General features: G+C 45.8%; 4 protein-coding genes across 6 annotated transcripts; 3 read left to right on the plus strand and 1 right to left on the minus strand.

The window, feature by feature from the left end:
* The first annotated feature begins 27,648 nt into the window (after positions 1 to 27,648).
* On the plus strand, positions 27,649 to 31,688 carry LOC127327203 (cleavage stimulating factor 64). Of its 2 annotated transcripts, none has more exons than XM_051353973.2 (7): positions 27,649 to 27,841; positions 27,934 to 28,011; positions 28,688 to 28,726; positions 28,831 to 29,340; positions 29,430 to 29,528; positions 30,844 to 31,038; positions 31,142 to 31,688. In XM_051353973.2, the coding sequence occupies exons 1-7, from the start codon at positions 27,749 to 27,751 to the stop codon at positions 31,265 to 31,267; spliced, it is 1,140 nt and encodes a 379-aa protein (XP_051209933.1). In that variant the 5' UTR covers positions 27,649 to 27,748; the 3' UTR covers positions 31,268 to 31,688. The 2 variants fall into 2 exon arrangements, with proteins under 2 accessions (XP_051209933.1, XP_051209934.1); XM_051353974.2 differs by having other exon boundaries at positions 30,847 to 31,038.
* Positions 31,689 to 33,519: 1,831 nt separating this feature from the next.
* Positions 33,520 to 36,843, plus strand: LOC127327201 (probable magnesium transporter NIPA6). Its single transcript, XM_051353972.2, has 9 exons — positions 33,520 to 33,865; positions 33,992 to 34,048; positions 34,168 to 34,258; positions 34,359 to 34,519; positions 34,620 to 34,747; positions 34,852 to 34,989; positions 35,782 to 35,874; positions 36,234 to 36,354; positions 36,443 to 36,843. The coding sequence occupies exons 1-9, from the start codon at positions 33,715 to 33,717 to the stop codon at positions 36,571 to 36,573; spliced, it is 1,071 nt and encodes a 356-aa protein (XP_051209932.1). The 5' UTR covers positions 33,520 to 33,714; the 3' UTR covers positions 36,574 to 36,843.
* Positions 36,844 to 37,886: 1,043 nt separating this feature from the next.
* On the plus strand, positions 37,887 to 39,764 carry LOC127327199 (uncharacterized). 2 transcript variants are annotated; one of them, XM_051353969.2, is made up of 2 exons: positions 37,887 to 38,030; positions 39,319 to 39,764. In XM_051353969.2, the coding sequence occupies exon 2, from the start codon at positions 39,349 to 39,351 to the stop codon at positions 39,520 to 39,522; it is 174 nt and encodes a 57-aa protein (XP_051209929.1). In that variant the 5' UTR covers positions 37,887 to 38,030; positions 39,319 to 39,348; the 3' UTR covers positions 39,523 to 39,764. The 2 variants fall into 2 exon arrangements, with proteins under 2 accessions (XP_051209929.1, XP_051209930.1); XM_051353970.2 differs by having other exon boundaries at positions 37,938 to 38,043.
* Positions 39,765 to 40,085: 321 nt separating this feature from the next.
* LOC127327200 (beta-arabinofuranosyltransferase RAY1) lies at positions 40,086 to 42,110 on the minus strand. Its single transcript, XM_051353971.2, has 4 exons — positions 41,932 to 42,110; positions 41,076 to 41,866; positions 40,722 to 40,968; positions 40,086 to 40,637 (listed from the first exon to the last, which is right to left on the minus strand). Exons 1-4 carry the CDS (start codon positions 42,080 to 42,082, stop codon positions 40,198 to 40,200), a joined length of 1,629 nt encoding a protein of 542 aa, XP_051209931.1. The 5' UTR covers positions 42,083 to 42,110; the 3' UTR covers positions 40,086 to 40,197.
* Between the last annotated feature and the right edge of the window lie 29,174 nt (positions 42,111 to 71,284).

The following is a 71,284-nucleotide window of genomic DNA, read 5'->3' on the forward strand; positions in this document are numbered from 1 at the left end:
AGCCTAAATTATCCTCTCCATACGTTTTGCTTGTGTTCAACATCGACCTAGCTAGCAGGCGACGGAAAGCTAGGGTATGGGTTTACATCGGCTGATGAGCTAGAAGAGATTGACATTGGTCCTGGGGATAAGCCACGACCAACTTTTATCAGCAAAAAGTTAGATCCGCATCTGAGGGGCCTGATGATAGCTCTGTTGAAAGAATACCCAGATTGCTTTGCATGGGATTACACAGAGATGCCTGGTTTAGACAGGAGCATCATTGAGCACCGGCTCCCTCTCAAGAAAGGATTTCGGCCGTTCCAGCAACGAGCACGACAGATGAAGGCCGAAATTTTAGAAGAAGTCAAGAAAGAGATCGAGAAAATGTTGAGCGCCGGGTTCATCAGGCCATGCAGGTATGCTGAGTGGATTTCTAGTATCGTACCTGTACAAAAAAAGGACGGCCAATGGCGCGTTGCCATAGATTTTCGGGACCTCAATAGAGCCACTCCAAAGGATGAATATCCCATGCCAGTAGCAGAGACATTGATCAATGCGGCTGCTGGTCATAAGGTTTTAAGTTTCATGGATGGCAATGCCGGCTACAACCAAATTTTTATGGCTCCAGAAGATATACACAAGACTGCATTCAGAGTACCAGGTTCGGTGGGCTTGTTTGAATATGTAGTCATGACATTTGGACTGAAAAATGCCGGCGCAACATACCAAAGAGCCATGAATTACATCTTTCATGATCTGATCCGCAAATTGGTGGAGATATACATCGATGACGTGGTAGTCAAGTCTGTATCACTAGAAGGACACTTGGAGGACTTGCGACGCATCCTGGACCGAACTAGAAAGTTCGGACTAAGAGTGAATCCAAAGAAGTGTGCTTTTGGTGTAACAGCCGGTCAATTCCTGGGTTTCTTGGTTCACGAACGCGGAATCGAGATCGGCTTGAAAAGTCAGGAGGCAGTGCGAACAATGCAGCCACCTACCACGAAGAAGGAACTCCAGTCTCTCATCGGCAAAATCAACTTCGTCAGAAGATTCATCTCCAATCTGTCAGGACGAATCGAGCCGTTCATGGGACTGGTAAAGATTAAATCTGATGACGAGTTTCGCTGGGGGGCAGAGCAACAGCGAGCGTTTGACGAGATTAAAGAATATCTGACGAAGCCACCTGTGTTGGTTCCGCCCCAGCAAGACAGGCCATTTTATATTTACTTATCAGTAGCTGACACTTCCATCGCCTCAGTAGTGGTGCAAATTTATGATGGTCTGGAGAGAGTTGTTTTCTACCTCAGCAGAAGGATGTTGGATGCAGAAACTCGGTACCCTGAGATCGAGAAGTTGTGCCTCTGCCTGTTCTTTACCTGCACCAAGCTTCGTCACGTCTCGCTGTCAGCAGAAATTGTCATCATATGCAAGTCAGACGTCGTCAAACATATGTTGTCGGCTCCTGTGCTGAAAGGCCGACTCGGTAAGTGAATGTTTGCATTATCGGAATTTGACCTCCGGTATCAGCCTGCGAAAGCAGTCAAGGGACAAGCGTTGGCCGATCTTATTGCTTAACGAATTAACACTGATATAGCAGCACTGTCTGTACGTGCATGGGCCATGTTTTTCGATGGATCGGCTTGTGACGATGGTTGCGGCATCGGCATTCTACTCGTGTCGCCCCGAGGGGCAACATATTCCTTCTCCATCAGGCTACCTACCCCTTGCACCAACAATGTCGCTGAGTATGAAGCAATACGCAAGGGAATGGAGTTGCTGTTGGAAGCCGGGGCAGAAGCAGTGGAACTTTTTGGAGACTCAAAATTGGTGATTTCCCAACTCACGGAAGAATACAAGTGTGAGAGCGAGTCGCTCTTCCCATTATGGATGCAATGCCGTGAGTTGATGGCACAATTTAGGTACATAAACTTCAATTGGATCCCGAGGTCGCAAAATACCGAGGCCAACGATCTCGCACAGATGGCGTCAGGCTACAAAGACGTAGCAGATGGAGCCGATGTTCAGGTACAGTTCCTGGAACCGGATGACTGGAGAGCTGATATCTTCAATTACTTGAAAGATTCGGCTCGGGGGGCACCTAAACGGATAAGGTACAAGGCCATGAAATATGTCCTTATAGGAGATGACATGTTCTACAGGACTTTGGAAGGGTTACTCCTCAAATGCCTGGGACCAGCCGAGTCGAATCGGCTCTTACACGAGGTACACGAAGGCGCCTGTGGAACTCACCAATCGGCTCATAAGATGAAATGGCTGATCAGGCGATCGGGGTTTTATTGGCCTACCATGCTTGAGGATTGTTTTAAGTACTATAAAGGGTGTCAAGTGATACGTCTCCGACGTATCGATAATTTCTTGTGTTCCATGCCACATTATTGATGATATCTACATGTTTTATGCACACTTTATGTCATATTCATGCATTTTTTGGAACTAACCTATTAACAAGATGCCGAAGTGCCAGTTGTTGTTTTCTGCTGTTTTTGGTTTCAGAAATCCTAGTAACGAAATATTCTCGGAATTGGACGAAATCAACGCCCAGGGTCCTATTTTGCCACGAAGCTTCCAGAAGACCGAAGAGGAGACGAAGTGGGGCCACGAGGCGGCCAAACCCTAGGGCGGCGCGGCCCCTGCCCTGGCCGCGCGGCCCTATGGTGTGGGCCCCTCGTGTGGCCCCCTGACCTGCCCTTCCGCCTACTTAAAGCCTCCGTCGCGAAATCCCCAGTACCGAGAGCCACGATACGGAAAACCTTCCAGAGACGCCGCCGCCGCCAATCCCATCTTGGGGGATTCAGGAGATCGCCTCCGGCACCCTGCCGGAGAGGGGATTCATCTCCCGGAGGACTCTGCACCGCCATGGTCGCCTCCGGAGTGATGAGTGAGTAGTCTACCCCTGGACTATGGGTCCATAGCAGTAGCTAGATGGTTGTCTTCTCCCCATTGTGCTTAATTGTCGGGTCTTGTGAGCTGCCTAACATGATCAAGATCATCTATCTGTAATTCTATATGTTGCGTTTGTTGGGATCCGATGAATAGAGAATACTTGTTATGTTGATTATCAAAGTTATGTCTATGTGTTGTTTATGATCTTGCATGCTCTCCGTTACTTGTAGATGCTCTGGCCAAGTAGATGCTTGTAACTCCAAGAGGGAGTATTTATGCTCGATAGTGGGTTCATGTCTCCGTGAATCTGGGGAAGTGACAGAAATCTCTAAGATTATGGATGTGCTGTTGCCACTAGGGATAAAACATTGGTGCTATGTTCAAGGATGTAGTTACTGATTACATTACGCGCAATACTTAATGCAATTGTCTGTTGTTAGCAACTTAATACTGGAGGGTTCGGATGATAACTTTGAAGGTGGACTTTTTAGGCATAGATGCATGCTGGATAGCGGTCTATGTACTTTGTCGTAATGCCCAATTAAATCTCACTATACTCATCATAATATGTATGTGCATGGTCATGCCCTCTTTATTTGTCAATTGCCCAACTGTAATTTGTTCACCCAACATGCTGTTTATCTTATGGGAGAGATACCTCTAGTGAACTGTGGACCCCGGTCCAATTCTCTATACTGAAATACAATCTACTGCAATATTGTTCTACTGTTTTCTGCAAACAATCATCATCCACACTATACATCTAATCCTTTGTTACAGCAAGCCGGTGAGATTGACAACCTCACTGTTTCGTTGGGGCAAAGTACTTTGGTTGTGTTGTGCAGGTTCCACGTTGGCGCCGGAATCTCTGGTGTTGCGCCGCACTACATCCCGCCGCCATCAACCTTCAACGTGCTTCTTGACTCCCACTGGTTCGATTAAACCTTGGTTTCTTGCGAGGAAACTTGCCGCTTGTGCGCATCACACCTTCCTCTTGGGGTTCCCAACGGACGTGTCAACCACACGCATCAAGCAAATTTCTGGCGCCGTTGCCGGGGAGATCAAGACACGCTGCAAGGGGAGTCTCCACTTCCCAATCTCTTTACTTTGTTTTTGTCTTGCTTTATTTTATTTACTACTTTGTTTGCTACACTAAATCAAAATACAAAAAAATTAGTTGCTAGTTTTACTTTATTTGCTATCTTGTTTGCTATATCAAAAACACAAAAAAATTAGTTACTTGCATTTACTTTATCTAGTTTGCTTTATTTACTACTGCTAAAATGGCCACCCCTGAAAATACTAAGTTGTGTGATTTCACAACCACAAATAATAATGATTTCTTATGCACACCTATTGCTCCACCTGCTACTACAGCAGAATTCTTTGAAATTAAACCTCGCTTTCTTGAATCTTGTTATGCGAGAGCAATTTTCTGGTGTTAGTTCTGATGATGTTGCTGCCCATCTTAATAATTTTGTTGAACTATGTGAAATGCAAAAATATAAAGATGTAGATGGTGACATTATAAAATTAAAATTGTTCCCTTTCTCATTAAGAGGAAGAGCTAAAGATTGGTTGCTATCTCTGCCTAAGAATAGTATTGATTCATGGACTAAATGCAAGGATGCTTTTATTGGTAGATATTATCCCCCTGCTAAAATTATATCTTTGAGGAGTAGCATAATGAATTTTAAACAATTAGATACTGAACATGTTGCACAAGCATGGGAAAGAATGAAATCTTTGGTTAAAAATTGCCCAACCCATGGACTGACTACTTGGATGATCATCCAAACCTTCTATGCAGGACTAAATTTTTCTTCGCGGAATTTATTGGATTCAGCTGCTGGAGGTACCTTTATGTCCATCACTCTTGGTGAAGCAACAAAGCTTCTTGATAATATGATGATCAATTACTCTGAATGGCACACGGAAAGAGCTCCACAAGGTAAGAAGGTAAATTCTGTCGAAGAAACCTCTTCCTTGAGTGATAAGATTGATGCTATTATGTCTATGCTTGTGAATGATAGGACGAATGTTGATCCTAATAATGTTCCGTTAGCTTTATTGGTTGCCCAAGAAGAACATGTTGATGTAAACTTCATTAAAAATAATAATTTCAACAACAATGCTTACCGGAACAATTCTAGTAATAACTATAGGCCATATCCTTATAATAATGGTAACGGTTATGCTAATTCTTATGGGAATTCTTACAATAATAATAGGAACACACCCCCTGGACTTGAAGCCATGCTTAAAGAATTTATTAGTACACAAACTGCTTTTAACAAATCTGTTGAAGAAAAGCTTGGGAAAATAGATATACTTGCTTCTAAAGTCGATAGTCTTGCCTCTGATGTTGATCTTTTGAAATCGAAAGTTATGCCTAGTAGGGATATTGAAAATAAAATTGTTACTACAGCAAATGCCATCCAAGTTAGAATTAATGAGAATATAAGATTGATGGCTGAATTGCGTGCTAGGTGGGATAGAGAAGAAAATGAAAAACTAGCTAAAGAGAAAAATGTAGCTAAAGTTTGGACTATTACCACCACAAGTAATGTTGATTCTTCACATGTTGCTGCACCTCCTACTATTAATGGTAAAATAATTGGTGTTGGCAATGTTTCTACTCCTAGTGCAAAGCGTACAAAACTGCCCGAAACTGCTAAAACTCTTTGAAATCGTCCGTGATAAAACTGCTGAAATTTTTTCCAACATTGGGGATGATGATCCCATTGATTTAGATTATAATGGTTTGAATTTTGATGATTGCCACATCTCTGAAGTTATAAAGTTCTTGCAAAAACTTGCTAAAAGTCCTAATGCTAGTGCTATAAATTTGGCTTTCACGCAACATATTACAAATGCTCTCATAAAAGCTAGAGAAGAGAAACTAGAGCGCGAAGCCTCTATTCCTAGAAAGCTAGAAGATGGTTGGGAGCCCATCATTAAGATGAAGGTTAAAGATTTTGATTGTAATGCTTTATGTGATCTTGGTGCAAGTATTTCCGTTATGCCTAAGAAAATTTATAATATGCTTGACTTGCCACCATTTGAAAAATTGTTATTTGGATGTTAATCTTGCTGATCATTCTACAAAGAAACCTTTGGGGAAAGTTGATAATGTTCGCATTAACGTTAACAATAACCTTGTCCCCGTTGATTTTGTTGTCTTGGATATTGAATGCAATGCATCTTGTCCCATTATATTGGGAAGACCTTTTCTTCGAACCGTTGGTGCTATCATTGATATGAAGGAAGGTAATATAAAATATCAATTTCCTCTCAAGAAAGGTATGGAACACTTCCCTAGAAAGAGAATGAAGTTACCTTTTGATTCTATTATTAGAACAAATTATGATGTTGACACTTCGTCTCTTCATAATACTTGATACACACTTTCTGCGCCTAGCTGAAAGGCGTTAAAGAAAAGCGCTTATGGGAGACAACCCATGGTTTTTACTACAGTACTTTGTTTTTATTTTGTGTCTTGGAAGTTGTTTACTACTGTAGCAACCTCTCCTTATCTTAGTTTAGTGTTTTGTTGTGCCAAGTAAAGTCGTTGATAGTAAAGTTCATACTAGATTTGGATTACTGCGCAGAAACAGATTTCTTTGCTGTCACGAATCTGGGCTGTTTTCTCTGTAGGTAACTCAGAAAATTATGCCAATTTACGTGAGTGATCCTCAGATATGTATGCAACTTTCATTCAATTTGAGCATTTTCATTTGAGCAAGTCTGGTGCCTCGATAAAATTCGTCAATACGAACTGTTCTGTTTTGACAGATTCTGCCTTTTATTTCGCATTGCCTCTTTTGCTATGTTGGATGAATTTCTTTGATCCATTAATGTCCAGTAGCTTTGTGCAATGTCCAGAAGTGTTAAGAATGATTATGTCACCTCTGAACATGTTAATTTTTATTGTCCACTAACCCTCTAATGAGTTGTTCTAAGTTTGGTGTGGAGGAAGTTTTCAAGGATCAAGAGAGGAGTATGATGCAACATGATCAAGGAGAGTGAAAGCTCTAAGCTTGGGGATGCCCCGGTGGTTCACCCCTGCATATTCTAAGAAGACTCAAGCGTCTAAGCTTGGGGATGCCCAAGGCATCCCCTTCTTCATCGACAACATTATCAGGTTCCTCCCCTGAAACTATATTTTTATTCCATCACATCTTATGTGCTTTTCTTGGAGCGTCGGTTTGTTTTTGTTTTTGTTTTGTTTGAATAAAATGGATCCTGGCATTCACTTTATGGGAGAGAGACACGCTCCGCTGTAGCATATGGACAAGTATGTCCTTAGGCTTTACTCATAGTATTCATGGCGAAGTTTCTTCTTCGTTAAATTGTTATATGGTTGGAATTGGAAAATGATACATGTAGTAAATTGCTAAAATGTCTTGGATAATGTGATACTTGGCAATTGTTGTGCTCATGTTTAAGCTCTTGCATCATATACTTTGCACCCATTAATGAAGAAATACATAGAGCATGCTAAAATTTGGTTTGCATATTTGGTCTCTCTAAGGTCTAGATAATTTGTAGTATTGAGTTTGAACAACAAGGAAGACGGTGTAGAGTCTTTTAATGTTTACAATATGTCTTTTATGTGAGTTTTGCTGCACCGGTTCATCCTTGTGTTTGTTTCAAATAACCTTGCTAGCCTAAACCTTGTATCGAGAGGGATTACTTCTCATGCATCCAAAATCCTTGAGCCAACCACTATGCCATTTGTGTCCACCATATCTACCTACTACATGGTATTTCTCCGCCATTCCAAAGTAAATTGCTTGAGTGCTACCTTTAAAATTCCATCATTCACCTTTGCAATATATAGCTCATGGGACAAATAGCTTAAAAACTATTGTGGTATTGAATATGTACTTATGCACTTTATCTCTTATTAAGTTGCTTGTTGTGCGATAACCATGTTCACTGGGGACGCCATCAACTACTCTTTGTTGAATTTCATGTGAGTTGCTATGCATGTTCGTCTTGTCTGAAGTAAGAGCGATCTACCACCTTATGGTTAAGCATGCATATTGTTAGAGAAGAACATTGGGCCGCTAACTAAAGCCATGATCCATGGTGGAAGTTTCAGTTTTGGACAATATCCTCAATCTCAAATGAGAAAATTAATTGTTGTCACATGCTTATGCATAAAAGAGGAGTCCATTATCTGTTGTCTATGTTGTCCCGGTATGGATGTCTAAGTTGAGAATAATCAATAGCGAGAAATCCGATGCGAGCTTTCTCCTTAGACCTTTGTACAGGCGGCATGGAGGTACCCCATTGTGACACTTGGTTAAAACATGTGTATTGCGATGATCCGGTAGTCCAAGCTAATTAGGACAAGGTGCGGGCACTATTAGTATACTATGCATGAGGCTTGCAACTTGTAAGATATAATTTACATGATACATATGCTTTATTACTACCGTTGACAAAATTGTTTCATGTTTTCAAAATCAAAGCTCTAGCACAAATATAGCAATCGATGCTTTTCCTCTATGGAGGACCATTCTTTTTACTTTTATGTTGAGTCAGTTCACCTATTTCTCTCCACCTCAAGAAGCAAACACTTGTGTGAACTGTGCATTGATTCCTACATACTTGCATATTGCACTTATTATATTACTCTATGTTGACAATATCCATGAGATATACATGTTACAAGTTGAAAGCAACCGCTGAAACTTAATCTTCCTTTGTGTTGCTTCAATGCTTTTACTATGAATTATTGCTTTATGAGTTAACTCTTATGCAAGACTTATTGATGCTTGTCTTGAAGTACTATTCATGAAAAGTCTTTGCTATATGATTCACTTGTTTACTCATGTCATATACATTGTTTTGATCGCTGCATTCACTACATATGCTTTACAAATAGTATGATCAAGGTTATGATGGCATGTCACTCCAGAAATTATCTTTGTTATCGTTTTACCTGCTCGGGACGAGCAGAACTAAGCTTGGGGATGCTGATACGTCTCCGACGTATCGATAATTTCTTGTGTTCCATGCCACATTATTGATGATATCTACATGTTTTATGCACACTTTATGTCATATTCGTGCATTTTCTGGAACTAACCTATTAACAAGATGCCGAAGTGCCGCTGTCATTTCATTGTTTTTGGTTTCAGAAATCCTAGTAACGAAATATTCTCGGAATTGGACGAAATCAACGCCCGGGGTCCTATTTTGCCACGAAGCTTCCGAAGACCGAAGAGGAGACGAAGTGGGGCCACGAGGCGGCCAAACCCTAGGGCGGCGCGGCCTCGCCCCGGCCGCGCGGCCCTATGGTGTGGGCCCCTCGTGTGGCCCCCGACCTGCCCTTCCGCCTACTTAAAGCCTCCGTCGCGAAATCCCCAGTACCGAGAGCCACGATACGGAAAACCTTCCAGAGACGCCGCCGCCGCCAATCCCATCTCGGGGGATTCAGGAGATCGCCTCCGGCACCCTGCCGGAGAGGGGATTCATCTCCCGGAGGATTCTACACCGCCATGGTCGCCTCCGGAGTGATGAGTGAGTAGTCTACCCCTGGACTATGGGTCCATAGCAGTAGCTAGATGGTTATCTTCTCCCCATTGTGCTTAATTGTCGGGTCTTGTGAGCTGCCTAACATGATCAAGATCATCTATCTGTAATTCTATATGTTGCGTTTGTTGGGATCCGATGAATAGAGAATACTTGTTATGTTGATTATCAAAGTTATGTCTATGTGTTGTTTATGATGTTGCATGCTCTCCGTTACTAGTAGATGCTCTGGCCAAGTAGATGCTTGTAACTCCAAGAGGGAGTATTTATGCTCGATAGTGGGTTCATGTCTCCGTGAATCTGGGGAAGTGACAGAAATCTCTAAGATTATGGATGTGCTGTTGCCACTAGGGATAAAACATTGGTGCTATGTTCAAGGATGTAGTTACTGATTACATTACGCGCAATACTTAATGCAATTGTCTGTTGTTAGCAACTTAATACTGGAGGGGGTTCGGATGATAACCTGAAGGTGGACTTTTTAGGCATAGATGCATGCTGGATAGCGGTCTATGTACTTTGTCGTAATGCCCAATTAAATCTCACTATACTCATCATAATATGTATGTGCATGGTCATGCCCTCTTTATTTGTCAATTGCCCAACTGTAATTTGTTCACCCAACATGTTGTTTATCTTATGGGAGAGATACCTCTAGTGAACTGTGGACCCCGGTCCAATTCTCTATACTGAAATACAATCTACTGCAATCTTTGTTCTCTTTGTTTTACGCAAACAATCATCATCCACACTATACATCTAATCATTTGTTACAGCAAGCCGGTGAGATTGACAACCTCACTGTTTCGTTGGGGCAAAGTACTTTGGTTGTGTTGTGCAGGTTCCATGTTGGCGCCGGAATCTCTGGTGTTGCGCCGCACTACATCCCGCCGCCATCAACCTTCAACGTGCTTCTTGACTCCTACTGGTTCGATTAAACCTTGGTTTCTTACTGAGGGAAACTTGCCGCTGTGCGCATCACACCTTCCTCTTGGGGTTCCCAACGGACGTGTCAACCACACGCATCATCAAGCGTGTCAGAGGTTTGGGAAAATTCAGATGGTACCCGCATCAGCAATGAACCCCATCATCAAGCCTTGGCCATTTCGAGGTTGGGGCATGGATATGATCGGCAAAATCAATCCTCCATCGAGCAAAGGCCATGAGTGGATTTTGGCCATTATAGATTATTTCACTAAATGGGTGGAGGCCGTCCCTATGAAGTCAGTGGCGTCGAAAGATGTTATCAGTTTTGTTAAAGAACATGTCATTCATAGATTCGGGATCCCCCAGACTATCACGACCGATGGAGGTTCGGTCTTCATTTCTAAAGAGTTTAGAAAGTTCTGCGACGACATGGGAATTAAGTTGATCCGATCGTCTCCATACTATGCTCAAGCAAATGGGCAAGCTGAAGCGTCCAACCAGAGCCTTATTAAGCTGATCAAGAGGAAAGTCGACGAGCACCCTAGACGTTGGCATGAGGTATTGTCAGAGGCTTTGTGGGCTTACCACATGTCATGCCATGGAGCGATAAAAACCTCGCCATAACATCTGGTCTATGGACAAGAGGCCGTGTTACCCTGAGAAATCACGGCCGGGTCGAGACGTATTACGTTTCAGAATGATCTAACAACTGAAGAATATGCAGCCCTGATGAGTGATAGCATTGAGGATCTAACGGAACTCAGACTTTGGTCGCTGGAGAAGATTAAAGAGAAGAAAGCCAAGGTAGCTCGCGCATATAATAAGAAAGTGAGACCAAAGGAGTTCCACGTTGGTGATCTAGTATGGGAAGCTGTATTGCCATTAGGGACTAAGGATAAGATGTATGGTAAATGGTCTCCTAATTGGCATGGGCCGTACAGAGTCGGCCAAGTGTTAAAGGGTAACGCATACATGCTCGAGGAGCTGAACGGTGTGAAATTCCCAGTAGCTGTCAATGGTCAACATCTCAAGAAATATTTCCCAAGCATGTGGGATGACGGACAGTGAAATATGGGGGCCGATGCATGAAATCGGCCAGTAAAAAAACAAAATATACATACAAGACACAGCCTACGTACAAGACACAACCGATGCACAGACATCGACTTTAGAAAAATACACAAAGCAACAGGACGCAAAGTACAGCCGATGTACAGAAATCGACTTCAGAATAAAAAGCCGATGCACAGCCATCGACTTTAGAGGTACAAACAGTTACGAACAGTTATCAGGTTACATGGATAGGCTCTACTGAAGGAATGCCTCGAAGGCACGGAGGGCGTCAGCACGGACACGATCCACCTCGGCGATCTCGGCCTCGTCATCTTTGTCCTTGCCCGTCACCAGTTGTTTGTTCAGGGCACGTATTTCTGCCAGATCAGTTTTCAGTTCAGCTTTGAGGCCTTCTGCTTCCTCTTGGGAGCGGGCAATAAGAGCTTCCTTATCTTGGATAAGCTGTTTGGTTACCCGGACCCTCTCTTCAAGATCCTCCAGTTCCTTGCGCAAGGTCTCAAAATCGGCGCTGCTGACAGAGGTGTCAGTTTTGGCGTCCAAGGCCGCCTTTTTCTCATTGAGCCGCTGACATTTGTCTGCAATATCGGCTTTCAGCGGAAGTTGGGCGTGGCGTAGGTCGATTCTCTGACGAGCCAGCTTCACCCTTGACCTGTAGGCAGACAGAGTCACAACTGGCCAGAGTTTAACCTGCAACGTTACTGGGAGGTGGGGCTGGATTTCTTCAAGAATGCTCTTCACTTCCTCGGGATCTTCGACTAACGTTTCAATCGAGGAGGAGAGCAGGGCTTTGAGACGCTGGAATTGACCATGGATGGCGTTGTGTCCTGGTTCATCGCATGCCGTAGAAGGAGCTGGTTCGATGGATTCAGGATCGAACGATAGCAAGCCCGAGAGGTCACAACCCTGACGAACAACAAAGGGCAACGTCAGTATGCAGCAAAAGGGAAGGGCAGGCCAAACAAAGGGAGTATACCTCTCCTAAGACCAGAGGGACAGCCGATGATGAAGCGATCGGCTCTTGTGTTTCTTCTTGGGGCTTGGCCAAGTTGGCAACCTTGTCAACGACACCTTTGGAGGTTGCTACATCCAGGTCTTTGGAGGGCATTAGTACCTCCTCGACTTCCCCACTAGAAGTGTCATCAGTCTGCAAAGGAGATGGTTAGCCGATGTGAGCAACAATGGATTAGCATGAAAGATGAGCCAAGGAGAGTAGGGTAATTACATTTGAAGCCTCTTGGTTTGATGAGGGGGCTTGCGGTTCCTTTCGAGCTCTTTTGATGCATCGGCTCTTTGTGCGTACTTTGGTTGGAGCTTGGGGGACAACAGGTTCAGGAACTGACCTTTTCCTGGAAGCCGATGGTGGCAAATCTGGCTTGCTCTGCGTGGTGGTTTTCCCAGAGTTGCCCGAGCTCGAATCCCTTCGACTGGACTGCGTTTCCTCGCTGGAGTTGTCTTCGGTGGAGGCCTATGAAAGAAGAGTTAGTAAGCACAAGCATGTTGCAGAAGCCTAGAAGGATAGATGAAATCAGTCAAGGCTTGGATCAGCTTACGTGCAAATTTTCTTGAGCTAGAGCAGGGTTTTGGCGCTTCAAGGTCTTCCTAGCAGCTACTTTCCTCACTGCCGATCTCGCCCTGATTGAGGCTCGGGGGGCAGCTGGCCCGGAAGACACTTTACTCGTGGAAGCCGGTTTTGGTGAAATCGGCTGGCTCTGCATCACAACCCTTTTCAAGGGTGGTGAGCTTTTGCAGAAGAGGACCACCGGAGCTGGTGGGAGGAATGTGAAGGGGGAGCCGTCATCATGTACAAGTTCTGGACCATCTTGTTGCTGCAAGGAGACAGAGCAAGGTTATAAAAATCATTGTAAGCCACTGCAAGAAAATTTGTGAGTGGTGGTACCTGTTCTGCAGGGATGTCATATTCAGCATCAAGTTGTTTCAGCAACGGTCCCAGAGCTCTCCTGAAGGCATGGGTCTTCCACATTGGCCACCAGCTCTCAAAACCATCAGTTGATGAGGTGAAAGAGAGGTTGTGAGGGACTGGGATGGCTAGAGCATCAAAGAAGGAGTAGCATCTCTGACCGGTGAGGACATTGGGCAAATCAGCTCTGCTTTCTGTCAAGTGGTGGAGGAAGAAGTGTGGAGACACCTGCCCAAGACCAAACTGCCGGGCTGCTACAACTGGCTGATAACACTCATAACCAGGTTTGATGATCCTGTTTGAGGTACTCATGCCAACTGGAAGGAAGCAAGGATGGATCATGATGTAATACAAGTGCCGGGTGCTGGGGTCATCGACAAAGCTGTCTAGCCTGAAGGAGACTGGGTTTTCAAAATTTGCAGATTCAGTGTAAGGAAAGAACAGAGGATTGTCCAGGCCTTGGAAGAAAATTCTGAACCACTCTGATGCTTCCTTGGGGATCAGTTTACTACCTGGAAGGCTATATAAAGCTTGGCCGTAGCTAGTGCATCGGATTTGCTTCCCATTGGTATCTGGAAAGGTGCAGATGGCCAAAGGTGGGAAGTTTGGGATGTGGTTCTGGAAATACAGCTGAGCCCATAGCTGAATAAACCACCAGGGACCTCCTGTTTTGACTGTCTTTTGGGAGAACAAGTTGACAGACATCAGTTGGAGGTATCGATAGACCTCTCCAAGGAACAGCTTGCCAATGCCAAGCTGAGTGCCTCTGGCAAGTTCATAGGCCAAAGAAAGGTAATTCTTGGTTGGAGCAAGTGAAGGGCCACAAAATATGAAGTGTTCCAACCAGAAATTCAGGAAGGCCGTGTGTTCTTTCTCTGTTACAGGGCCTTTGTTTTTCATGTGGCGTCTAAGGTAGGCACCCCAGTTTGTGCACTCTGTTTTGGAAGAGAGTTTGAAAGGGACCTTTGGCAGCATGAAAGCAGAGGGGCTTGGGGATGAAATGTCTAGACCAGTGATCATGGCCACATCTAGCAAAGTTGGTGTCATGGGGCCGTGGCCAAACATGAAACAGTTCAGAGCATCAGACCAAAAGTAGCCGATAGTTTTCAGAAGGTTTTCTTGCTTCTCAAGGGGAGACAGTGATAAAGATAAAGCATCGGCTATTCCTGTGGTTTCCCATTTGGCTTGGTGAGTCTTGGATACTCTACTGTACCATGACACCCAATCTTCAGGAGGGTTAGGCCAGGCTCGCAAGCAGTCGGCCCAGGAGGTTAGATCTAAGTTCTGATTGACAAAGGGAACCCTATTGGCCTCGCAAGAAATCAAATGGGCAGGACTCTCGGTAGAACGGGGGCCAAGACACAGAAAATTTGGGAGAGAAGGATGTGGCAGCAGAATGTCTGATACCTAAAATTAATGATGGATAAGGCATTAATTCAGGTGTTTGCTGTTAATTCTAATACTATGCTCGGATGAGGAGGAGCAGTTAAGGATTACCTTCAGACCAGAGACCGTAGCATTGGCGCTGGATGATTCCGCCATCAGATTCGCTGCGGAGTTGAATCTGCACGATCGGGATTTGGGATTCGCGTGGCTGTGAGTTGAATCTGTTCGACGGGCGATTTGGGGATCTGAGTTTGCTCCTTCAGACAAGGGTCGCAGGTTACCGTTTGAATAGGCAACTGAGTTGGCCTTACTCGCGTTTTATGGTAAAGGACCGATGCGTTGCCATCGGCTCTTTGAACGTTGACCTAGTTTGACAATCGGCAAGAATTGACATGTAAACTTTCTTCATTAATAAAGAGGGTTTTTTACAAAGAAGAGCCGATTTCTCACAAAGGGAAGAACAAAAGAAGGATCTACTGCTTAATCTACTGCTACTAGTCCTATACTAGTGGATGCTAATCTAAGGGCCGTCGCTGCCCTTGTCGTCGCCGTCGTAGCTGCCGTCGGCGCTGCTGCCGATGAATTCCTCGTCGCTGCTACCGTAGCCCTCGGCAGGAGCTTCGTCTTCCTCCTCGTCGTCGTCGTCGTCCTCCGACCCGGCGCGGAAGCGCTTCGCTGGTGGGTACTCGTCGGAGGAGGTGTCATCCTCCTCTTCCTCCTCCTCGTCGGAGGAGGTGAAGTCGCCCCAGGAGAAGAGGTCGTCCTTGCTCTCCGCCTCCAATTCCCCGTCGACGAGGAACCGGAGGTCGTCCTCCCCGTCGGTCTGGGGCTCGTCGTCGTCTGACCCGACGGCGTTCAGGGGCTCGTCGTCTTTCTTGACGGCGAAATCCCAGTCCCTCTCGTCCCAATGCTCGGGGGCGCGCTTCTCATACGCCGCCATCTGGTCGTACTCCGGCATCGGCTCGCTGGAGGAGGAGGACTGGAAGGAAAGACCCGATGAGGCAGAGGAGGAGGAGGAAGACATGGTTGCAGAGGAGGGGGTTTTTCGATGGCTGGTGCGGAGCAGGAGGATGAAGAGGCGAACTGCTCGATGCGGTTAAATAAAGAGGATATAGTGGAGATGATTCAATGCTGCGGCGGTTTCCGAGGACGTGGTGCCAAAACTGTCAAATCGTGCAGAGAAGTTGAGAAGGCAAGGCATCATGATGAAAGGATACTGTGACGGTTCTGCTCTGCCACGACGTGACCCGACGAAGAAAAAAAAACAGAGTGGTTTTGGAATTATCATTACCAAAACCAGGGGGGCATGTGTTATCGCCAGATTTTAACCAAGTCGGGAGATGGGCCGCGATGGAGATGGGCTTAGAGGATATGCACGTAGAATATTTCTGAATCGGCCTTATACGAGAGTCTGGGCTAGATTGCCCGTGTATCTGTACATTATGGTAGATTTAGAATTAAGAGATAGAGTTAGTTCGTACGAAGCTAGGTTTATTCCAAAAGCAGAAAGTCCACGGACTATAAATATGTACCTAGGGTTATTGAGAAAGGAGGACGATCACGTTCACAAAAAACTAATCTAGGCGCATCGCCACCCCTTGTTTCGAGGGTTTCTTCCGGGTAAGCGCCATGCTGCCCAGAGCGCATCTAGCGATCTGAGCAGCATCTTGTTTATTCGTTGTTTGTGTTGCTCATGCTGAAGCCTTGTTGATGGCGAGCAACACCATTATCATGGATGTGCTAGGGCTAGCATCGATACTTCTCTAGTATATTTGCTTAGTTATGCTGCCCCTGGATATCTAGCTGCCTTTACACCTATCTTAGGTGTAAGGGCAGCATCTTGCTTAGTCTTTATTTAGTAGATTCGATCTGTTATGGTTGTTCCTTGTTCTTCAAGGATTAGTTTGATATCCATATGGTTAGGCCTTGCAAACGGGTTGAATGATCCAGTAGTGCGTAAGGTACGGTCTGCTGATTCTAGAAGAGATGTTCCGGAAATCAACTCTATGTTGGTTTTTAGGCCTTTGCTAGGGCTGGTTTTCTGTTATCTTTCGTATCTGCCAGGCTCAACTACGCGTAGGACGTTCCGGTTATGTGGTGAAAACCCTAGATCGTCGTAGATCGTTTTAGCTTAGTATTGATCAAGTAGGACCACCATGTTATCGTAGATCCAATACGAATCATGGGTGGATCGGCTCCTTGAGCCGATTCACAGGATGACCTGAGAGCCGATCGAGGCTCGAATTTAATGTTTACGTGTCTGCCATGCAGGATAATAATCGAAGCAATCCATCACCTTCCTGATCAGGTATAGATCAGGTGGCACGCCCTCGCATCAGCTAGGACGTGTGCCGGAGTTTTGCGGGCCGTTGCCCGAGGGACCAGGGCCCACCAGCAGTTCTGGGAGCCTCCCGGCTCTTCGTGTTGCTCGTCGCTGCTCGCCGGTGGGTTTTGGCAGGCAACAAAACCCTAACCTAATTTCAAACCCTGGGCCCCTTTTCTTTCCTGGCCTCCTCCCTCTCTACTATGGCGGTCCAAGATCCCCAACCCAGCACAGCCCCGCAGCCTCTCCCTCCGGTCCAGCCCGGTACCCCTTCGGTATCCCTTCCCTCCTCTTTTATTTTCCTCCTTCCGTCTTCTTCCTCCATGGAGAGAGAGAACGCAGAGGGCGTGGCGATGGTCCTCACCTCCAACCACCACGCCCACGCTCTCTTTGTGATGACCAAGGCCGGTACCATGAGGATTCCAACGATCTCGCCGAGATCCGCACAATAACGACTAGGAGACGCCCACCAACACCTCGTGCAGGTCAACACATGCACGCGATGCCGGTGGAATTGGTCACCAATAGTTACATTACAATAGGTTTACAATAGAGCCCACAAGAAACATATATATTACAACTACGACTCCAACGAGTCAAGAATTCACATATACAGTACAAAGATCCAAGTCATAAATAGAGAAAATAAAGCGTCCGAGTACGGACAAGATATAAATTGGACCAAGAGTCCTGAAGATAAACGATGACGTCCATAACCTTGCCCAGCCCAAGCCGTAGGGTATCCTTGCTAACATCATCGATCTCGAATTTGTCCAAAATAATCGGGCCAACGGTTGCCGACAAAAGGGGAGAAGACAAAAGAGGGAGAAAAGCATAGCGTAAGTACCAAGGAACAAACTCCGGCATGTACTAAGAGAGACTAGAACGGTTATGCTCGCTTGGGTCATTGAGGCCGTAGGATGAAGGACGGCACCGGAAATGACGAGTTTTCCCGCTCGGGACGGAGAAGAAACGACAAGCTTCCACTTGATTGAGGGCCTCCTGCTTAGATTCCTTGCACGAGGAGGACCAGGGCGACGAGGCGGTTCTCCATAGCTCAACGGCGGGGAGCGAGGTGGTCGGTAGCGTCGGCGAGGTAGAACTTCTGCGGTGGATGTGTCCAGTGGTGTTTGAAGGAGATATGCCCTAGAGGCAATAATAAAGTGGTTATTATTTATATCTTTATGTTTATGATAAATGTTTATATATCATGCTATAATTGTATTAACCGAAACATTAGTACATGTGTGATATGTAGACAACAAAGAAGTCCCTAGTATGCCTCTTAAACTAGCTTGTTGATTAATGGATGATTAGTTTCATAATCATGAACATTGGATGTTATTAATAACAAGGTTATGTCATTGTATGAATGATGTAATGGACACACCCAATTAAGCATAGCATAAGATCTCGTCATTAAGTTATTTGCTATAAGCTTTCGATACATAGTTACCTAGTCCTTATGACCATGAGATCATGTAAATCACTTATACCGGAAAGGTACTTTGATTACACCAAACACCACTGCGTAAATGGGTGGCTATAAAGGTGGGATTAAGTATCCGGAAAGTATGAGTTGAGGCATATGGATCAACAGTGGGATTTGTCCATCCCGATGACGGATAGATATACTCTGGGTCCTCTCGGTGGAATGTCGTCTAATGTCTTGCAAGCATATGAATGAGTTCATAAGAGACCACATACCACGGTACGAGTAAAGAGTACTTGTCAGGAGACGAGGTTGAACAAGGTATAGAGTGATACCGAAGATCAAACCTCGGACAAGTAAAATATCGCGTGACAAAGGGAATTGGTATTGTATGTGAATGGTTCATTCGATCACTAAAGTCATCGTTGAATATGTGGGAGCCATTATGGATCTCCAGATCCCGCTATTGGTTATTGGTCGGAGTGAGTACTCAACCATGTCCGCATAGTTCACGAACCGTAGGGTGACACACTTAAAGTTGGATGTTGAAATGGTAGTACTTGAATATGGAATGGAGTTCGAATATTTGTTCGGAGTCCCGGATGAGATCCCGGACATCACGAGGAGTTCCGGAATGGTCCGGAGAATAAGATTCATATATAGGATGTCATTTTATGTGAATTAAAATATCGCGGAAGGTTCTATGGAAGGTTCTAGAAAAGTCCGGAAGAAACCACCAAGGAAGGTGGAGTCCACATGGGACTCCACCTCCATGGCCGGCCAACCCTAGTGGGGGTGGAGTCCCAAGTGGACTCCCCCTTAGGGGGCCGGCCACCCCCCCATATGGGAGGTGGAACTCCCACCTCTAGTGGGAGTCCTAGCTTGGCTAGGTTTCCCCTCCATATGGAAGGTTTTTGGTTCGGGTCTTATTCGAAGACTTGGGGACTAACTCTTGGGGTTCCACCTATATAATGAGGGGCATAGGGGAGGGGGCCGGCCACCACAAAGCCACAAGTTGGCCGCACCCCCTTGAGGCCGGCCACCCCCTCCCAAACCCTAGCCGCCCCCCTCTCCTCCATAACTCCCGCGTAGCTTTAGCGAAGCTCCGCCGGACTTCTCCACCACCACCGACACCACGCCGTCGTGATGTCGGATTCAAGAGGAGCTACTACTTCCGCTGCCCGCTGGAACGGGGAGGTGGACGTCGTCTTCATCAACAACCGAACGTGTGACCGAGTACGAAGGTTCTGCCCGTTCGTGGCGCCGGAACCGATCGTGATCAAGATCTTCTACGCGCTTTTGCAAGCGGCAAGTGAACGTCTACCGCAGCAACAAGAGCCTCCTCTTGTAGGCTTTGGAATCTCTTCAAGGGTGAGACTCGATACCCCCTCGTTGCTACCGTCTTCTAGATTGCATCTTGGCTTGGATTGCGTGTTCGCGGTAGGAAATTTTTTGTTTTCTATGCAACGTTATCCTTCAGTGGTATCAGAGCCGTGTCTATGCATAGATGGTTGCACGAGTAGAACACAATGGTTTTGTGGGCATTGATGCTCTTGTTATCTTTAGTTTGAGTACTTTGCATCTTTGTGGCATAGTGGGATGAAGCGGCTCGGACTAACTTTACATGACCGCGTTCATGAGACTTGTTCCTCGTTCGACATGCAACTTGTATTGCATAATAGGCTTTGCGGGTGTCTGTCTCTCCTACTATAGTGAAGATTCAATTTACTCTTCTATTGAAAACATTAGTATCAACGTTGTGGTTCATGTTCGTAGGTAGATTAGATCTCTCTCGAAAACCCTAAACCACGTAAAATATGCAAACCAAATTAGAGACGTCTAACTTGTTTTTGCAGGGTTTGGTGATGTGATATGGCCATAATGTGATGATGAATATGTATGAGATGATCATTATTGTATTGTGGCAACCGGCAGGAGCCTTATGGTTGTCTTTAAATTTCATGTTGAGTAGTATTTCAAAGTAGTTGTAATAGTTGCTACATGGAGGACAATCATGAAGACGACGCCATTGACCTTGACGCTACGCCGACGATGATGGAGATCATGCCCGAAGATGATGGAGATCATGTCCGTGCTTTGGAGATGAAGATCAAAGGCGCAAAGACAAAAGGGCCATATCATATCACATATGGCGCATGTGATGTTAATCCTTTTATGCATCTTATTTTGCTTAGATCGCGACGGTAGCATTATAAGATGATCCCTCACTAAAATCTCAAGATAATAAAGTGTTCATCCTTAGTAGCACCGTTACCAAGTCTTGTCGTTTTGAAGAATCTCGTGATGATCGGGTGTGATAAATTCAATAAGTACATACAACGGGTGCAAGACAGTTTTGCACATGCGGATACTAAGGTGGCCTTGACGAGCCTAGCATGTACAGACATGGTCTCGGAACATGTGATACCGAAAGGTAGAGCATGAATCATATGGTTGATATGATGAACACTTTGAGTGTTCGCCATTGAAATCACACCTTTTCTCGTGATGATCGGGTTTAGGTGTGGTGGATTTGGTTCGTGTGATCACTAAGACAATGCGAGGGATATTGTTTTGAGTGGGAGTTCACCTAGATTTTTAATTATGTTCAATTAAAATTTGAACTCAATTTGTCATAAACTTAGTCTAAACTTTTGCAAATATATGTTGTAGAGATGGCGTCCCCAATCAATTTTAATCAGTTCCTATAGAAAGAGAAACTTAAGAGCAACGGTAGCAACTTCACCGACTGGTTCCGTCATGTGAGGATCTTCCTCTCTGGCGGAAATCTGCAATATGTGCTTGATGCACCGCTAGGTGACCCTCCTGCAGAAACTGAAACCGATGAAGTAAAAGCTGTTTACGAGACTCGGAAAATTCGGTACTCTCAAGTTCAGTGTGCCATCCTGTGCAGTCTGGAATCCGATCTTCAAAAACATTTTGAGCACCACGATCCTCATGAGTTGATGAAAGAGCTGAAAACTATTTTTGAGACTCATGCGGCCGTGGAATGCTATGAAGCATCGAAACAATTCTTCAGCTGCATGATGGAAGAAGGCAGCTCCGTTAGTGAGCACATGCTCGCCATGACCGGGCATGCGAAGAAACTCAGTGACTTGGGAATAGTGATTCCTAATAGACTAGGGATTAATCGTGTCCTTCAATCACTGCCACCAAGTTACAAGAACTTTGTGATGAACTACAATATGCAGAACATGAACAAGGAGTTACCTGAACTCTTTGGCATGCTAAAAGCTGCTGAGATTGAGATCAAGAAAGAGCACCAAGTGTTGATGGTCAACAAGACCACAGTTTCAAGAAACGGGGCAAGTCTAAGGGAAAATTCAAGAAGGGTGGCAAGAAAGCTGCCACGCCTCTGTGAAACCTAAGAACGGCCCTAAGCACGATCTTTGAGTGCTATTGCAAGGAGAAGGGACAACTGGAAGCATAATTGCTCCAAGTATCTGGCTGATCTGAAGAGCGGCCTTGTCAAGAAGAAGAAAGAAGGTATATACGATATACATGTTATAGATGTTCATTTCTTTGGTTCTCGTTCTAGTACACAGGTATTTGATCTTGGTTCGGTTGCTCATATTTGTAACTCGAAGCAGAACTAAAGAATAAACGACAACTTTGAAAGATGAAGTGACGATGCGCGTTGGAAACGGATCCAAGGTCAATGTGATCGCGATCGGCACACTTCCTCTACATCTACCTTCGGGATTAGTTTTAAGCCTAAATAATTGCTATTATGTACTGCGTTGAGCATGAACATTATATCACGGATCTTGTTTAATGCAAGACGGTTATTCATTCAAGTCTGAGAATAATGGTTGTTCTATTTTTATGAATAATATCTTTTATGGTCGAGCACCACAAAAGAATGGCTTATTTCTGTTAGATCTCGATAGTAGTGATACGCATATACATAACATTGATGCTAAGCGAATTAAATTGAATGATAATTCTACTTATATGTGCACTTGTCGTCTTGGTCATATTGGAGTGAAACGCATGAAGAAACTCCATACTGATGGATTACTTGAATCACTTGACTTTGAGTCACTTGATAGATGCGAAGCATGTCTAATGGGAAAAATGACAAAGACTCCATTTTCTGGTATGATGGAGCGAGCTACTGACTTATTAGAAATCATACATACCGATGTATGTGGACCAATGAGCGTAGCATCGCGCGGTGGTTATCGTTATGTTCTAACCTTCACAGATGATCTGAATAGATATGGGTATATCTATTTCATGAAACATAAATCCGAAACTTTCGAGAAGTTTAAGGAATTCCAAAGTGAAGTAGAAAATCAACGTAACAAGAAGATCAAATTTCTACGATCTGATCATGGAGGTGAATATCTGAGTTATGAGTTTGGCATGCATTTAAAGAAATGCGGAATACTTTCACAATTGACACCGCCGGGAACACCTCAACGTAACGGTGTGTCCGAACGTCGTAATCGAACTCTCTTAGATATGGTTCGTTCTATGATGTCTCTTACTAATTTGCCGTTATCATTTTGGAGTTATGCATTAGAGACAGCCGCATTCACTTTAAATAGAGCACCATCAAAATCCGTAGAAACGACACCGTATGAACTATAGTTTAATAAGAAACCTAAGCTGTCGTTCCTGAAAGTTTGGGGTTGCGAAGCCTATGTAAAGAAGTTACAACCGGACAAGCTAGAACCCAAAGCGGAGAAATGCGTCTTCATGATACCCTAAGGAAACTATAGGGTACACTTTCTATCACAGATCCGAAGGCAAAATCTTTGTTGCTAAGAACGGAACCTTTCTTGAGAAAGAATTTCTCACTAAAGAAGTATTTGGAAGAAAAGTAGAACTCGATGAGATTGATGAATCTATACTCGTTGATCGAGTAGCGAAGATCGAAAGTTGTACCTGCACGCCTACACGGCAACAGAGGAAGCTAATGATAATGATCATGAAACTTCGAACGAGGAAACTACTGAACCTCGCAGATCGACAAGGGAACGTGCCACTCCTGATTGGTATGATCCTTGTCTAAATGTCATGATTGTGGATAACAATGATGAGGACCCTACGACGTATGAAGAAGCGATGATGAGCCCAGATTCCAACAAATGGCAAGAAGCCATGAAATCCGAAATGGGATCCATGTATGATAACAAAGTATGGACTTTGGTAGACTTACCTGATAGCCGAAAGGCTCTCGAGAATAAATGGATCTTCAAGAGAAAAACAGATGCTGATGGTAATATTACTGTCTATAAAGCTCGACTTGTCGCAAAGGGTTTCCGACAAATTCAAGGAGTTGACTACGGTGAGACTTTCTCACCTGTAGCGAAGCTAAAATCTGTGAGGATTTTGTTAGCAATAGCTGCATTTTTTGATTATGAGATTTGGAAGATGGATGTCAAAACGGCGTTCCTTAATGGAGACATTGAGGAAGAGTTGTATATGGTACAACCCAAAGGTTTTGTCGATCCTAAAAATGCTGACAAAATATGCAAACTTCAGCGTTCAATCTATGGACTGAAGCAAGCATCAAGAAGTTGGAACCGACGCTTTGATAAGGTGATCAAAGACTTCGGGTTTATACAGTGTCATGGAGAGGCCTGTATTTACAAGAAAGTGAGTGGGAGCTCTGTAGCATTCCTGATATTATATGTAGATGACATATTATTGATCGGGAATGATATAGAACTATTAAGCAGTGTTAAAGGTTATTTGAATAATAGTTTTTCAATGAAAGACCTTGGTGAAGCATCATATATATTAGGCATCAAGATTTATAGAGATAGATCAAGACGCCTAATAGGGCTATCACAGAGTACATATCTGGACAAGATTCTAAAGAAGTTTAGAATGGACGAAAGTAAGAAAGGGTTCTTACCTATGTTGCCAGGCAAAGTCTTGAGTAAGACTCAAGGACCGGCTACGGCAGAAGAAAGAGAAAGGATGAGTAAAATCCCCTATGCCTCGGCAGTAGGATCTATCATGTATGCCATGCTATGTACTAGACCGGATATAGCACATTCGTTAGTTTGACTAGCGAGATATCAAAGTGATCCGGGAATGGAACACTTTGGATAGCGGTCAAGAATATCTGAAGTACTTGAAAAGAACTAAGGATATGTTTCTTTGTTATGGAGGTGACCAAGAGCTCGTTGTAAGTGGTTACACCGATGCAAGTTGGAACAACGATCTGATGACTCTAAGTCACAATGCAGGTACGTGTTTATATTGAATGGTCTTTGCGATGCAGCTGGGCAAGCTCGAAGCGGTGCACGGTGGCGAAGTCTTCAACAGAATCGAGTACATAAGCGGCTTCAGAGGCTTCATCGGAAGCGGTATGGATGAAGAGGTTCATTGTAGAGCTCGGTGTGGTTCCTAGTGCATTGGACCCATTAATCATTTCTTGTGATAACATGGGTGCCATCGCCAATGCACAAGAGCCAAGGTCACACAAGAGGTGAAGCATATCAAGCTGCGTTACCACTCGATTCGCGAGTACATCGAAGATGGAGAAGTAAAGATTTGCAAAGTACACAACGATCCGAATGTAGCAGATCCGTTGACTAAAGCTCTCCCTAGGGCAAAGCATGACCAACACCGAGAATGCCATGGGTGTTAGGTATATTACAATGTAATCTAGATTATTGACTCTAGTGCAAGTGGGAGACTGAAGGAGATATGCCCTAGAGGCAATAATAAAGTGGTTATTATTTATATCTTTATGTTTATGATAAATGTTTATATATCATGCTATAATTGTATTAACCGAAACATTAGTACATGTGTGATATGTAGAGAACAAAGAAGTCCCTAGTATGCCTCTTAAACTAGCTTGTTGATTAATGGATGATTAGTTTCATAATCATGAACATTGGATGTTATTAATAACAAGGTTATGTCATTGTATGAATGATGTAATGGACACACCCAATTAAGCGTAGCATAAGATCTCGTCATTAAGTTATTTGCTATAAGCTTTCGATACATAGTTACCTAGTCCTTATGACCATGAGATCATGTAAATCACTTATACCGGAAAGGTACTTTGATTACACCAAACACCACTGCGTAAATGGGTGGCTATAAAGGTGGGATTAAGTATCCAGAAAGTATGAGTTGAGGCATATGGATCAACAGTGGGATTTGTCCATCCCGATGACGGATAGATATACTCTGGGCCCTCTCGGTGGAATGTCGTCTAATGTCTTGCAAGCATATGAATGAGTTCATAAGAGACCACATACCACGGTACGAGTAAAGAGTACTTGTCAGGAGACGAGGTTGAACAAGGTATAGAGTGATACCGAAGATCAAACCTCGGACAAGTAAAATATCGCGTGACAAAGGGAATTGGTATTGTATGTGAATGGTTCATTCGATCACTAAAGTCATCGTTGAATATGTGGGAGCCATTATGGATCTCCAGATCCCGCTATTGGTTATTGGTCGGAGTGAGTACTCAACCATGTCCGCATAGTTCACGAACCGTAGGGACACTTAAAGTTGGATGTTGAAATGGTAGTACTTGAATATGGAATGGAGTTCGAATATTTGTTCGGAGTCCCGGATGAGATCCCGGACATCACGAGGAGTTCCGGAATGGTCCGGAGAATAAGATTCATATATAGGATGTCATTTTATGTGAATTAAAATGTCGCGGAAGGTTCTATGGAAGGTTCTAGAAGGTTCTAGAAAAGTCCGGAAGAAATCACCAAGGAAGGTGGAGTCCCATGTGGACTCCACCTCCATGGCCGGCCAACCCTAGTGGGGGTGGAGTCCCAAGTGGACTCCCCCTTAGGGGGCCGGCCACCCCCCCATATGGGAGGTGGAACTCCCACCTCTAGTGGGAGTCCTAGCTTGGCTAGGTTTCCCCTCCATATGGAAGGTTTTTGGTTCGGGTCTTATTCGAAGACTTTGGGACTAACTCTTGGGGTTCCACCTATATAATGAGGGGCATAGGGGAGGGGGCCGGCCACCACAAAGCCACAAGTTGGCCGCACCCCCTTGAGGCCGGCCACCCCCTCCCAAACCCTAGCCGCCCCCCTCTCCTCCATAACTCCCGCGTAGCTTTAGCGAAGCTCCGCCGGACTTCTCCACCACCACCGACACCACGCCGACGTGCTATCGGATTCAAGAGGAGCTACTACTTCCGCTGCCCGCTGGAACGGAGAGGTGGACGTCGTCTTCATCAACAACCGAACGTGTGACCGAGTACGGAGGTGCTTTGCCGCTCGTGGCGCCTAACCGATCGTGATCAAGATCTTCTACGCGCTTTTGCAAGCGGCAAGTGAACGTCTACCGCAGCAACAAGAGCCTCCTCTTGTAGGCTTTGGAATCTCTTCAAGGGTGAGACTCGATACCCCCTCGTTGCTACCGTCTTCTAGATTGCATCTTGGCTTGGATTGCGTGTTCGCGGTAGGAAATTTTTTGTTTTCTATGCAACGTTATCCTTCAGTGTTCACATAGAATGAAGAAGGGGAGCGGGAGATATGGCAGCGCGTGGAAGGAAAGTGGTCTAGGGTTTCCAGGGCTCGGATCGAATTTAAGGGAGGGGAAAATTGGAGGAGAGGGGAGTGGGTGCGGTGGTTGGAGGTGAGAACCACCGTCACGCCCTTTGTGTGCTCTCTCTCTCCATGGAGGAAGACGACATAAGGATGAAAATAAATAAAAGGGGAGGGGAGAGAGGGCGAAGGGGTACCGGGCTCGGTCGAAGGGAGAGGATGTGGGGTTGGGGATCTTGGGCCGCCAGAATAGAGAGGGAGCATGCCAGGAAAGAAAAGGGGCCTAGTGTTAGAAATTATGTTAGGGTTTTCAAAATTATTATTTATTTTTCCTTTGATTGAAAAAACTAGTTCGAAAACATTTGAAAAATAATTTTGTTTGAACATAATTTTATTTTGTTAAAAGCATGGATGTGATGTATGCATGATGAGTAAAAAATAGACAATTCGATGTAGAATCGTTGATCTAGTACTAAGTATGTAGATATATTCAAATCTAGACAAATCTTTGACATCTTTTATAGAGAGGGTATGTATTTTATTTCTCGATTAAAAAAGTACTGTACTGTAGTAGTAATTCCTATTTTATTCCTCATCCAAGCGCGGCCCTTTTTCTCCTAAAACTTTTGCAACCACGAATCGACCGGACACCGAGTCACTGACACACGCTCTAGCTCTCCGGTCTCCGCTCACATCGCCGCCGCGTGGGCTCCGGCCGCTCCTCTGCTCCGTCGCACGCCATGACGGCGAATCAGCAGGCGGGCGAAGCCCTGGCGGCCCACATCTCCGGCTTGACCCGCCCCGATATGTACGACCTGATGTCCCAGACGAAGGTGCGCTTCCCCCAATCCTCAAACCCTACACGGTCGATTCCTCCCCTGCTGGCTTTCTCTCCATGTTCTCACCGTTTTACCTGTTCGCGCAGGCCATGATCGAGCACGACCAGGAGAGGGCGCGCCGAATGCTCGTCGAGAACCCAGAAGTCACCCGCGCGCTTTTCCGGGTGAGTTTTAGGGTTTGTGCGGGGGTTCTGGAGAGGTTTCCTGGTACAAAATTTGGTCTTTGTATGCAAGATTGAAATAGAACTTCATCTTTATTACAAATGGTAATAGCTAAACAGATTAAGCGGGGCTCTTGTAGTGCTGGCTCCCCCAGGTTGAAGCCTGGATGAGGTCTGCACAGTGTGGAATTGAGATAACATTTATGTGGCAGAATCTTTCTCGGTTGCTATTTACACGAGTCGATGAAAAATCTAGTCATAAGACTTGGTGTATGGTGTGTTAATGTTGGTCGTATTGCCGCAAATCGCGTCTTCACACATGTGCTTGTTTTAGCAAACTTCTCTAAAAGACTAAAACTGAACCCACTACTTGTTCTACTACAACTGTTTCCTATTGGTTTGTTCAATTGTTTGTAAAAGAAAACTGTTTTATAAAAGAGGGGAAGCAACCTCCCCAACCGGTTGGGGAGTATAATATGCATGTTTTATGTTTCTTTTCTTGTTGTCCCTGCAAAACTTCCCTGATATCTTCCAGTTAATATGGGATTATTTGGCTGCCTACATATGTGAATTTAATTTACTACTACTTCCAAGTTTCAATTGGATTGTGCTGCGAGCAATATATGATTGGTTATATGTGTTTGTTGGGATGAGATTCTTACATTTCTTTTTCACACAGGCCCAAGTAGTTCTCGGAATGGTGAAAACACCTAAAGCTGTATGTAACATAAGATCTTGTACTTCTCTTCACATTTAATATTTGGATTCTTAATAATGAAATTGAACTATTTTTTCATCGAGCGTGTTCTTGTTCTTCCACAGGAAAAACCTTCAGACATGGCACAACCAACAGTTGCTCAGATAGCTCCTCCTGCACCCGTTAAAGCTGCAGTGAAAGATCATGTTAACATGTCCCAAACCCAGTTACCTACCAATCACAAGAATTTGCAACCTTCTGGCCCTTTTCCACCTGGGGCTTCAAATCTGACATCATCTTTGGACCTTCCTGCTATGCCAGTGAACCCAGCACAAGCAAAAGGGTACCCTATCAATCATATGATTTCTGCATCAGCACCCCAGTCATCTCAGCATCCAAATGTTACCATGCCTCCTCATGCTCCTCCACAGTATTCAAATGTGCCTTCTCATATGCCGATCGTTCATAGTCAGCCGCAACAACCTATGCAAAATCCTGGAATGTTTAACCAGCAACTACAGCCACCGTTGCCCCAGTTGCCTAGGCCACCTTCCATGCAGGCCTATACACATCAGATGCATCAGCAAGTACCTAATTCATTTGGTCAGCACATGCTGCAACAACCAATGTATCATGTAAGGTTCTACACTTAATCTGCATGATCATGATAACTAAAAAGTACGCTGTACAATTAACAATGGTATCTTGATTTATTTTTTTCCAGCCAGGTGGGAATCCACAAAATTCTTATTATACAGGTCAACAACAATTAACAAACCAGCCACCACCGTTGCCTAACCAGCCTCCGCCACAGCTATACCAGGTGTGTTTTTCTTGTCATCTGGAAGATATGATTAATTGCATCAGCTGTAGTACAGTTGACCTGTATCCCTTGCCCTGCATAAAGATAATTCAAGCATAATCCCAATTGTTTCTGCATTTGTGCTGCACTTTTCTTTGCAAAGTGATGTAGGATGTAGGAACTGCATTGACGAAGTGCTCTTTATATGCTAGCATCTCAGGAGTTTTAGGCTTCGAAGAACCATGCACCAGTGAATAACTGTTAACTAACCTCTTGCTATCTTGATGCAGTAGTGTTTATTGCTGTTGACTATCTGCATCAAATGACATGATCAGCATTTTTCTTTGAAAGAAGTAACATGTAAATTACTTATATTATCTTAAATCCAATAAACTATTACTGTTTACATGTCGTGGCCTAACATAACAGTTAGCACTGTCATCTACATGTTTAGCTTTGGCTAGGTTCTACAACTTTTCCTTAATCTGAATTTCTTATTAGCATTTATCATTTTCTGAAAAAATCAGTGCACATGCAGCTACTAATTTTTCATAGGTCAGCGCTGCAAATTCTTTACCGTTATATCATAATTTGAGTACACATTTTGCAGTTTTCTATAACAATATGGCAATATGCAATAGCAGTTCTTTAAGAATGGCTGTCATATGAAATGCTTGAGAAATATGTCGTACTGCTCTCCTTTTCAATATTTGATACTTTTGGTTAGGTTATTTCTTGGAAAAGTCAGAGAATGGAAGTGTCAAATATAGCATGTTTATGGTGGTCTTATTTTCTTAGCAAGGACCTGGATCTCCTAGTCATTCTTGTTAAGACCTTACTAAAATTGGTGGCTCATGTATAATATTGGAGCAATGCCATATTAAGCATGTCTTCAACATTATGTCTTACAGAATTTTCCTTAAAACCTGGTCATTCCATATTTTCTTTTGACGATTGAAGAGAAAAATCTTACCAAGTCAGCTTCATTCATCAGTAGTTTTTTTTCTTGAGTTGTGTGAAGTTTTTGAGAAATGTTTCATTATATTGACATCAGTGACATGAGCTAGTATCTTGCAGCAAATCAGAGACCTATGGATTACCAACCTATTGCTAACTTTCAACATTCTGTAAAACCTAGGACATGATCTAAGCAAACCACACACCACTTCTTGGATAGCTTATTGTTGTATGCTAGATTCTCATACCACACGCCACTTCTTGGATAGCTTTGTTATCGTATGCAGATTGTAAGAGTGCCATCTTCTGTCCAATATGTGTTCATTGTAAACACAACAATTAAATCCACTGCATATAACTCCTGTAGTTTTTTTTTCAGCAGGGACAGGCCAATTCACATGTTAACTCACACTACAATTCTCAAAGTATGCAAGTCGATAGATCAGCTCCATGGGGACGTGGCAACCAAGAAGCATCGTCAGCTGCCTCCCATTTCCCTGGACAATTCCCAGGTCTACCTGGACAGATGGCCCAGGGGATTGGTACCGCCCAGACGGGTCGCCCAGAAGCACCTGTAAGTGTCTGTAATTGCATCTTAGAACACTTATTCGTGTGTGCTATGTTTTTGTCTTTTTTCCCCGAAATGAACCGTTCACATAACACTTCTGTTTGAACAGTTGACAGCTGACATGGAAAAGATGCTAGTACAGCAAGTCTTGAGCATGTCGCCGGAACAGATCAATATGCTGCCTCCGGAACAACGGCAGCAGGTGCTTCAACTACGAGACATGCTACGGCAATGATGTACACGACGAGCAGCTGGCTGAGTAGAAGAATCACAGTTTGATGGAGCCATTCAGATCATTTGAGTGCTCCATGCCAGGCACCCAGATTTTGCTGTTGCCGTGACCCATTTTAGCCATTGTTCAGCTGATTGACATCCTTGGTAGTCTGCTGCTTGCCTAGCAAATATGATTGTAGAATGCTAGTCCATTCTGTTATTTACAGGCAGTTGTTTGGACCATATATCCTGGTTGACGAATGAAGCGGCATGTTTTGGTATTCCTTTGCTATCACAATTGTATGCCATGTTATGGTTTAATTATGGCCCTTGTCTGATGAGACTTGCCTATATGATTGTAGAATGCTAGTCCATTCCGTTATTTACAGGCAGTTGTTTGAACCATATATCTTGGTTGATGAATGAAGCGACATGTTTTGTTATTCTTTTGTTATCACAATTGTATGACGTGTTATGGTTGAATTCTGGTCCTTGTCTGATGAAACTTTGTCTAATTTTTTTTTTTGTTTCTTGCCTTTCATTTTTGTTGTTGCCCTACCGTTTGTTGTAAGAGAACTAGCAAAACCGACATTATTTATCTGGAATTTGTATCCATGTTGGAATTTTGTAAACTTTAAATCGGGGCACCAGCAAATTGTTACCTTCCTGCCAGCCAGTAGATTGTCACCCAGCGACAGCACGTCCGTGCAGCCTCATGCATGCACCCAGTGCCATGGCCTCTTGTTTGACACCTCTCTTTGACCATCCTTTAAGCCAATGTCTTGGTTGTTCAAACTTTCAACCCCTTCTTGCCTTCCTGCCTCCTCTTCTCCATCTTTTGTCTCCCTCTTCCCTCCGCTTCCTCCAAACCCTAAACTCTACCACTGTACAATCAGACATGGAGAAGAAGGATGATCAATGACACAATGTCACGGGTTTCTAACAACGACAATGCACAATTGCACATTCTCCTGGTTGGGGAGGCGATTGACAACAAGGAGGTTCCTAATGTTGGAGAATGACATGCTAGGTTTGAGGAGAGGCGCGCGAGCAAGGGCGTAGAGGTTTTACTTAGGATGTAACAATATCAGATTGGATTTTTTTCGTTACCATATCCTCTAAATATATTTTTGTTGGATTCGGAGCGGAGCAGATAATAATTGGTTGTGGATTCAAATATTGATGTAGCATATTGCGGGTTTGGAATGTAAACAAAGCATACTCAAGGGCATAAAAAAAAGTGAGCCTAGCTTATTTGGTTAGGGAAGTGGATGTACAACCCAGCCACCCAGGTAAGTCCCCAGGGACGCGAATTTGGGTTCTTATTATTTAAAACCAAATTACTGTAGGGGTTTCCTCTACCGTATTCCTTTCAAAAAAAGGGCAGAAATAAAATTAACTGAATAAATACAACATTATTAAATCAGAAAATCATACCACCAAAAGGAATAGATATAAACGAGTTTAGCAAAACACTCACAAAATAAATACTGGTAACACCACATGATGAATAAATATAACGGGTGACCACATGAACAAAATACGTCAATATGATGCAATAATGTAAATGCTACCATCCACACATGCTTCAGTAGCCAATAATCTAACAAATTTATACTCCATAGACAATATAATAACTATGTAAATGAGTTGTTACTCGGACGAACTTGACAACTCACTCTACTGGATTAGCTTAAACTTTTTTTTGTCGAAAACCGGACTTATTCGATTCAAAACCATGGAATTGTCGTAAGTAATATGAGGATAATGCATATACATATGCTGCTACTTCCTCTAATTTATATTAATTATCGCAGATTTAGATAAAATGTTGCCTAAATCTGTCTAGATTCATTGAACATGCGACAACTAATTTGGACTAGAGGTACTCATATTTGACATATAACATCATATGTTATACTGTGCTTGGGTGTCGGTTAAGAATCGGATTTTTTTTTATCTTTCAGATTTGTTGAAACCAGATATGGAATCTTTATAATGGGTTCGAGGGCTGAAATTATCATATTCATATCTGACTATATCTCATTCGGAAAAAAAATTCTGACTATATCTAAATCCGGACTACATTGAAGAGCTAGGGTCTTAAAAGAAAATGCCAAATCATCACGAGCTGTCTCTGTCTCACCTGTGAGCTGTGCTTGCGAAACCTGATAATCAACGTGGTTTTTCATCAGGTTACGTATCAGCGTGTTGTGTTTCGTTTTGTAGAAGAAGAAGACAAGTGTAGTCCTCCGTGGCGTCGCCTCCCTCCATCACGCTGTACTCTGCCCAATCAGCTCTCCCTCTCATCTCCCGGAAGAAACAAAAATCCTACGCGGACCCATCCAAGAACAGGCGTCTCCGTCGAGAGCAGTGTGTACGTACGGACCAACCAAGGCGAGGTGGACGGCGGCGCACGGGAAGGATCGCGTTGGAGTCCTCCGATCCGGCAAGCCGTGCCGGAATCTGATGGCGGGAGTAGGAGGGGAGCAGGCGCTGTCGGCGGACAACGTGAGGGGGATAGTGCTGGCGCTCATCTCCAGCGGCTTCATCGGGGGCAGCTTCATCATCAAGAAGAAGGGCCTCCGCCGCGCCGCCGCCGCCTCCGGCATCGGCGCAGGTCCGTCACTCGCCTCCTCCCTCGCGCGCTTCCTGTCGTCACGCCATTTCTTTTCTTTTCTTTTCTTTTCTTCAGAGTTTATAATCCTCAAACGAATCTCCTTCTTCCTTGTTTCGCTTCGTGCAGGGGTTGGTGGGCACTCCTACCTCCTGGAGCCCCTATGGTGGGTTGGCATGATCACCAGTAAGCTTCCTCTCTGCAATTCCCACTAGACCAAACGGAGCTCAATTTCCATTAAAACAAAGGGAGCTCAATTCTCTGTTCTCAATGAATCCGCCCAACGAAAAATTCTCCCTTTTCAGTGATTGTGGGAGAGATTGCGAATTTCGTGGCGTACGCCTTCGCCCCCGCTGTGCTGGTTACTCCTCTTGGAGCACTGAGCATAATTGTTAGGTGTGCGCATACGCCAACCTCTGACTCTAAATTTGCCGCAAGACTATTTTTGGGGGATGCGATGTTGAAGATGTGTGTTTCTGCTGTCTTCGCTGTCCAGTGCAGTGCTGGCCCATTTCATCCTGAAGGAGAGACTGCAGGCCCTCGGGGTTCTCGGCTGCGTGATGTGCATCACCGGGTCGATGGTGATCGTCATCCATGCGCCGCAGGAGCAAGAGATTGCGTCGGTCAAGGAGATATGGAAATTGGCGACCCAACCATGTGAGACTTATGGAATTATCTTGGGTGTCATTGTAGTCCAACTCTTGACTGTAGGAAGTGCAATCTGATAATCAAGGTTTTGTTCATTGTTCATATGCAGCTTTCTTGCTATATGTTGCTCTGGTTATAGTGATGGTCTCTGTGCTAATGTTCCATTTCTCCCCTCTCTGGGGGCAGTCGAACGTGTTGATCTACACCGCCATTTGCTCTTTAATGGGTTCCCTTTCGGTAATGTCGCTTCTAGCACCAGCTGCTGATTTAAGTATTTTTTAAACGTAATTACCAAGTTTAAGCCTTAGAAAGGAAGGTTCTAACATTTTCTTATTGGTCAGGTTATGAGTGTTAAAGCTCTTGGCACATCCTTAAAACTGACTTTTGAAGGCACAAATCAGTTAGTATATCCAGAGACATGGTTCTTTGTGCTTGTTGTGTCTACTTGTGTGCTAACACAGATGAATTACCTGAACAAGGTTTGTATGAGTTCATCATATATGTTAAGCAATCCAAAACTATAATTTTTTTTCTTAGGATACTGATGCGACGCGACAAGTCTGTGTTCATCTATAGTCTAAATATGCCATCAAGTAATAGCTTTCCGAAGATAGATTAATTAGTACCTCTTCTGGTTCTCCAGAACTTGTTTTGGACATCAAGATGGACTCTAAAAGACAATTTTACCCACTAATTTATATTGTAATATATATAGAGGAGCTGACCATATTATGATATTATATAAGTACATTGCAAGACAAATATACTAGTAGGATTTTCATGTATGCCATGTTCATATTTAGCTTCTTCACATGATAACTTCAACCTGTTGTTGCTCTTCAGCATTGGTTATCCCAATGTATTTGATTATTAGGATAAGGACTAGGGAGTGTCATATTCTATTTCAGTCATTGTTTTGTACGTCATACTTTATCACTTTTCTCAGCAACCATAGATACATGAACAGAAGAATCAGAGGATTATGCTAATTTTGTAGGGATATATTGTTAATGCGATATAGGAACCTATTTATTGTGTTTTTCTTAAGCATTCGATACTAGCATCAATTTATACTTTTCCTTCTGTCTTATCATTCCTCTTGTACATTTTAAGAGTATCTGCTTTAGACAAATACCCCATTTCATCCCTGAGTCTAAAGTTCTATATTGCTGAACAAATACCCAAAAAAAATGCACTAATATTCATTAGTTTACAAAATGATTTCAAGTGTATTGGAAGCCTCCAACTGAGTAATTGTTCCTTTTTTGTAGGCACTTGATACATTTAACACGGCCATTGTATCACCAATTTATTACGTAATGTTTACTACACTGACAATTCTCGCAAGCATCATAATGTTTAAGGTAAACAAAATTCTTTTGCTCTTATCACATACATATCCATATCTTTTATTCTGTAACGACAATCATCTCACAAACGGTGTGAATTGCTTATTCTGTAATTGTTGTCATATGTTGTTGTAACCCCTCCGAGAAACTTGTTGTTTTTGCCTCTGTATCTTATCCACGCCTCAACTCAAGTATCCTAAGCTACTGTTAGTACAACTCAGAGTAATTTTCAGCTTACTGGTAGCTATATCCTACAACAATTTAGGATATGCTAAGCAAACAGCCATACTTTGTGAAGCACCACTAACATGAGTTCTTGTTAAAAAGCCACAGGAGTTTAACCGATTATTATTTTATTTTACTGATGGGTGCAGGACTGGTCTGGTCAAAGCCTTGGAAGCATCACTTCCGAAATATGCGGCTTGATCGTGGTATTGTCTGGTACCATTTTGTTGCATGTGACAAAGGATTATGAAAGAATCCCACAGTCAAAAAGTATGCAACCCTGACTCTTACCTGTCATCAGATATTCAAGTTCTCCTGAATCACTGCTATAATCTCCTGTTGTTTTGTTATTAACTAGGTATCTATGCACCATTGTCTCCTTCCTTGACGACAAGATTAACCGGAGAATTACTGGATCACGTTGAGGATGGGAATCATGGGAGGGCCTCTGACGAAGAGAAAGTCTTGAGACGGCAAGAGATGTTTTAAGCTAACATCAGAAGACCGAAGTGATGGTGAAGTAGCTCAGTTGAACTGAACAGATGCTGTTAACGACGGCAGCATTGTCATCAGAGCGATGATTGTCAGCTACTCCATTCTGTTTGTACATAGTTAGACGTCTGCAGCAAATTGTTGCCTGCAAGGGAGAAAACCTGTGAAATAGGTCTGGGTCTCTGGGAGGCAGCTGAGTTTTACCAGATAGGATTTACTCACAGATTTCTTGTGAGTTCTTCGTATAAAAGGATGGTTTCTTGTGAAGTTTTCTTCTCCTTCTCTGTAACTTATTTCTTCCTCCAGTTTAGCCACCGTGTTTCTCGTTCTCGTGTCTGTAGAGTTAGAGTTTGCTGAGAGTGATCCATGCAGGCTGTATGCAACTGTGAAAATGATGTAGATTATCAACTGTGCTAGACTGCTAGTGCCATTATTGCGATGTTTTGAAATTCTGGCGTTAATTTCACATTCATCCCTTCTAGGCCCCTGTTGGAACTTGGAACAGAACATTGCCTCGGTTCGAACATGAACTGATAATTGAACATTGTCTGGAGTATGAAAATTCAGAGTTTCGTCTAGGATGGGATTGTGGCGCTGAGCATTAAGATACAGCTTTTGCTTAGCATGCTTGCCATTTGACGATTTTTTTTAAATAATACGAATTAATTATTTAATTCGAGGACTACCACGCGTTTTCAAATAATTACAAAACTGTGACTCGGTCGGAGTGGGGCAGGCCGATCGGACTGGGGCGGGCCGATCGGACCGTAGCAGGCCGATTGCAGGTGCCTGCTGCGGCCGCCCAGCCGACAGCACCCTGTCGGTCAGCAGCAGTCCGATCGGACCGTAGCAGGCCGACTGCATGGCGCGGCGCAGACGCTCGGCAGACGCCCCGCTCCTTTCCTTTCGACGCGCGGCGCAGACGCTCCTTTCCACGCGCAGGCGCAGAGTCGGGCCGGCCTTTCCACACGAAGCAAAATACACCCATGCAAAGAATCGGGTATCAGCAGGCCAGTTGGTTTGTAGCAGGCCAATTGGTCTCTAGCTATCCAGTTGGTCAGCTATCGACCAACGAGACCGCAGTCTGGACGGAGACCGCAGCCGACTCCCAGTCGGTTTGCTGCTGTCCGATCGGCCCGCTGCAGGCCAACCGAGTCACACTATTGGAAATTTTTGAAAACGCGTGATAGTCCTAAAATTAAATAATTAATTTGTATTATTTTAAAAAAATTCGCCTTGCCATTTCCGCTGAAATAATATCGTTTCTGTACTGCAGGTCTGCAGCTAATCTGTGCGCACCCATCAGCCTGTTGCACGAATCTCGTGACAATCTCATTACCCTAGTCTCCTCCCGGGCCCCACTTCCCAGCCGCACAGGTACGCTCTTCTCCCCCATTCACATCCCCGTCCCCTGCGCTCGTGATCTCGGCGGCGGCGGCGGCGGCTTTCCCACGGTGAGTTTTCTGGGTAGGCTGCATCCTGACTCCATCTGTTGATTCTGCTATGGATTGTTGATTGTCTTTTCATTGTAACTAGAGATCCCGTTAGAGGCTTAGGGCTCACCCAACCCACCCCTCTTCCGCCGCCTCTCCTCGTCTTTAACCCTCACACGCCGCCCTACATCGCCGTCGTTACCTGCAACCGTAGCACCATCTGCTGCGCCGTCTTCGGCTAATTATGTCGCTGACCAAGGGATATCCTTGCGGGGAAGGGGGCGATTCCATTTAGCATAGATTTCTTTGTGAAATTCTGAGTGTTTGAGTGTTGTTGATGTAGGTAATGGTCGCAGAGTAGATGACTAGTTTGAATTGAGGTTTCGTTGATGCGTTTAATGCCTTTAGAATACAAGTACAGCTAATGAAACTATCAGGGTAACATGGACTGTTTTTATTGACACTTACAGTTAGATTCAACCAGTTTTCGTCCCTAGCAACTGTTTGTTCATCTGTGTTCCTGTTCTGTATAATATATCTTAAAGTAATTGACTAACTTCATGATCCACTACTAGGACTCAGCTTGCCCGAGATCTTCTTATCATTCTTAAAGCTACTAGCTGCCCACTGTTCTTGTTTCTCCTAGCCTTCTTGCCTAAATGCATGATCATATTCTTTTGCTAGATCCCAGAAATGCTAATGCTGCATAATCTGAGTTTACTGATGGTGTTTATCTTAGTGTTCTTTGTACCAGTAATTGTTAATTTGGTAGATATGACCATCAGTTGACCACTGTAAGCATATTTCTGTTTGGTATAGGTTACGATGTAGTGTGCAGAATAGAACTTGAATTTCCTAGCCTTCTTGCCTAAATGCATGATGGTATTCTTTTGCTGGATCCCAGAAATGCTAATGCTGGATAATCTGAGTTTACTAAAGGTGTTTCATGTTAGCGTTCTTTGTACCAGTAATTGTTAATTTGGTAGATATGACCATCAATTGACCACTGTAAGCATACTTATGTTCGGTATAGGTTACGATGTAGTGTGCTGGAGAGAATTTGAATTTGAATGTGATTTACAATAGCTTATAAAACAAGGTAGCTAGGAAGTGATATATGCGAACACATATCACCAATGTGAACCTTCTTTGGAGCATTTCTTATGTATTAAGTTTTGTAGTCTCCAGATCTGTCACAGAGATTCCGCTTGCTTTGCTATTTTCTCTATGCTTCTTGTGTCTGTTCTTAATGTCTTAGAACCCTGGATTTTACTCCCCTGATCTTTTTTTATGTTTATCCCATTTTCAGGTTATTCTGCAGCACGTTCAAAATCGTTAAATGGGGAAGGCAAAGCGTGCATCAATTTTTATCAGGCTCGTTTCAGCAGCCGGAACTGGATTTTTCTACGTGAAGCGCAAGAATCCTCGACGGATCACAGAGAAGCTTGAGTTCAGGAAGTATGATCCACGTGTAAACAAGCATGTTCTGTTTACAGAAGCGAAGATGAAGTGAGAGCAGTCTTTCTTCGGTGCCCAGACCTCTGTACCGTTCACTTTGGTCTGAAGACAATGCTACATTTATTACCTTGATATAGGTTCTAGAATGTGATCTTTCATGTACACAACCCTAATGTTCATGTGTTTTATCTTGCTGGCAGAAATACAGCATGAATTTTCACTTGTCTGCTCCTGCTAGTTTATTTCATTACTGAATTGAGCTGCAAGCCTGCAAAATTATTGCCCCGTTTTAGTGTTTGTAATGTGTGAGGTGAATGCATGTCTTGGAAACTTAGCAACCACAGATGAATCAATAGAGTGTTTGAACCGCCAAGATAAATGAGTTTTTCTTTCTTTTCCTTCTCAACGCTTGGAAACATATAGGCTGTCTCCACAATCGTGTAACTAAACATGCTATTCAACATAGCAAACTTGGTTCAGAGTGAACTTATTTTGCAATTACAGATAATGTTTCGTGACTCATGTCTGAACTCTGAACGGTGGGGATCTGTTTGTTTTCTGTGCATGACATTATATATCGGCAAGAAATCATCCATCGTGTTAAAAGAAATAAACAAAACATGCAATCTTTGAACATCATCTTCAAAATTAGCATGACAAGAAGCTACTTTTCAATTCTGAAGTGTCAGGTACTAACTGTCAATGTCGTCAGACATATGAAACTTCTCCATCACTCTGATGCTACCTGCATCAACCAGCTGTGCAAGCACATCCTCGAGCCAGGATCATAGTCCCACAGCCCAGACGCCATCTGGCGCAGGAGCTTCTTCTTCCTCCCATTCACCCAGTTATTGTGGATGACAAAGCACCCGAGCTCCTTGCAAGCTGAGCGCACGTCACGCCTCTCCCAGAGTCCCCGGTAAGCTCCGTTCGGGAACAGGTCCCGGTTCAGGAACATGATGGTGAGGTTTGTCCTGGGTTCCAGGCATCTGTCGTCGCCAAGGCGGTTCACACCCTCCTTTCCACATAGGATGTCAAAGAAGCTTGGCTGCTCCGACGAGTTCGATTTGGTCGCGTGTTTCACTACCATCTCCATTGCGGTGATGGTGGCGTGGTCTGACCGGGCGTAGTAGAAACCTGAGTTTAGTCGGCGTGGCAGGTTTATTGGTCCTGTCAACAAAGATCAACAAGGATTAAAATATACTACCCCTTGAGAAACATTAGCAAAAAAATTGTAATCATAATCAAGCTCACCCGTCTCATTGTATTCATCTGTTTGTGCTGCAAATGTTGCAGGTCCAAGAGAATGCAGGAACTGTAGTGGATTATGAAACCAATAGATATCGACATCACTCAACAGCACATTGTATCCCATCCTTAAAATCTCCAGAACAATCCGTGATTTCACTTTCGTGACTCGCTTAAAACACTGGGTTCCAAAGTGACAATCATCGAAGCTGACATTCTTTGGTGGCAATGGATCTCTGAAAACTGGCAAACCCTAGAATTAGGGATTAAAACTTGAGCATGGATTGGCAGTTAGCAAATTAAAAGTTACAGACAGATGAAAGAAAAATATTAATAATATGAGTTCAAGTGTGTGACTACCTGCAAAATGGAGAATTCATATGTCTCTTGGTCTAGAGCACATACTACAAAATTTGTGACTCCAAGATGGCGCAAACGGCACACCCAACTCATAAGCATGTCCCTGTAACTTGCCCCAGCAACACCAAGAACAACAGACCTATTCTGATCAGCTACAAACTGTAGGAGCATTCCTAATGAATATGGAACACCAGCTGCGTCTGGATTTTCTGAAGAATAGTTCAGTAGATGGCCAGGCAAGCAAATGCTTTCTTTCTTCCGCAGGCTGTCACCCTCTGCATGGACAATGTGTTCTTTGCCTATGACAAAATTTGAGAAGGTTGGCTCTTCAACTTTGCGCAACAAGTAATCTTCAGAATGCTTTACCACTTCATACAGCATGGGAGAATGATGTCTTCGTAGCGAGCGATAACAATACGACCCGTAAACGGCAGCGAGATGGCGATTGACACCATACTCCCATGATCCGTCAAGTAATGTTCCACTGTCACTAGAACCGCGCTTTGCGCTGAAATCTTCTGGATATAATCCAAGAGCTAGTTTGCTTGCATCAAACATGAGTCTCATTTCAGATGATAGAACCTCATGAGCCATCCACGAGCTGTATGCTCCTCTTCCATAAAGAAAAGAAGGCAGAACGCCTTCAAGTAACGGATTCCTCGGATTGTTCCACGCCATGATGAGCCCCCTGTCGCCGCTATCTGCTGCCCAGTTGTCTGCCGGAATCTCCTGCAACTTATGGAATTTATGAGAAGAATGTACCGTCAGCAAATAGAACAGGTTGGGAAATTCTATATGTACGTAGTACACAAGATTGCCGTAGATGGAAGAAAAGGTACGGGTACCTCGCTCAAACTGGAGTTGTTGCGTGCCATTGAAATGAGAAGCCAATCACGGTCAATTCTGCTGAAATTCGACAGTAAGGTGACAGTTTCAGGCAGCAGAACGACGTCGGCGTCGACAAGGATGCATATTTCAGAGTCAGAAGATTGCGCCCTTGCTACCATGGAGTGGAAGAATGGCGTTCCCGTGAACCTGAGACCACACACACAAGATGGAAATGCCGATCAATTCGAGCAGCAAGCAATCACATATAGCGGACTGAAATTGTCAATCATGTATCGGTGTTTGCGAGTGCGTACGAGAAATCGACGGCGGCCTCGACGGTGACCCGGCGTCCGAGCCGTGTGGCGATGGCGATCGCCGAAGGTTGGGAGCCGAGGAGCACGACGCTGACGTCTCCCGGGAGCGCCAGCCACGATCGCACCGCCAGCTCCTGCCGCGCGGGCGAGCCGTCCGGCGCCGCGAGCGGGGCCGAGAAGATCGTGATTCTCCGACCGGCGGTCGGGCGATCGTGTTCGTCTATAGGGTGGTGGGAGCGCGCGCTGGAGGAGGAGGCGCGGCGGAGCACGGCGCCGGCGAGGACGACGAAGGCGACGAGGACTACGAGGAGGCATCCCGCGCGGCGGGGCGAAGTAGTACGGCTGGCGGAGATGCCGCGTGCGCTGCGGCGGGAAGGAGCTCCTCGCCGGCGCGGTAGAGGAGGGCGGCGGTGGCCGTGCGAAGTGGGGAGCATCTAGGCGCGCGCGGCGAGGCGCGGAGCAGGACGAGAGAGGCATTAAGCTTCGTTTGACTCCTTGGTGGGGTCCGCGTGTCATTGGGTGCGGGGAGGGAGACTGGCTTTGAAGGGAAGCAAAGGTGCCGCGAAAACTGGAGGCGACGGTGGTACATAGACCGAACCGCAAGTAGACTGTTTTTTTTGAATCTATATGAAAATTTAAGTATAGTTATTTTTAAAAAAATTCTAAAAAAATACCATGATATAGAATATATTGTAATCTACAAATACGTAAATTTTTCATAACGAGATATGTCGTATTTTAAACTCATTAAAAATAACAAATCTTGGTTTCATCATTGGTTAATAGTACTGAGCAATATACTATAGTCTATATGCGTCATTTTGTGCGATACTATACTACGATACTATATTTTATTATTTTTACTGAGGAAAAATACAATGTATTTCAATCTGAAAATTTGCACATTGTTAGATTCCATCATTCTCTATGTCTATGTATTTTTCTTAAAATTCTCTGAAACTACAAAACCAAAAGTTTAATTCTTTCTTAAAAAAACCAAGCTACATGTAGTTCAGTCTATTAAAGTGGTTTTTGGGCGACGGTGGCCCTACCCAAATAAGCCAATACATATGTTTTGTGGGCTCATCTGTCAGCGAGCTTTGTGTTTTGCGGGTTTATTTTCTTTTTTTTATATTGATTCAAACAAGAAGCTCGGTACGCTGCATGAATCTTTTCTTTCTTATTGATATTTGCACAAAATATAGCATCGTGGTCAATCTTTTGCCACTCTACTAGTTGAGGGCAAGAAATTCGTCGCATTCTTCATTTCTTCTACTAGAACTCTCGCAACACCAAATTGTAACCTTGTTTTTGTGTAGGGGTCGTAACAAAATATCCACCAATAGAGTTGGGACGATGACACTACATTCATAGAAGAGCAAGAGAACGGGTACTAAATATTACAACCAAATAAATATGAAAATCTACATGCATCAAGCATTAAAATACATAGAGTGTACTTCACAATTACAGTAACAAATAAAAATAGATGAGATTGGGTGCTCATCAATCTATTGATGTCGAGCCAATGCCAACTGATATTAGATCCTCCAACATTCATATTTAGGAACTCGTCCTAGGTACCTGCTCCAGGGTTTGGCTCAACCAACTCACGCTAAAAGTTCATCCGTGTTCATTGTGGTCATCATGATGGTATGTCTCGACGATCATGTTATACATGATCACACAACAAGTCATCATCTCATGCATGGTCTGAAAGACCATGTTCTAGGTGGGTGACGAACAATAGCTCACCGAGATTGGAGCACAACAAATGCCTGCTCCACATCTTTCTTGCAAGCATCTTGCATATTGGCAAACCTCTTTTTTTTTGTTTGAAGATTACAGACTATCTTCATTAGTGTGACTATCTTCATTAGTGTGGTTCAGTCAAGATAAATGTCATCTACAAGATAATATGCATTATCATATGCATTGCCATTGATCTCATAGCTCACCTTAGTAGCGGTGCCTTCCATAAGCCAATTGAACATCGGAGAGCAGTTGAACACATCGATGTCATTGTGGGAACTGGCCATGCCGAAGAAAGATTGCCAATTCCACAAAATTTGTGATGCCATTGCCTCAGGAATAACAGTGCACCCTCGGCATGGCCGTTGTACTGATCCTGCCATGCAAATGGATAGTTCTTTCACTGATATTGCATGCAATCGATGCTATCGATCATGCATGGCCAGGAACCCTCTAGCCTCATTGATCGACAATAGTCGTCTAGTGTGCTCAACAGTTGTGGCGGGGGACACGACCGAACGCTGTTCGGTTTTCGCTGTCCAATACGTGCGAGGTGGGTTAGGAATGTAAGGTCACGAAATATATCTGTGCAAACGCATTTGCGGCGCAAATTCGGAATGTGTTTGCTTCTCCATGGACAGGTGATAACCCACAAGTATAGGGGATCGCAACAGTCTTCGAGGGAAGTAAAATCCAAATTTATTGATTTGACACAAGGGAGGTAAAGAATACTTATAAGCCTTAACAACTGAGTTGTCAATTCAGCTGCACCTGGAAAAGCACTAGTAACAGGGGTGATGTGAAAGCAGCAGTAATATGAGAGCAATAGTAACTGTAACACAGCAGCAATAACAGTAACACAGAGGCAATGGCACCAGAAAATAGTTGATACTACTTCCAATGACATATAGAACGAGTATATGATGATAAGAGATGGACCGGGGTTCCCAGCTATCTAAACTAGTGGTAACTCTCAAATAACAAGTGACAAGTGTTGGGTGAACAAATTACAGTTGGGCAATTGATAGGATTGAAATAGCATTAAGACAGAACATCAAGATTATTAATCATGTAGGCATGTTTTCCATATATAGTCATACGTGCTCGCAATGAGAAACTTGCATAACATCTTTTGTCCTACCAGCCGGTGGCAGCCGGGCCTTAAGGGAATCTACTGGCAATTAAGATACTCCTTTTAATAGAGCACCGGAGCAAAGCATTAACACTTGGTGAAAACATATGATCCTCATACCTACGCCTTCCCCTCCAATTATCCCAGTTGCTGTCACTCTGGGGCCTCGGGTTCCGGACATAGACATGTGCAAACAACTTGTAGATACAATCTGAGCAATAATTATAGAGCTTAAATCTAAGATCATGCCACTCGTGCACTAGTGACAAGCATTAAACACAACAATATTGCAGCAACAATAACTTCACAAACTCATATCGATAGACTGATCATAATGTAACAATTCATCGGATCCCAACAAACACAACACCGATTACATCAGATGGATCTCAATCATGTAAGGCAGCTCATGAGATCATTGTATTGAAGTACATGGGAGAGAGAGTACCAACTAGCTACAGCTAGAACCCGTACTCCATGGGGGAACTACTCACGAAGCATGATGGAGGCGGTGGCGTCGATGGAGATGACTTCCGGGGGCACTTCCCCGTCCCGGCGGCGTGCCGGAACAAAGATTCTGTCCCTCGAAACGGAGTTTCACGATGGCGGCGGCGCCCCTGGAGTCTTTGTGGAGTTTCGTCAATTGGTCTCGGGTTTTTAGGTCGCGAGGGATTTTATAGGCGAAGAGGCGGAGTCGGAGGGGCCACGGGGCCCCCTCCCCATAGGCTGGCGCGGCCAGGGTGAAGGGATTCGTTGCATAGAAAACAAAAAATTTCCTACCGCGAGAACGCAATCCAAGCCAAGATGCAATCTAGAAGACGGGAGCAACGAGGGGATGATCAAGACTCACCCTTGAAGATTTCCAAAGCCTATAAGAGTAGGCTCTTATTGCTGCGGTAGACGATCACTTGCCGCTTGCAAAAGCGCGTAGAAGACCTTGATCACGGCGCCACGATCGGGCAGCACCTCCGTACTCGGTCACACGTTCGGTGTTGATGACGACGTCCTTCTCCCCGTTCCAGCGGGCAGCGGAAGTAGTAGATCCTCCTCGGAATCCCGGCAGCACGACGGCGTGGTGGTGGTGGTGGTGGAGAACTCCGGCAGGGCTTCGCCTATGCGCTGCGAGAGTTTGTATGTGGAGGAGGGGAGGCTAGGGTTTGGGGAGAGGGGGTGCCATGGGCGCCGGCCTCAAGGGGGCAGGGGTGGTGCGGCCAAGCCATGGGCTGCCCCTCCCTCTCCTCCTCATTATATAGGTGGAACCCCAAGGGTTTGCCCAAAGTCTTCGAATAAGACCCCAACAGAAAAACTGCCTTATGGACGAAACCTAGAGGGACAGGGACTCTCCCCTTTCCCCTTTTCTTGGCCGGCCAAGGAGGTGGAGTCCACCATGGACTCCACCCTCCCACTTGGTTGGCTGGTTAGGGTTTGTGGAGTCCCTCCGGGACTCCTCCTTCCATAGTGATTTATTTCCGGATAATTCTAGAAACCACCTTCCATAAATTCACCGGATCATTTCCAAACTTGGAAAGTGACTTCCTATATATGAATCTTATTCTCCGGACCATTCCGGAACTCCTCGTGATGTCCTGGATCCCATCCGAGACTCCGAACAAAACTTCGAACTCCATTCCATATTCCATATCTACTTAAACGACATCAAACCTTAAGTGTGTCACCCTACGGTTCGCGAACTATGTAGACATGGTTGAGACTTCTCTCCGACCAATAACCAATAGCGGGATCTGGAGATCCATAATGGCTTCCACATATTCAACGATGACTTTAGTGATCGAATGAACCATTCACATACGATACCAATTCCCTTTGTCACGCGATATTTTACTTGTCCGAGGTTTGATCATCGGTATTTCAACCTCGCCTCATGACAAGTACTCTTTACTCGTACCGTGGTATGTGGTCTCTTATGAACCATTCATATGCTTGCAAGCTATTAGACGACATTCCACCGAGAGGGCCCAGAGTATATCTATCCGTCATCGGGATGGACAAATCCCACTATTGATCCATATGCCTCAACTCATACTTTCCGGATACTTAATCCCACCTTTATAACCACCCATTTACGCAGTGGCGTTTGATGTAATCAAAGTACCTTTCCGGTATAAGTGATTTACATGATCTCATGGTCATAAGGACTAGGTAACTATGTATCGAAAGCTTATAGCAAATAACTTAATGACGTGATCTTATGCTACGCTTAATTGGGTGTGTCCATTATATCATTCACATAATGACATAACCTTGTCATTAATAACATCCAATGTTCATGATCATGAAACGATGACCATCTATTAATCAACAAGCTAGTTGTACAAGAGGCTTACTAGGGACTCCTTGTTGTTCACATAACACACATGTATCAATGTTTCGGTTAATACAATTATAGCATGGTATGTAAACATTATCATAAACTCAAAGATATTATAATAACCATTTTATTATTGCCTGTTGGGCATATCTCCAACAGTCTCCCACTTGCACTAGAGTCAATAATCTAGTTTACATTTGTAAAGATATAACACCTTGGCCTTCTGGTGCTTTATCATGTTTTGCTCACGGGAGAGGTTTTAGTCAACGGATCTGACACGCTCAGAAACGTATGTATTTTGCAATTCATTTGCGTCTCAACGCATCACTCATTTCCAAATGAGTCGGCATTAAATATGTTTGGTCTTCTGGTGGAACCTTAATTCCTTGGTCTGAAATAAGTCACTAATATTGTCACACACAATATAGCTTCAAAGTTCTGACACTATTGGAACTACACCAAGTTCTCAAAGAACTTCTTGACTTTAACATCCTCAGTTATTGTCAAAACAATGACATAATCTGCCTTCGTTTGTAGAATCCGTCACAACATTTAGAACTCATCTAAATCTAACATAGACAACTTCTATCTCATTGTGCTACCTTTTAAACAACACTTAGTCTAATTTGAGATTGAAATTTTATTTTCATATGTGACAAAACAAATATCGTTGCAACACCTTACAGTAATTTGTTTGTCATTTCTCCATACAAAACTATATATATATATCCTTGGTTCTTCTTAAGTACTCAAGGATATTCTTTACTGTTTTTTCAATGATCATCACATGAATCATTCTGGTATATGCTCCTAACTCTTTAGAGCACAGGACATCTGATTTTGTACATATTCTTCGTGATCTAAATCACTCATGTGTTTTTACTCATCGAGAGTCAGATACACTTAAGTCTTGTTAAAACTTCACATGACAAGAACATTTTCTTAATATTTATATATTGAACTATTTCAATATCCATTCTATGTACTTTGACTTAAACATATTATGTGTTTCAATCTATCTTCATAGATCTTGATACAAAATTTGTTTCAGTCCATATCCTTTCATTGAAGTTAATTTCTCAATAAAACCTTTTAATCAAGTATATAATTACATCATTTATAACCAACTATATGTCTTCTACATAAGTATTATAAATATGTCTCAGCGCTCCCACTTAATTTCTTGCAAATGCAAGCCTCTTCATCGTCTCTGATGAAATCAAAAACTCTTTGACTATTTCATCCGGTGAAGATTCCAACTCCGTGATACTCACTTTGTCCAATTGAAGTTCGTATACCTATCTAGTATTCTACGGACTAGCAAAACAATTGGTTGTATCTTGTATACACTTCTAATACACACTTCTGTTAAGTAGTGTATTTTGCCATCCTACTAGCATATCTCATAAAAGAAATATGTAGTGATTACTAGAATAATCCATATAGACTATAAGCATTGCTACGGAAGATCTAATCTTGTCGTAGTCAACTCTTTGAACTTTGTCGTAAATAACTTTTCGACAAGTCAAGCTTCTTCAAAGATATTTCATCCAAGTCCATCAATTTTATAGATCCATTTACTTTAAAAAAGTATTCATCTATCATGGATTTCATGGCGTATAGCCATTTTAACGGAGTCAGGGCCCATCATAACTTCTTTGTTTGTAGTTGGTTTATCATTGTTCAAAATCAATCCTTTGTCCACAAATCATTTATTTGATCACAAAGTAAACCATACCTGCAAGGTTCAATATGTACTTTGATCTCCATGGCTAAAACACTTTGTAGTCATGGGAGCCATGATCGTCGTGGTCGCTTTCGGAACCAATTCCGATGCTGCGCTACTCTGATCATTATGCTCAGGTTCATAAACCTTATCAAATTATATTGTCCTCCCACTCAAATACTTCACTAGAAACAATTTCTCGGAAATAAGAAACATTGACAAACACTTTTGTCTTTGTCTCGTGGGAAGAATTCCCAATTAAATCTTTGGGATAACCAACAAAGACATTTATCCGATTTTGGTTGTAAACTCTTAGACCAAAATTTAAAGAAAGGACTATAAGGGTTTATACCTATGCCATAACTCGTATGGTGTCATTTCAACGGATCATGATGATGCTCTATTTAGTGTAAAAGCGGTAGTCACTAAAGCATAATCCACAAAAATATAATGGCATCATAATATTTTATCTCATCATTAATCCAACAAGGTTTGGATACATTTCTCGGATACTATATCATCATTATGATACTCCAAGAAATGTGAGTTGTAGAACAATTTCATGACTCTCTTAGATGTTCGCTAAAACTCGTAATTCAAATATTTCCACCATGATCCAATCATAGATATTTGACTTTTCTATTACGATGATTTCCACTTCATGCTGAAATTTATTTGAAGCTATTAAAATGTTTCAAACTTCTTCCTTATCGAATATATCCACATATATATACTCAATTCATTGTTGGAAGTTTTCATGAAGTAGAAGAATCTCCCGCACACAACTATGTCCAGTGAACCACATACATCATCATGTATGTTTTCACTAAGTTAGTTACCCGTTCAACTCCTGGCCTATGAACGGTATTTTAGTCATTTCTCTTTTAGAAAATATTTGCAAGCGCCAAACGATTCAAAAAATCAAATGACTCCAAAAATCCATTTGCATGGAGTTCCTTCATGCGTTCCTTTCTAACATGACCTAAATGGCGGTTCCACAAATAAGTGGAATTCAAATCATTTGCCTTATGACATTTTAGCGTCAGTGTTATGTATGTGTGTTTCACCATTAAGATTTATAATAACTTATCCATCGTACATGGAGTAATGTCATAATTTGAACAACTCATTGTTTTCATTTGACCAGAGCAAAATAACAATTATTAAGTTCTTTATTATAAATTCTAAGGGTTAGATAGAATGCTAACGATGAACATAATAACACTTTATTTTGTTCCAGACGTGCATTATCATATTCCTTGTCAGTCACTTAGGCCATTGTATTCTTGTATTGCGTTGTTTTGTATGACATTTCATACCAACCAATATAGTACTAATACCCAAGAATTTCATAGTGTGACTTAACTAGGAATACAACCATAACATGTATATCATTTATATACACCTGAGCTAGACTTTCTAGTCTTTTCTTTTCTTTTTGCCAAAATATCTTTTGCAGTTTCTCTTTTAGCTTTCCTCATTATTCAGAAAAACACTTCACTTTTAATAACTTCTAGGTTTGTTGGTCAAATAATAATAACCTTGATGTTCTTACTTTGAAGTTGATCATCATATGACAAGTTTTTCAGATTTCACTATTAGTAACTTTGTAATATGATGAACAATTTCACTCATAATTTTATCCATTATATCATGACGACTTTCCGAGACCATGTCTGTACATGTTAGGCTCGTAAAGTTTTAACCTTGGTATTCGCATGTGCAAATCTGGCTTGCACCCGTTGTATGCACACGTAGAATCTATCACACCCGATCATCACGTGATGCTTCGAAACGACGAGTCTTAGCAACGGTGCATACTAAGGACGATAACTTCATGGATATGCGAATATTATTAGTGCCCCAATAGTTGGAGGATTGTGACGCCTGGCGTCTTCAACCTTCATACATTCCCATAAAACTTATGAGTTTATGTAGTCTCACCAAATTTATATTCTATCATCTTGCAATAAGGTCTTAGATATCACATATATCTCATACCTTGATTATTTCTGAAAACTAAATTTTCAGCTCCTTACTTTTCAAACAGATTTGAACTTCAAGTTTCACGGAGACAAGATAACTTTAGGTACTAATTGAAACCATAGCTCTTTGAATCAACAATGTGAGGTTTACTAAAAGTTTGCAATAGGAGTTAATCATTTCTTGATTCTTTAACAATACGGTACCAGTCCGTAAAGTTTATTATCAGATTTTAACAGTATTTCTATCTCAATAACAAGACTAGCGCTTGGTAGAAAACGGATGCCAATACTACAAAATTAATTCAAAATACTACTCAGACTATGTTTATGATAATTAGTTCATGTTTTAATCTAATTACTAATGAACTCCCACTTAATACAACATCCCTCATAGTTGTTAAGTGGTACACGATCCAGATCCACTACACCAAAACCGATCATCACGTGAGATGATGTAGCTTCAATGGTGAACATCAACATGTTGATCATATCATCCATATGACTCGTGTTCAACCTTTCGGTTTCCATTGTCCCGAGGCCATGTCTGTACATGCTAGGCTCGTCAAGCAAACCCAAGTATTCCGCGTGCGCAACATGGCTTACACCCGTTGTATGTGAACGTTGAGTCTATCACATCCGATCATCACGAGATGCTTCGAAACGACGAAATGTGCAACGGTGCATACGAGGGGAGAACACTTTATTATCTTGATATTAATGTGAGGGATCATCTTATAATGCTACCGTCGCGTTCTAAGCAAAATAAGATGCATAAAGGATTAACATCACATGCAATTCATATGTGATATGATATGGCCCTTTAGTCTTTGCGCCTTCGATCTTCATCTCCAAAGCACGTACATGATCTCCATCATCAACGGGCATGATCTTCATCATCGTTGGCGTAGCGTCAAGGTCCATGGCGCCGTCTTTATGGTTGTTCACCTCATGTAGCAACTATTACAACTATTTTGAAATACTACTCAACATGAAATTTAAAGACAACCATAAGGCTCCTGCCGGTTGCCACAATACAATAATGATCATCTCATACATATTCATCATCACATCATGGCCATATCACATCACCAAACCCTGCAAAAACAAGTTAGACATCTCTAATTTGGTTTGCATATTTTACGTGGTTTAGGGTTTTCGAGTAAGATCCAATCTACCTACGAACATGAACCACAACGGTGATACTAGTGTTGTCAATAGAAGAGTAAATTGAATCTTACTATAGTAGGAGAGACAGACACCCGCAAAGCCACTTATGCAATACAAGTTGCATGTCGAGCGTGGAGCAAATCTCATGAACGCGGTCATATAAAGTTAGCCCGAGCCGCTTCATCCCACTATGCCACAAAGATGCAAAGTACTCAAACTAAAGACAACAAAAGCATCAACGCCCACAAAACCATTGTGTTCTACTTGTGCAACCATCTATGCATAGACACGGCTGTGATACCACTGAAGGGATTCGTTGCATAGAAAACAAAAATTTTCCTACCGCGAGAACGCAATCCAAGCCAAGATGCAATCTAGAAGACGGGAGCAACGAGGGGATGATCAAGACTCACCCTTGAAGATTTCCAAAGCCTATAAGAGTAGGCTCTTATTGTTGCGGTAGACGATCACTTGCCGCTTGCAAAAGCGCGTAGAAGATCTTGATCACGGTGCCACGATCGGGCAGCACCTCCGTACTCGGTCACACGTTCGGTGTTGATGACGACGTCCTTCTCCCCGTTCCAGCGGGCAGCGGAAGTAGTAGATCCTCCTCGGAATCCCGGCAGCACGACGGCGTGGTGGCGGTGGTGGTGGAGAACTCCGGCAGGGCTTCGCCTATGCGCTGCGAGAGTTTGTATGTGGAGGAGGGGAGGCTAGGGTTTGGGGAGAGGGGGTGCCATGGGCGCCGGCCTCAAGGGGGCAGGGGTGGTGCGGCCAAGCCATGGGCTGCCCCCTCCCTCTCCTCCTCATTATATAGGTGCAACCCCAAGGGTTTGCCCAAAGTCTTCGAATAAGACCCCAACAGAAAAACTGCCTTATGGACGAAACCTAGAGGGACAGGGACTCTCCCCTTTCCCCTTTTCTTGGCCGGCCAAGGAGGTGGAGTCCACCATGGACTCCACCCTCCCACTTGGTTGGCTGGTTAGGGTTTGTGGAGTCCCTCCGGGACTCCTCCTTCCATAGTGATTTATTTCCGGATAATTCTAGAAACCACCTTCCATAAATTCACCGGATCATTTCCAAACTTGGAAAGTGACTTCCTATATATGAATCTTATTCTCCGGACCATTCCGGAACTCCTCGTGATGTCCTGGATCCCATCCGAGACTCCGAACAAAACTTCGAACTCCATTCCATATTCCATATCTACTTAAACGACATCAAACCTTAAGTGTGTCACCCTACGGTTCGCGAACTATGTAGACATGGTTGAGACTTCTCTCCAACCAATAACCAATAGCGGGATCTGGAGATCCATAATGGCTTCCACATATTCAACGATGACTTTAGTGATCGAATGAACCATTCACATACGATACCAATTCCCTTTGTCACGCGATATTTTACTTGTCCGAGGTTTGATCATCGGTATTTCAACCTCGCCTCATGACAAGTACTCTTTACTCGTACCGTGGTATGTGGTCTCTTATGAACCATTCATATGCTTGCAAGCTATTAGACGACATTCCACCGAGAGGGCCCAGAGTATATCTATCCGTCATCGGGATGGACAAATCCCACTGTTGATCCATATGCCTCAACTTATACTTTCCGGATACTTAATCCCACCTTTATAACCACCCATTTACGCAGTGGCGTTTGATGTAATCAAAGTACCTTTCCGGTATAAGTGATTTACATGATCTCATGGTCATAAGGACTAGGTAACTATGTATCGAAAGCTTATAGCAAATAACTTAATGACGTGATCTTATGCTACGCTTAATTGGGTGTGTCCATTATATCATTCACATAATGACATAACCTTGTCATTAATAACATCCAATGTTCATGATCATGAAACGATGATCATCTATTAATCAACAAGCTAGTTATACAAGAGGCTTACTAGGGACTCCTTGTTGTTCACATAACACACATGTATCAATGTTTCGGTTAATACAATTATAGCATGGTATGTAAACATTATCATAAACTCAAAGATATTATAATAACCATTTTATTATTGCCTCTTGGGTATATCTCCAACACAGGGGGCCACCCGCACCGCCATATGGTGTGGGCCCCCTGCTGCCCGCCTCCGACTCTCCTTCGGTGTTCTGGAACCTTCCGGGGAAAATAAGATATTTGGTCTTTGTTTCGTCGAATTCCGAGAATATTGCCCGAACAGCCTTTCTAGAACCAAAAACAGCAGAAAACAGGAACTGGCACTTCGGCATCTTGTTAATAGGTTAGTTCCGGAAAATGCATGAAATCATTATAAAGTGTGAGCAAAACATGTATGTATTGTCATAAAACTAGCATGGAACATCAGAAATTATAGATACGTTGGAGACGTATCAACATGCCAAATATTTTGCCTCAAACCGCTAGGCTGAGGTGCAAACCTATTTTTCGACCGCGCAGCAAATGGACAATGAGCCGGCCGAGATTAGGGCGTGTTTGGTAGGCTGTGAGGCTCTTTTTGCATGGGATGGAACGTGGAACGACCGTTTGATTGCGTGCAGGCCACTGCGTTGTTGCATCGCACGGTTCTTAAAACACTGTTTTGCCTGCATCTAGAGGAACGCCCGAATCAGTAGTTTCTTTAGGGTCAGGCTCGTTCTTTTGCCTCCTGTGCTCGATGGATGCAACTTGTACAAGTGGACTCAGTTACGCCCACTCTCACTTAGAGTACTCCACATACCGTCTCTTCAAATCAACACAACCACACTCCGAATCAAAATAAGTTGTACATGAAAAAGATGTGTGTCGATGATACGATTCAATTCCCACAATCGCTTCCGAGTTTCGTTAGTCGTAAATCGTCAATTTCGTGTATGAAGTTTTAAGAGAATTTTGTCAAATTCATCGCACACACTCAACCGTTTGAGATTTTCTCTGAGGAGTAGGTTCACCTCACTATTCCGCATGACTTTCATGTTGACAGATTTTTGTTTCGGTGTACATACACTAATACATAAATGACTCACAAGTATATTGTAATTTGTATGTATGTGTGAGTAAGGTTTGGAGTACTTTTGCTCAACTTCTCGCTTGCTATTTTCATGGACGACGACGTGGTGATGATAGGTGAGAAGTGAGAGGTGATAATCCATGGTGGTGGCGGCATGGTGATGTTCATATTCATGGTCGGCGACGTGGTGATGCTTATGATCAGCGTGACCGGCGGTGTTATGGTGGTATTCAGCTTCATGCTCGGCGACATGGTGATGCTTGTGACGGGCATGAACATCGGTGTCATGGTGGTGTTCGTCTTCGTGTTCGGTGACGTGGTGATGCCTGTGACCGGCATGACCTGCGGTGTCATGGTGGTGTTCGGCGACATCGTCGGCGATATTGTAATGCTTCTGGCTGGCTTGAATGGTGGTGTCATGATGTTGTTTGTCGACGTGGTGATGCGTGTGACGGGCGTGACCGACAGTGTCATGGTGGTGATGGTTATGGTATGTGATAGGCAGTAATGCATGGCGGTAACCGTGTAGGTATATGCAGTGGCGATGTCATGGTGGCGACGTTCTTGTTGTGCTACACCGAAAGCTTTGGCCTATCATATTCAACCTAGTGTTGCGCACGCCGCCTTGGCCATCTTCGGCGAGAGTGGTATGGTTGTCTTTCCGCGCACCGCCGTGGTGCCAAGCTTCGTGACAGCGGCGTCAAGCTTTGTGATAGGTGAGGAGGTGAGAGGTAAGGTTACCATGTAGATAAGTGGTGGTGCTTAAGCTGGACTCGTATGAAAGCAAACAGACTAAGCCCTTCATTTTTGCTGGACCAAAAAAATTCTGCACAACCTACTAAATAACCCGTGTTTTATGGCTCATGATCCATTTAGCACGCACAGGGAGGCTCATCTCACTAACACAGTGGTGTAGAAATCTATGTAGGCTACCGAACACTTCCTTAGGCTAGTCATAGTGGGGAGTAACTTAGACTAGTAACATGACATATGTTACTAGTCTAAGTTACTACCTCCATAGTGGGTAGTAACTAATATGTGGTGTCATGCATTGTGTCATTTACTATGGTGTAGACTCAGCTTGTCTTGGGGTGTGTGATGTTATGGTAACATAGCTAGTTACCACCCCACTCTCTTTTTCTTCATTTATTGGCATGCCATGTCACCAAAATGCCTTGAGATGTGTGATGTTACTAGCTATGTTACTCCCACTATGAGCAGTCTTTAAGAAATGAAGAAAAAGAGAGTGAGGTGGTAACTATAGCTATGTTACCATAACATCACACACCCCAAGACAAAATGAGTCTACAACATAATAAATGACACAATACATGACACCACATATAAGTTACTACCCACTATAAAGGTAGTAACTAGACTAGTAACTGTTTGACACGAGAAAAACGTCTGTGAAAGACAGAGTCGCTACGTTGAGGGAGAGGATGGTAGCGTGTTTCTCTCATGCGCCGGGGTAAAATAAAGAAATGTGGGCGTGCCAATGTACCGTAGTACACAAGAAAAGATAAGGAAGCATGCATTTCATTAATCTCTCTTGGAGAAACAAAGTACAAGTTCCCGAATACAGAGCGCTTCGTGGTCTGCTTGCGCGGCCAGCCTCACTATGGCGATTGCGATCTCCGGGTTCCCGGGGCCTCGGAAGGCACCCGGTTAATTACTCCCGCGGGTTACACCGCGAGACACCTCCGATTAAGCCGTGTGGTCGTCATCTTCGCTTCGCGTTCTCCATGCATGATGTGGTGGTGGTGTGTGTGTGGGCGGCGACAGAGCCCGTGTCCTCGTCGATACACGCGCCGCATGTAGCGTGGCCTTTGCTCCGGCCACGCCCGCCTTCGCCGTCACGCCTCGTCGGTCTTGACGGCGTTGGTGTAGTTGTAGTTGAAGTAGCATGGGCCCGCTCAGCTAGAACTTCTTGACGACCAGCAGCCTCGTCGGGGTGCGCAAGGGGTATGCCTCGTGGGAGTAGGTAGTCGATGGAGATCGGCGTCGGTGTGGAACCGACGCATGCGCGTAAGTCGGTGTAGCCGATGTGGTCGGCGCCTCTTCCTTAGCCTAACGCCAAGTTTATGGCTGTCGGCGTAGTCAAGAACGCCGTCTCACGGGCTCGCAGTGGAGTGGAGTCGATGGAGATCGGCGTCGGTGTGGAACCGACGCATGCGCGTACGTCGGTGTAGCCGATGTGGTCGGCGCCTCTTCCTTAGCCTAACGCCAAGTTTATGGCTGTCGGCGTAGTCAAGGACGCCGTCTCACGGGCTCGCAGTGGAGTGGAGTCGATGGCACGCCGAAGAAACCGTCCCGTGTCGGAAGGTACGGTCGCCGGCCTGAAGTCGTTTCCGTGTGGCTCGCAACATGAATGCCACCCGCTTTAGGTTGCTCTCATGTTATGGAGACTGCTGCATATATATGACCTCGTGTTTGGTCGTAGCTGGCTAGCTGGTGCGCACGTGCACAACCAAAGCATAGCAGGTGCATGCATGTGTGCACACCAAAGTCATGTACGTACGGCCCTCGCGTGTGTGCCCGTTAATGTGTACGTTAAACTCGTGATTGGAGCGCCAGGTCTTCACAATGAGTAGCCGGGCCGAGGCCAAGCGTGGTGCCTGAGCTGTGCGGCAGCTTCACGCCAGCATGATGGTCATATGGTCATGGACTCGTCGTCGTCCCGCCTCGAGGTATGATGGAGATGGCGCCGAGTCGCACGCCGGCAGCCGTGGCACATGCTTGTTGTCGTCGCGCCTCATGGGTGGTGAAAATGGCGCCGCGCTACACGCCGGCTGTCTTGGCGCAGACGTCGTCGTTGCGCCTTGCAAGTGTGGAGAGCGCCGCGCTGCATAACGGCAGCCGTCGTCTCGCCTCGTGGGCGTCGTGAAGAGGGCGCCGCGCTGCACGCCGGCAGCCTCCTCGCGGACGTCGTCGTCGCGGCTGTTGATCGCCAAAACCCACCGGCGGGCAGCGGCTTGTCAACACGGTAGAGCCGGGAAGAGCCTAGAGCTGCGGCTGGCTGAGACCCCTCCGAGCGACGGCCCGCAATGCTCTTCTGGTCACACGCGGCGATGCGAAGTGCAAGGGCGTGCCACCTGACCTATACCTGGTCAGGAAGGTGATGGGGATGCCTCGCTTAGTTCCTGCATGGCATACACGTAAACATTAAATAAGAGCCTCGATCGGCTCTCAGGTTATCCTGTGAATCGGCTCAAAGAGCCGATCCACCCATGATCCGTACGGGGTGCACGAATACTTGGTGATCCTGCTTGATCAAAATAAAGCTAATGAGATCTACGACGATTTAGGGTTTTCACCGCATAATCGGATCATCCTACTCCAGGTTGGGCCTCGCGGCCACGCACGGTGCTCGTAAGCCGATCCTAAACAAGGCCACACAACCAACGTGACGTTGATCATCGGAACATCCTGTTTAGGACTTGCGAACGCCACCCTACGTGCCGCTGGATCCTCCCCCCCTTCGTAAGGCCTAACTATTGCAGATATTAAACTAATCCTTGCAGAGCAAGGAGCAATCGTAACGGATCAGATCTACTAGATGATGAACAAGCAGGGTGCCGCCCCCACGCCTGAGATAGGCGTGAGGGCGGCTAGACATGCGAGGGTTGCACTACGTAAGCATGTTTATACGAAGAGCTATGCTAACCCTAACACATCTATGATAACTACGTTGCCCGCCATCAAAGACGCTTCAGTACGGGCAACGCATGCACAACGTGGAGCTTGTGCTGCCTAGATCGCAAGATGCGATCTAGGCAGCATGACGCTTACCTGATTGAAACCCTCGAGACGAAGGAGTTGGCGATGCGCCGAGATTGGTTTGTTTTTGGGGTGAACGTTGTGTTGTTGTTTATTCCATAAACCCTAGATACATATTTATAGTCCGGCGGACTTTCTAATCGTGGGAATAGTCCCAACCGGGCACGGGCCCAATTCTAACTAACCGACACGTATCCTACTATGTTACAGATACAAGGGCAAACTAGCCCAAACTTGCTAAACAAGGCCGATTCACGAATATTCTTCAACATAAAATCTTCAAGTCCACCTTGGTCGCGGCCCACCTCTGACTTGGCCAAATCCTGGTGATAACACATGCCCCCCTGGTTTTGGAAATGACATTTCCAAAATCATTACGCTTCTCCTTCGTCGGGTCATGTCGTGGCAGAGCAAAACCGTCGCAGCAGTTTTCATCATGACAATTTATCTTCCCAACTTCTCTGCACGACTTGACAGTTTTGGCACCACCTCCTCGGAAATCACCACAGCATTAAACCTCCCCGTCCCCTTTATTTTTAACCGCGTCGAGCGGTTTGCTTCTTCATCCTCCTGTTCCGTAGTAGTCTTCGGCAAACACAAAACCCTTCTTGGCCTGCCATGGATTCCTCTTCCTCCTCCAGCCTGTCCTTCCAGTCCTCCTCCTCCAGCGAGCCCGAGCAGGAGGTCAATCTGATGGCCATCTACGAGGCCCGCGCCCCAGAGTATTGGGACGCGCGGGACTGGGACTTCTCCCTCGAATCGGAAGACGACGAACCCCTCACCGAAGGGGAGGAGGACCTCCAGTTCCTCGTCGACGGGGAGCTGGTACCGGCGGGCGACGACGACCTCTTCCCATGGGAGGCAGTCCTCTCCTCCGACGAGGAGGAAGAAGATGCGGAGGAGTCGGAAGACGACTCCTCCTCCGCGGGATACCCGCCGGCCAAGCGCTTCCGTGGCTGGGCCTGGTCGGATGACGACGACGATGACGAGGAAGATGAAGCCCCTACCGGCAGCTTCATCAACAGCGACGAGGAGCCCGCTGGCAGCAGCGCCGACGGCAGCCACGATGGCAACGACGAGGGCGGCGACGGCCCTTAGATCAGGGAGTAGCATAGGGCTAGTAGTAGTAGTGCATTAGGCATCGGATGATCTTTTGAGAGCCATCGGCTCTTCCTTGTAAAAATCCCTCTTCGAATCAATGAAAATTGTTCTTTCAATGTGATTCTCCATTTGTTCAATATCGAATCCTCCGACTGCCAAAACAGGTCAATGCACCAAGAACCGATAGCAACGTATCGGCTTTTCACCCTCACACGCCCATAAGGCCGAACTTAAATCCCAAGTCGGACGGATATCCAAGCAAACACTCCTCGATTCAGACTGCAACTTGATATCTGACCACAACATTTGCAACTCTAAAGTCGATGTCTGTGCAGCGGCTGTTTCAACAACTTTTTTTAACTGACCGATTTCGTGTACTGGCCTCCACATTTTACTATCCATCGATTCTTCACTGATGATCTTGAGATCTGGTGGGCAAAAAAAAAGTCTCCCGGAACGCCTTTGAATTCTTCCAACCAGACCAGCTGATCTTCCTTGAACGCTCATCATTTTGTGAAGAAGGTCGCCACAAAGGTCTAGCCGATGGTATCCCCATCAGCTCCTGAATAGAGCATCCACCAAGCCTGCTGCCCCCCGAGCCTCACCTCTTCTGACTTCGTCGGCTGTCAACTCAAACAAAGCTCAATGACTGTTGGCAACACATTGGTTCCTGATAAGCTTCAAAAGGACCCTGGGACTGTCGCTGAATCGGGGCGAGCTGCCACTGGCTTCTCAGTTAGAACACAGAACCAGCCGATTCTGGCCAGATCGGCTCTTCAGGGCAAAGATCTTTCTAGGGTGAGCTGCCCCCCGAGCCTTAATCAAGGCGAGAATACCGGCGAGGATGCACATGTCATTGATCAGCTCCCCTTCCACTGAACGCCGATGTTGTAGATGAAACACCAAACTGAAAACCATCCTAGCGAAAACGTGAGCCTTGAGCACATCTTGCGATAGCCAGTAGGTCTTGGTCTTGGTTTTGGTCTGTACCAGAGTCGATGACTGCGCATCGGCTTCGCTTCGTGCGAATTTTTTTTTTATTCGGCCGATTTTTCCTTAATCGGCCCCCAATGTTCTACTGAACGCACGTTTGCACATGTTTATCTGCACATGTTCATCTGACTATATGCCCCCCGAGCCGAATCTGTCAAATGACTGCAGATATCGGCTTTCATGGTTAGTCAGGGCACTGCTCTTGTACATCGGCTTCGCAAAGATTCATGCCGACTTTCATCTGCCGACGTGGCCGCCGCCCAGTGGATTGTTGCTGAACACAAGCAGAATATGTGCAGAGGATAATTTTGGCCGATTGCTGGAATCGGCCTCCACATTACTTGCTCGATGAAGGTTTTGTAATGTCCCTCCATAAACTTTTTTGGGGCCGATCACAAGGATCAGCCTCACTCGGTTTGCTCATTGGTTTAATCTTGCTACTCAGTTAGGCTGGATGAAACCAATCCAACCTCTGACTTGATGCGCCTACTGTCGTCCACCTTGAGTGCATCGTATAATCGTAGAGCACTAAACTCTGTCGGCAAGACAAGCACCATGTTTGTGCCAGCCGATGTTTCATCATCGGCTTTCTTTTGCTTGGGACGCCACTCCATTTTCCGTGGACGACCCTCTTCATCCAGGGCTCGCTGAACCTTTGCAGCCAGATCCGGCCGTGCCTTCCTTAGTGTATGCAGGTATAACCTTTCGGCTTCCTCCAGGCCGCGCAGCCGCTGAACCCTGCGTTTTTGTGAACGGCTGAGTCCGTCAGGGCACCACCTTGGACGGTGGTACCTGTCTTCTTCTTCTGGTCCCTCGTCTTCGGAATCCTCAAGATCTGCCCAACGAGTTGACTCAGCGCGTTTGCTTGGTGGTGGGAGAGGCCCTAAACGCTGGAACACAGACACGTTGGCTGCCTCCTCCTTCTTCTTGTTGCATTCTGGGCAATTGCCGATTGTGGGCAATCGGCTCATTCCTGAATCCCAGCAGTGTCTGAAGAAAGGGCAGTCCCAAGAAACCGGCGTTGTCATCTTGCCCCCTTGGCCTGTCCGTGGCACGGCGCTCGTGCTCCTCCTCATCGCGATCCTGCCGACGATGTCTTCTGGCTTCTCTAGCCAGACGATCTCCTTCGTCATCATAGTTGGACCGTCGGCGTTGGTCATACTGACTCACATATTTGTTGAGGAGGTGATCAGAGAGAGGTCGCTGATATCTTATGTTCTTCATTTCTCCCTCTGTGACGTAGCGCTTGCTATCATGATGGAGCCGATCGCGTGGAGCGGCCTCTTCTGTGTCCTTGCTATGAGAGCAGCTGCCCTCATCTCCATCTTTGCCAGAGTGGTTCCCAGGCCCTACCATGTTGATGCTGAACGTGGGACCTGGCTGGCAGCCCTCGGGGTAGATGATTTCTACCATGTTAACGGCGGGGAAGGGCTGGGTGTCTACCTTCATGGCGTACTGGTTGAAAATTAAACGCCCCTTCTCTATCGCCGCTTGGATGTGCTGACGCCACACCCTGCAGTCGTTGGTGGCATGGGAAAGCGAGTTGTGGAATTTGCAGTACGGCTTTCCGTTTAGCTCTTGCGCCGTAGGGAACTTGAGACCTTCAGGAATCGTCAACTGTTTCTCCTTAAGCAGGAGGTCGAAGATTTGCTCAATCTTGGTCACGTCAAAATCAAATCCCCTGGGCGGCCCTGGTGGCTTTACCCATTTGCAGGATACGGGGGTTCCTCCCCGAGTCCACTCAGCCACTGCTACTTCTTGGTCTCCCGCAGGCACTTCACCTTCCTCTGTATCGACCATGACTACTGCACGCTTGAACTTGTCTTGGTACAGGTCTGGGTGGCGCTGTTCATATGCTGATAGTTTCTGAACCATGTGCGCCAGCGAGGGATAATCTGCTTGGGAGGCCATGTCCTTGAGCTGTGTTGTAAGGCCAGCCATCGCCAATTCGATCGCTTCCTTTTCAGTTATACGAACCGAATAACATCGGTTCCTAAGATTCTGAAGCGCTGGATGTACTCTGTCACCGTTTCTCCGCGCTTCGACGTAGTTGTGCTAGATCGGCAATGCTAGACTCGGAAGCTTCGAATGGTATTGCGTATGGAACTGTTCTTCCAATTGCTTCCAAGATCGGATGGAGTTTCTTGGCAAAGAGGTATACCATCCAAAAGCCGATCCCGTGAGGGACCGTGAAAAGAGCCTCACGCGTAGCTGATCCGACATCGAAGCCGGTCCTAGTTGCGCCAAATATCGGCCGATGTGCTCGATGGAGCTGGAGCCATCCGATCCACTGAATTTGGAGAAGTCAGGGAGCCGATATTTAGGTGGCAGCGGGATCATCTCGTACTCGTCGGGGTACGGCTTGGAATAGCCGATTGCCCTTCTTTTCGGCACCATGCCGAACTGGTCTCTCAATATGGTACTGATCTGATCCGCTGTGTCGGGCTGCAGGATATGCATTACGAAGATTCGCCGGGTGGCGTACTTAGCCAGCCATGTTTGCTTTTCCAGCTCGAGCCAACCGCAGAGCTGGGCTCGGGAGTTTCGTCGGGGTGGCGTACTTAGTTAGCCACGTCGCTTCTCAAGCTACTGTTGCTGACGTTCCTCCTGTTTGCGCCGGAGTCCCTGACGTTGTGGCCTGGTTTGAGAGTGGCCAGTTGCCACAATCTGGCACATACGTGCACGCGTATCCTTGAGGGATCTCCTTGGGCGCCTCAGCCAAGAACTGGTAGTCACTAGGGTCACCACCGATCTTGTAGACGACGAATGCCGGTGTAGCCGGCACTTCAGCCGGTGCTGCCAACGCATATGGCAGCGGTGGACGGGACCTGAGTGGCAACTCTCCTGGTGCGTCCCGAGAGCTGGTCCCGACGGCGAGTACCGGTGGCTCATGATCTCCTGGATCACGCGCAGAGCGAGACGCTCCAACACGTTGACCAAGTTTTCGAGTGGCGGTGTAGCGAGTGAGCCACCAAGTAGTTGATCTCCTGCCGTAGGGCCCTCGGTGCGTTCCTCCGACGGGCAGAGAGAGATCTATCCCATCGAGTGCACCTTGTGGTGAGAACCCCTTCCATCTCGATGCCATGGGTACGGGTTCTTCCGAAAGAGCCGATGAGGTCGGCCGAGGGTGGCCTTGATCTCGTCATGTTTCTTCTTGAGCTCAGCAGCAGCTCCTCGTAGGTGATCGGCGTGCCGTCCGCCGCCATCTCAGATGTAGATGGCGATGTGGTTGATGTAGATGATGGTCCCACCGGCGTGCTGAATGTGTTGATCGCCAAAACCCACCGGCGGGCAGCGGCTTGTCAACACGGTAGAGCCGGGAAGAGCCTAGAGCTGCGGCTGGCCGAGACCCTCCGAGCGACGGCCCGCAATGCTCTTCTCGGTCACACGCGGCGATGCGAAGTGCAAGGGCGTGCCACGACCTATACCTGGTCGGAAGGTGATGGGGATGCCTCGCTTAGTTCCCCGCATGGCATACACGTAAACATTAAATAAGAGCCTCGATCGGCTCTCAGGTTATCTCGTGAATCGGCTCAAAGAGCCGAACCACCCATGATCCGTACGGGGTGCACGAATACTTGGTGATCCTGCTTGATCAAAATAAAGCTAATGAGATCTACGACGATTTAGGGTTTTCACCGCATAATCGGATCATCCTACTCCAGGTTGGGCCTCGCGGCCACGCACGGTGCTCGTAAGCCGATCCTAAACAAGGCCACACAACCAACGTGACGTTGATCATCGGAACATCCTGTTTAGGACTTGCGAACGCCACCCTACGTGCCGCTGGATCCTCCCCCCCTTCGTAAGGCCTAACTATTGCAGATATTAAACTAATCCTTGCAGAGCAAGGAGCAATCGTAACGGATCAGATCTACTAGATGATGAACAAGCAGGGTGCCGCCCCCACGCCTGAGATAGGCGTGAGGGCGGCTAGACATGCGAGGGTTGCACTACGTAAGCATGTTTATACGAAGAGCTATGCTAACCCTAACACATCTATGATAACTACGTTGCCCGCCATCAAAGACGCTTCAGTACGGGCAACGCATGAACAACGTGGAGCTTGTGCTGCCTAGATCGCAAGATGCGATCTAGGCAGCATGACGCTTACCTGATTGAAACCCTCGAGACGAAGGAGTTGGCGATGCGCCGAGATTGGTTTGTTTTTGGGGTGAACGTTGTGTTGTTGTTTATTCCATAAACCCTAGATACATATTTATAGTCCGGCGGACTTTCTAATCGTGGGAATAGTCCCAACCGGGCACGGGCCCAATTCTAACTAACCGACACGTATCCTACTATGTTACAGATACAAGGGCAAACTAGCCCAAACTTGCTAAACAAGGCCGATTCACGAATATTCTTCAACATAAAATCTTCAAGTCCACCTTGGTCGCGGCCCACCTCTGACTTGGCCAAATCCTGGTGATAACAGCGGCTTGTGGTGGTGTTGATGGTGCCGCGCTGCACGCCGGCAGCCTCGTCACGGACGCTGTCGTCGCGGCTCGTGGGCGTCGTGGAGAGGGCACCGCGCTGTAGGCCGGCAGCCTCCTCATGGGTGTCACCGTCGCGCCTCACAGGTGTGGTGTTGATGGCGCCACGCTGCACGCCGGCAGCCTCGTCAAGGTCAGCGTCGTCCTCGACATGGCGGATGGCGCCAGGCTGTACACCGGCAGCCTTGACGTCGTCGTCGGTGGCGTGGTGGTGGTGCTGATGGCGCCGCGCTGCACGCGGGCAGCCTCCTCGTGGACGTCGTCGCGTCTTGTGGGTGTGTTGATGGCGCCGCGCTGCACGCTGGCAGCCTCCTCGTGGACGTCGCGGCTTGTGGTGGATGGCGCCGGGCTACACGCCGGCGGCCTCGACACGGATGTTGTCGCTGCGCCGTGCCGGTGGTGGAGATGGCGCTGCGCTGCACGCCGGCAGCCCCGTCAAGGACGTCGTCGTCGCGCCTCGTGGGCGCTGCGGAGATGGCGCCGCGCTGCGCGCCGACAGCCCCGACGTGGACGTCTTCATGGCGACCCGCGGGAGTAGAGGTGGCGTCGGGCTGCACGCCGGCTTCGTCGTGACCGGCTTCATCGCGGCTTGCCGAAGTAGAGATGATGCTCGGCTGCACGCCGACAGCTCGGACACCGTCGTCGCCAACTCCGTGCGCCATAGAGTGATATGTATGCGTATGGGGAAGAGAGAAAGAGAGAAAGAGAGAAAGAGAGAATCAACCATTGTTCTCACCGTTGGAAATCATCGTCTTCTCCTCCATGGATGCTCTCGCGTGCTTCCGATCGGTGTTCTCCGGCTTGTAGCGGTGTATGGGTTAGTGCGTGCGATGGATGGCAAATTCTAGATGGGTTTAGGTCGTGGATGGTTTTGCTTGGGATGGATGGATGAGTGTTGGTGTGAGCTTGGCCTGCGTCTCGATCTCCAGGTACGAGAACTGCCTCCGTCGTCCCTCCGGTTGCTGCGTCTTGTGTCTTCTGTGTCTCTGCTCCAGGTACGATGGCCTCTCCTTTGGAGCTGGGTGTCTTCTCTTTTTATAGGCGGGAGGCGACATGGATGGATAGCGATCACTTCCGAGAAAATTGCGACGACATGTCAATCTTCAGGCTCGCACGCGCGAACTCTCCGGCCGCAATGCCTATCGCCTCCGCTCCATGATAATGTTAGTTGCGCCAGCCAAATCCCGTACATAATACGCGTACGCGCGGCCGGCTGGCCGGACCGTACCGTACCGCATATATATAGTACTTGTGCTTCAGCCTGTACATGTGTATCTGTAAAACACCTTAATTAATCAGATTTTAAATAGCTGTTGAACTTGCTTAGGCGCTCGTGCGTGCTAGCTGCCTGAAGTGAACACGCCATGCTGTTGTATAGTAGTTTGGATCAATTGATTTACTAGCTCCAACATGCACGAGGTTGAATTAATCAAGTAAATGATTAGCTTCACCGGTACGGCAGCTTAACTTGATGAGTACTGTTTCAGTCTTGCACTCACAACTTCATTTTGAGCTTTCGCCGTGTACACAAAAACACAAAAAACACGTCGAACAAATGCCCCTCGCCAAGTTGAGGTCGCGCGCGAAACAAGTCGGCATCGGCTTGGCGAAACTCCCGGCGCAACCAACATTGGTGCAGCCTGCACCTTGGAGTCTTAGGAGGCACACTAGTTGTTGTTGATGTAGATGACCTTCCGAGCTACGGTGTCGCAACCGCCAAATGTTGATGTAGAGGCAGTGTCACGAGTGCCGATCGCTGATGTAGAGGCATTGTCGCGGCTACCGAGCGTTGATGTAGAGGCGGTGTCGCGAGTGCTAAGTGTTGATGTAGATTTGTGCGGGAAGGTACGTCCGCATACGCGTTTTGAAGAAGACCGATCGTGTGTGATGCCAGCCAACCGGTTAGTCTTCCTTCATCTTCATTCCACGGCGAAATAACATGCCGTGTCGTGGAGAAATTTTATCAATCCAGCCGAGACCATGCAGCCATCATGGTGCCAGCCAACTAGATTGAAGGGTTTCACAGATTCGCGCTAGCCGCACTGGCACGCTGCACTGCTCCCGTGTCTTCATGTGTTGATGTAGTTGTGCCGCCGGAAAGTCATCAGCGTCAACACCGTCCCGGTATTGCCGAAGTAGGTCGGTGTAGACATCTGAAGGTCGTGGCGAGCCCATCATCATGGGAACCGAGTCGCAACTCAATTTCTGAAAGCGTGTTCCTGTACTTTCTCGGATTCGAGGAAACAAGAGCAAGGAAACACGAAAGCAAGGTAGAGAGTAACAAAAAGAACGGGTTTGGTTTGAGATTTTTTTTAAATGTTGGCTTTCCCGTTATACACTAGCTATATGTGTGATATCCGAGAAGGCCGCCAAAGGACTTGTCGTTGGGAACCGTCGAAAGACCATGACGATTATATCTTGTCCTTGCGTGTAAGTGTGTGTGGAGGCGCCGTATTCAGAGATGCTTCCAGGAGGCAGTAGAGAGTCATACCCTAGCCCATCACGGTACCGAGGAACCCCACGGCTCAGCATGCCCCCAGCATGATGCCCCACGGACCCATAGGCTTGGGCATTGTAGGATGGGGCTGAATGGCTTTGGGACAATGGCTTGGGAGTTTCCATGCCTTCTTGAGGGGTGGTGAACAGCTACCTTCCGCCTTCTTTCCAATAGGTTCCCTCGATCTTCGGGATCTTTATACTTGATTCTTGGATTTTCTGGATGTTTGCCGTCTTGTGAGGGCTACTTGTACAGGCCATTTGAATGACCATGGACTTCATGAGATTGCTTGTACTTATTTTGGAGTTTTTGCTTGCTTGAGCTTCTTTGTAATTCTTTTTTTGCTTGACCTTTTGGGACTCTTCTTCGCTTTCCTGGGGACCCATCTTGAGAACTTGGAAGGCAACCATTCACCTTGGTGGACTACGAAACCCTCTGGCACTTTATCTGGAGCTTATGGTGGCACGCCCCAGGGTTGTCACGTGGCTCCACACCTAGTCCAACATGTGCTGGGTTGGGCAGGCCTTTCATGATCTTTCGCCTAAGGTCTTCCCCGGAGCGTGAGCCTCTGTGAGAGAGTGGCACGCCGGGAAGCATGGGGCGTGGAGCCTCGGTACGATGAAGTGCCCAAGTAATCTTCTCCACTGCCTCCGGAAGCATACACTTGGTACGTGCCGTGCTTTATGGGTGTGAGGGCCGCTCAACTTGCAGCTTGACACATTGTGCCACCCTCCGACAAGCCCCAGGGTAGCCAAATCTTCAATCACAAGCATGGTGTGTTGGGGGAAAGCCATTTTTTTGTTGTTGGACATGGTCCGTTTTAAAATGGGGAAAATAAATATCCACGCCATGCATATAAGAATGCACCATAGATCGAGCCGACCGAGGATTCCCCATTATAAAAAAACAAAAAAAAAGGCAATGGAAGAGGCAAATGTTTAGCAAAAATATTTTTTGAGGAACCTTCCATTGATTGGAGGCATGGGCCGGGCTCCCTGAGGATCAACCAGCTGGTATGCACCCCCGTCGTAGACTTGCTCGATGGCGAATGGTCCTTCCCACTTCGGCTCGAACTTCCCCCTCGTCTTGTGTGTGACGACGATGGGGCGCCTGAGCACAAGGACCAGCTCGCCTTTCCGGAAGACGCACCGCTTGACGAGCTTGTCATAAGCTCTCACCATGTTCTGGCGATAAAGCTCCAGATTTTGTAGGGCATGAAGACGCTCCTCTTCCAGGGCGTCGAGCTCCTGAAACCGCAGGTGTACCTGTTCGTCTTTGGTGAGTTCGTCTTGGATAGCCACCCGTAGAGAGGGTAGCTGGACTTCTAGTGGAAGCACGGCCTCACTCCCGTAGACAAGGGAATATGGTGTAGGCTGAGTTGGGGTACGGACTGTAACACGGTACGCCCATAAGGACTCGAAGAGACGATCGGGCCAGTCTCTTCGGTGCCTTGTCACCGTCTTCTTGAGTATCTTGCCAAGGGTCTTGTTGAAGGCTTCAATCGCCCCATTGGCTTGAGGGTAGTAGCCAGTGGAGTAGTTCCACTTGATCTTGTACTTCGCCATGAACCTATGCATCTTGCTGGATTTGAAGGCCTTGGCGTTGTCAGAGGTGATGCGGTGTGGAATCCCAAAGCGATATATGATATTTCGCTCTAGGAAGTTGATGACGTTGTCGCTCTTCACCTCCCGCAGCGGGACAGCCTCCGCCCACTTGGAGAAGTAGTCGGTCGCCGCCAGGATGAAGCGATGTCCCCCGGAAGATGGTGGGTCAATAGGGCCGATGACGTCGATGCCCCAAGCATCGAATGGCCATGCGGGAATGGTGGGGTGTAGAGGCGTCGGCGGCTGATGCTTGAAGTCGCCATGGATTTGGCAACCGTGGCATGACTTGGCCACCCGGAGACAGTCGGTCATGATGCCGGGCCAATAGTAACCAGCTAGGCGTATGCCATGGTACATTTTGGCCCCGCCTTGGTGGCCACCGCAGACTCCGTGGTGCATCTCCTGCAGGATCTTCTCAGCTTCACCTCGGTTGACGCACCGAAGTAAAATCTCCTGCCCATGAGACCGTCTGTACAAGACGCCGGCCTTATAGACGTAGGATGGGAGTCGTCGTTGCAGTTGGCGCCTCTTGACGGGGTCGTCGGGGAGGCTGCCGTGCTTGAAGTAGTCGAGGAAGGGTTGCAGCCACTCGTCCTCCTCCACGGCGTTTGTCGTGATGGTATTGACTTCGCCTTCCTCCGGGACGAGCTCCAAGACGGCGGGAAGAAGCCACCGTTCTTCAACCGTCACATGCGTGGATTTGTCACTTGGGAGAACCAGCGCTGATACCAGTTTCGCCAACGCATCGGCAGGTGCATTCCTGCTTCGCGGAACATGGAGCACTTCGACTTGTTGAAATTTCTCCATGAGCTTCCGGGCCGCGTTGTAGTACGGCACCAGTTCAGGCTTGCGTACCTCGTAGATGTCGTTGACTTGCCGAACAATGAGTTGAGAATCCCCATAGGCCCGTAAGGAACGGACTTCCATGGAGAGCGCTAGGAGAAGGCCGAAGATGAGCGCCTCGTACTCCGCCTCGTTGTTGGAGCACTCTTCCTTGAGGAGGGAGAATGAGTGGTACATCACCCCTCCTTGTGGTGTCTTGAACACCAGTCCTGCCCCCGCTCTCCGCCTAGGAGTTCCATCGGGGTCGACCTTCGTGCGGGAAGCACCATCGAAGTAGAGCTCCCATGGACCTTCGAGCTCAGCGGTGAACACCTCCTCATCGGGGAGGTTGGTGATGAGTGGAGAGTCCTCGGGGATGGGGTGCGCTGCAAGGAAATCTGCCAAGGCTTGCCCCTTGATCGCTTTCTGGGGGACAAAGGTTAGGTCAAACTCCATCATGAGGAGTGCCCATTTTCCTAGTCTCCCCATCAACGCAGGCTGACTTAGTACGTACCTTATAGGGTCCGCTCTTGCAACGAGCTGGATTTGTAGCGCTAGCATGTAGTGTCTCAACTTCTTCAAGGAGAAAATTAGCGCCAAGCATAACTTCTCTATTGGAGAGTAGTTCCGCTCAGCACCCACCATGGTGCGGCTTAGGTAGTAGCAAACCACCTCCTTCCCTTCATCATTGTGCTGAGCGAGTAGA

The sequence above is a fragment of the Lolium perenne genome, chromosome 1, assembly GCF_019359855.2.
Source record: "Lolium perenne isolate Kyuss_39 chromosome 1, Kyuss_2.0, whole genome shotgun sequence".
Classification (NCBI taxonomy): Eukaryota; Viridiplantae; Streptophyta; class Magnoliopsida; order Poales; family Poaceae; genus Lolium; species Lolium perenne.

What these genes read in the sequence shown, in the direction of transcription:
- LOC127327199 (XM_051353969.2), top strand. Translation starts at nt 39,349, where the DNA reads ATGGGGAAGGCAAAGCGTGCATCAATTTTTATCAGGCTCGTTTCAGCA.
- LOC127327200 (XM_051353971.2), bottom strand. Translation starts at nt 42,082, where the DNA reads ATGGTAGCAAGGGCGCAATCTTCTGACTCTGAAATATGCATCCTTGTC. An exon ending in AATGGCACGCAACAACTCCA is followed by an intron (nt 41,867 to 41,931) that starts GTTTGAGCGAGG and finishes ACGTACATATAG; the next exon opens with AATTTCCCAACCTGTTCTAT. An exon ending in ATGAATTCTCCATTTTGCAG is followed by an intron (nt 40,969 to 41,075) that starts GTAGTCACACAC and finishes CCCTAATTCTAG; the next exon opens with GGTTTGCCAGTTTTCAGAGA.
- LOC127327201 (XM_051353972.2), top strand. Translation starts at nt 33,715, where the DNA reads ATGGCGGGAGTAGGAGGGGAGCAGGCGCTGTCGGCGGACAACGTGAGG. An exon ending in GTGGGTTGGCATGATCACCA is followed by an intron (nt 34,049 to 34,167) that starts GTAAGCTTCCTC and finishes CTCCCTTTTCAG; the next exon opens with TGATTGTGGGAGAGATTGCG. An exon ending in GAAATTGGCGACCCAACCAT is followed by an intron (nt 34,520 to 34,619) that starts GTGAGACTTATG and finishes GTTCATATGCAG; the next exon opens with CTTTCTTGCTATATGTTGCT.
- LOC127327203 (XM_051353973.2), top strand. Translation starts at nt 27,749, where the DNA reads ATGACGGCGAATCAGCAGGCGGGCGAAGCCCTGGCGGCCCACATCTCC. An exon ending in TGGTGAAAACACCTAAAGCT is followed by an intron (nt 28,727 to 28,830) that starts GTATGTAACATA and finishes GTTCTTCCACAG; the next exon opens with GAAAAACCTTCAGACATGGC. An exon ending in CGGGTCGCCCAGAAGCACCT is followed by an intron (nt 31,039 to 31,141) that starts GTAAGTGTCTGT and finishes CTGTTTGAACAG; the next exon opens with TTGACAGCTGACATGGAAAA.